The sequence below is a fragment of the Zea mays genome, chromosome 4, assembly GCF_902167145.1.
Source record: "Zea mays cultivar B73 chromosome 4, Zm-B73-REFERENCE-NAM-5.0, whole genome shotgun sequence".
NCBI classification, from domain to species: Eukaryota; Viridiplantae; Streptophyta; class Magnoliopsida; order Poales; family Poaceae; genus Zea; species Zea mays.
In genome coordinates, this window is record NC_050099.1 from 171,907,166 (window position 1) to 171,968,113 (window position 60,948).

General features: G+C 52.4%; 4 protein-coding genes across 6 annotated transcripts; 3 read left to right on the forward strand and 1 right to left on the reverse strand.

Annotated features, from left to right (window-relative positions):
- The first annotated feature begins 10,339 nt into the window (after positions 1-10,339).
- On the forward strand, positions 10,340-12,204 carry LOC100191738 (3-ketoacyl-CoA synthase). The gene has a single exon (NM_001137166.2). The coding sequence runs from the start codon at positions 10,456-10,458 to the stop codon at positions 11,911-11,913; it is 1,458 nt and encodes a 485-aa protein (NP_001130638.1). The 5' UTR covers positions 10,340-10,455; the 3' UTR covers positions 11,914-12,204.
- A 31,164-nt stretch (positions 12,205-43,368) lies between these two features.
- On the forward strand, positions 43,369-49,053 carry LOC100193248 (uncharacterized). Its single transcript, NM_001138397.2, has 4 exons — positions 43,369-44,082; positions 46,952-47,068; positions 47,149-47,604; positions 47,696-49,053. Exons 1-4 carry the CDS (start codon positions 43,798-43,800, stop codon positions 48,752-48,754), a joined length of 1,917 nt encoding a protein of 638 aa, NP_001131869.2. The 5' UTR covers positions 43,369-43,797; the 3' UTR covers positions 48,755-49,053.
- Positions 49,054-51,313: 2,260 nt separating this feature from the next.
- Positions 51,314-54,019, forward strand: LOC100501255 (uncharacterized). Of its 2 annotated transcripts, XR_002265960.3 has the most exons (3): positions 51,314-52,328; positions 53,219-53,525; positions 53,611-54,019. XR_002265960.3 is itself a non-coding variant. In NM_001196024.1 (2 exons), the coding sequence occupies exons 1-2, from the start codon at positions 51,615-51,617 to the stop codon at positions 53,261-53,263; spliced, it is 759 nt and encodes a 252-aa protein (NP_001182953.1). In that variant the 5' UTR covers positions 51,427-51,614; the 3' UTR covers positions 53,264-53,474. The 2 variants fall into 2 exon arrangements, 1 of the variants encoding a protein (NP_001182953.1); NM_001196024.1 differs by lacking the exon at positions 53,611-54,019 and having other exon boundaries at positions 51,427-52,328; positions 53,219-53,474.
- Positions 54,020-56,212: 2,193 nt separating this feature from the next.
- On the reverse strand, positions 56,213-58,793 carry LOC100217261 (uncharacterized). 2 transcript variants are annotated; one of them, XM_035966728.1, is made up of 6 exons: positions 58,385-58,653; positions 57,751-57,832; positions 57,633-57,665; positions 57,424-57,545; positions 56,657-56,818; positions 56,213-56,564 (listed from the first exon to the last, which is right to left on the reverse strand). In XM_035966728.1, the coding sequence occupies exons 2-6, from the start codon at positions 57,811-57,813 to the stop codon at positions 56,447-56,449; spliced, it is 498 nt and encodes a 165-aa protein (XP_035822621.1). In that variant the 5' UTR covers positions 57,814-57,832; positions 58,385-58,653; the 3' UTR covers positions 56,213-56,446. The 2 variants fall into 2 exon arrangements, with proteins under 2 accessions (XP_035822621.1, NP_001352324.1); NM_001365395.1 differs by lacking the exon at positions 58,385-58,653 and adding an exon at positions 58,676-58,793 and having other exon boundaries at positions 56,225-56,564.
- Between the last annotated feature and the right edge of the window lie 2,155 nt (positions 58,794-60,948).

The window sequence follows — 60,948 nt, forward strand, 5'->3', positions numbered from 1 at the left end:
TCTCGCTGGCGAAACAAAGCAGGAGGCGAGTGGCGGAGGAGACTCAGATGCGGAAATGCAAGAACTAGGGCACGGAAAGCAAAGGCGGCTAAAAGCGCGACTCTTAAGGGATATTCTTGAGCCAGATACCTTTTCAAAAGTGCCCAGTCATCACCCAGCGGTCATCTCCGAAATCCCGGCATGCCACGTGGATATCTAACAGTTATTTCCAAGAAAGCTGATGTGCCACCTCATCACTCGGCCATTTTCCTCAAAGTAACTTGAGAAGCTGGCTATCACTCGGCGCTGCCTCTAAAACGCCGACCACGTGTTCGATCGCTCGGCATTACTTCTAAAATGCCGACGCCGACCTTCAATCATTCGGCGTTGCCTCTAAAACGCCGACCACGTGTTCGATCGCTCGGCATTACTTCTAAAATGCCGACGCCGACCTTCAATCACTCGGCGTTGCTTCTAAAACGCCGACCACGTGTTCAATAGCTCGGCATCACTTCTAAAATGCCGACGTCGACCTTCAATCACTCGGTGTTGCCTCTAAAACGCCGACCACGTGTCCAAACACTCAGCATTACTTCTAAAATGTTGATGCCGACATTTAATCACTCGGCGTTATTTCTAAAATATCAGCCCCGTATTTTGTCGCTTGGCATTACTTCTAAAATGCCGACGCCGACCTTCTATCATTCGACATTGCCTCTAAAACGCTGGTCTTGTGTTCGATTGCTCAGAATTACTTCTAAAAACGCTGATGTCAATCTTCACATCGCTCGGCGCTGTTTTTTGCTATATCAAAAGAATCGGTTCAACATTCAGCAAAAGCAGTGGCAAGTCATCAAAAAGAGGGGATACGCGACAATCTTCATTAAAAGGAAGTTGACGAGTTACAAACCAACTCTTTACGAGTTGGTACTTCCCTAATTCTACTCTACATTACTACTACTACTAAATTACACTAATTACTACTACATTATTCTAGCTATACTAAACTATACTAATATCTAAGAAGACCAGTGGCGTCTAGCCACTGGCCCTGCCCCTGCCGCCGCCGCCGCCCTTGGTGCTGCCCCTGCTGCTGCCCTTGGTGCTGTCACCGCTGCCGCCGCCGCCGCCCTTGGTGCTGCCCCTGCTGCTGCCCTTGGTGCTGTCCCTGCTGCCGTCGCCGCCGCCCCTGCCACCGCCGTCGCCGTCGTCGTCGTCGTCGTCGTCGTCGTCGTCGTCTTCACCCTCGTCGCCGCCGTCCGAGTCCTCCTCATCCGAGGAGTACTCCGACTCATCCGAGCCTTCGAGCCCGGCGCGCTCGATGGCCCGGATATATGTCCAGACCTCCGCGGCTATCCCCTGGGAGTCGTCCGAGTCATCGGACGACGCCGGGGGAGAGACGGGAGCCGGAGACCCCTCGGGCTCGGAGGAGAACTCCTCCTCCGAGTATTCTGAGTCACCAAACTCCTCCGATGGAGGAGTCGGCTCACGCTTGCGCTTGTTGTCCTTGCCCATGGTTAAAGTTTTGGGAGAGAAGAAAGGGAAGAGGCAGTAAGGAGCAGCGAAGAGATGTGAAGAAACCAGAGAAGCAAAGGGGTTATTTATAGAAGGAAAAGGCAACCGCTCACTTCTAACCGCGGTCACTGAACAGTCGCAAGGCATTCAATAAACACTTCCACCCACCCGAAGACACGTCAGACGGCGGACACCGTTTCATGCAACTCTACACCCATTGGGACTCCAGTCAACAGCGCAAAGGATATGATTACACTAGCCGTCCCATCGCATTACTACTCAGAGGCAACCGGCTAAAACACTCAGCGTACCAAGCCGTCCCTTGCCCACACCCATTGGGGGGGGACGCCCAGGAATTATCAGTATATTTTTCAAACGGTCACATCCGTGCAGAGCATGCAGTGAATACCTCAAGACAAAAATGAGATATCAGTAAGGATCAGAGAAAAGCCAAATATAACCAACAAAGTACAAGATATGGCCGACAGAAGCGACTTGAAGACTAGACAGAGAACGTCCATCAAATGTCCAATCAGTCACAGAGCAAATAAATTACACTACCTAGCGAGATATGGATGGATTGCGAACTCGGCTGCAAAAGACAAAATACATGCTGACCTCTGAAGCATAATATTGATGACATAGCGCGGATGACATCATGCCAATTTTTTACAAGCAGAAAGGATAATTTTCAGCAAAAGGACACAGAAGGAAGACCTTCGAGTGGATTATCCTCAAAAATCCACTTGAAGGTCGGGGGCTACACCCATTGGGTGCACCTTTGGTGCACCCCATGGATTATCATTCTAAATCAATATAGTGCCGACCTCTAAGGCGTGGAACGAGATTGGAAAGATCAACCCTCAACTGAGATGCAGGAGCGCGAATAGAGATAATCTTTGGAGAAGACCTTTGAGTAGATTATCTTCTAAAATCTACTCAAAGGTCGGGGGCTACACCCATTGGGTGCACCTCCGGTGCACCCAATAAAATCCAGGGTCTTACAATCCAAAAATGCCGACCTCTAAGGCACAAGCACAAAACCAAACTTTGGTCGGACGAACGATCAGAGTCAAAGAAAACAGCAGGAAGTCATTTTTTGGACCTTGGATCTTTGGGTCGATTACCTCTAAATCAACCCAAAGATCGGGGGCTTGTGGGGGATAGATATCCCCTGGGTCCACTAAAGAAGTAATGGGCCTCACGAAAGGCCCGAGGGCCCAATAATTCGTAAGGTCATTCTTTCGTGGGCCTAGGGAAAGACCACCAACAAAGAAGAGAAGACGTGAGACCCAGACGGCCCACAACGTCGAACGAATGAATCGCAACAAAGACCCGACTTTCCCGCGCTGAAGCCCCATGCAGCGCAGCCATGCGAGGATGAGTCGGCAAGGGTTACGTAGGGATAAACTCAAAGAGGTTCACTATCTTTTAGCTACTTGTTGTTATCATATCACATGCACTGCTCCACGGTCGAATATATAAGGCCTAGGGGGCACCCCTTCAGCACGATCGACTCTGTTCTACTTAGCCACCCACAAAAACTCTCTGCGCCCTCTACCCAGAGAATCCTCTTGTAACCACACATATACTCACCAGGACGTAGGGTATTACGCACTTCTAAGCGGCCCGAACCTGTAAATCTTGTCCATTGTCCCTCGTGCGATCGGCACGAACCATTTTGCTACAGTCGTCGACACCGTCCTACTCCTAAAAACACCTTGAGGGGCAACCCCGGGTGTGCGGTCGGACCCAAAACACCGACAGGGTTATAAATACCCCCAACCACCCCACATTCAAGTCATCCAAGTTTTCCCACTTCAACTACTTACAAGAGCTCTAGCATTCAATTCTAGACACACCCAAGTGATCAAATCCTCTCCAAATTCCACACAACGCCTTAGTGATTAGTGAGAGAGATTTGCTTGTGTTCTTTCGAGCTCTTGCGCTTGGATTGCTTTCTTCTTTGATTCTTTCTTGCGATCAACTCAATTGTAACCAAGGCAAGAGGCACCAATTGTGTGGTGGCCCTTGCGGGGAAGTTTGTTCCCGTTTGATTGAGAAGAAGAAGCTCACTCGGTCCGAGGGACCGTTTGAGAGAGGGAAGGGGTTGAAAAAGACCCGGCCTTTGTGGCCTCCTCAACGTGGAGTAGGTTTGCGAGAACCGAACCTCGGTAAAACAAATCCGCGTGTCACACTTCTTATTCGCTTGCGATTTGTTTTGCACCCTCTCCCGCGGACTCGATTGTATTTCTAACACTAACCCGGTTTGTAGTTGTGATTAACTTTGTAAATTTCAGTTTCGCCCTATTCACCCCCCTCTAGACGACTTTCAAATGGGACGTGCTTCGGGCCGACCCGTCAGACACGGCCCATTTGGCCATCTATAGTTGAGCACCAAAAGTGTCTGACGGTTGGTGGACGTCTGATCCTGAGGCCGATAGATTTTCGAAAAAGTATACACCTTGTTGGTATGAGTACTCTATTAATTCTATTAAGCCTTAGGCCAGGATATCACACAATCCACTAAAGGCTAGGATATCACAATCCAACCCCTTAGAAGACCGACGACTTCGTCGGTCAACCCCAAGCCAGAAACCTCCCCTCTTGGCCACGTCTATATGTTAGTGTTGTCATATGTCATGCCATGTGACCACTCTGGGCCTACATGCGTCATATACCCAAACCTTAGCCCACACATTAATTCTATTAAGCCTTAGGCTAGGATATCACACAATCCACTAGGGCTAGGATATCACAATCCAACCCCTTAGAAAACCGACGACTTCGTCGGTCAACCCCAAGCAAGAAACCTCCCCTCTTGGCCACATCTGTATGTCTAGTGTTGTCATATGTCATGTCATGTGACCACTCCGGGCCTACATGTGTCATATACCCAAACCCTAGCCCACACACGCCCGTTAAACCGCAAGGGTCGGCTCTGATACCATTTATAACACCCCATCCTCTCTAGGACCGGTGATACTTACTCCTGGTAGCCCTTTAGGGTCATAGACCATCCACACAAATGAACACGAGTCTTTTGTGCACACTTTGTCCTCACTCATGTGCATCCGAGAAGACCTCTCGGCCGGTCACCCATCCAAAGATTACTCTAGGCCAAGCACGCTTAACCCCAAGATTCTTTCGAGATAGGCTTCCGAAAAAGAAGATGCACCTTGTTGGTATGAATACTCTATTAATTCTATTAAGCCTTGAACCAGGATATCACACAATCCACTAGGGCTAGGATATCACAATGGGGTCCCTCCCGTGAGACGAGATCTAGGTCTGCTGCGAAGAAGACGCCATCGTAGACCGTCCGAGCCCTATGCACGGACCGTGCGGACGTATGTAGAGAAGGAGTCGCTCCTGCACTCAGGTCGCGATCGTCTGGCCTAGGGTCGTAACCATCTGCGCATTCGTAGAGAGCACTACCAGGCAGTTCATCTCCCGGTGTTTGGCGCCCAGATCAACGCCAGCACATTTTTAGCGACTCCGCTGGAGATCTAGGTGTTTAGATCTGTTAAAAATAAGATTCTCAAATGGTCGGTTCTAAAGATCACACCGATATCTCCATAGACAATATCATGAAGCTAGTTGTTGAAAGCCTGACGGTCGATGAGTAACAACAATACAAAGACTACATGCGTCAAGAGAAGGAGAAATTCTTGTTACAATACGAAGACTAGTTAAAAGTATTAAATATATTCTAATTACAAAACTAATTAAGTATACAAGGACTAAACAGTAAGACGAGTTTATTAATCTTAATAAGTCTACGATTCGCTCATGTGCTGCCACATTAAACAGTGGAATTGTCACACGGGACAAAAATGATACAAGATATATCCCTAAGATTCGGGGGGGCACACTGATAACCTATATTCTCATTGTGGCGAGTCCAAGCTAGATGGTTCATACACTACTTGCCATCACAAGACAAAACCAATAATAAGGGCAAAATAAAGTCATCTGCAAAAGTCTACTCATAGTTTACCCAAAAACATTGTTTTGCATTGTTCTGCACTGTAGATTACACTGTTCGCAGAGTGTAATTTGAATATGAGTATATGGATGGGTAAGCTGATAGAGATAGTCTAAGAACCACCGTAGAGAGACACTCCAACTAGCTATAATTTTACTATGTTGCTCTTCGTAAATCTCCCGTATGGAATGATCACAAGAGCTCCCCACAATGAGTGATCGGAGCTAACAATAATGATCAAAGTAGTTCAACGATCTTTTGTTGCCTTAAAATCGTCTAGGTAACAGCAACCACCAAGAATAACAAGAATCATGCAGCTCAAGATGATCACTAATGTCAGTAGATGCAATAACTCAATGCAAGAGATCACTTTCACTCTCTCTTTTGATGAATCAACGTTACTAGAGATAAGTGAAATAAGATGTTTTCTAGGACTCGCTAGGATGTTTATCAGGTTGGAAAGCCAAGATATATACCCTAAGGTCAAACAAGCTCTGTTTATAAGGACCTAAGAGGCAAAGAGTCATTGAGGTCTTTATTATAGGAAAGTTGAGTGTCAGACCCGTCGACACCTTCCATCCAACCATACGTCCATACCTTATGGGTTATCGTGGCTTACAACGAAAAATCCACTGTAATTGATTTGGTCCCTATTTATACCCGTAATTGATTTGATTTCTATATATAAAGTAGCCGTATAATAATTTCCTTTCAAATATATAATCACAGACTAGGTCAACCATATGTATAAACATTTTATATTCTAGTAGTCCTATCAGGCTGTGTCTAGCCGGGTTCTCTAAATTTTATCATCTAAAATAATATTCCTTATCCTTTACGACATTTTCTAAAAAATTATATCATCTATATTTTCTATATCTCCAGCAACGTCTCCTTAAATTTGGTTCTTTATATCTACTGTGATTACAGAGTTCATATACTATATTATTTTTTATAATTCATTTAAATACAATTTTAACTTAGGTACGTAATACAAAAATGAAGTGATTTTTTTTGAAATTTGACAATTTTTTAAAATCGCACGTGTACTTGATGCATGAACAATTTTAGATTAAGGAAATTGAAAATAACAAGTACTTGATTCTCCTGTGTGCATACTTGCTCTAGTCATTAGAAGCGAATCAGTTCAGCTGCTCCCGAGACCGACACCAAGCTAGCGCGGGTGGAGAGGCGGAATACGCAGGGCATGAGGATGAGGATAAGCACGGCGGCGATGCTGCACGCGTCGGCGCTGCGCCGTGAGCGGCCTCACGGTGCATAGCCGAATGGGCCCGATGCCATGCGCGCTCTCCCCCACCACCGAACGGGCCCGATACTCACCTACCGCGCTCTCCCCCACCGCCTGTGTTGCTCACGTGCCGGCGCGACGGTGAGCGTGGCCACTGAAGCTGGATGATTGAACAGTGCGAGCGGAAAACTGGAGGCTGCGCTGAAGGTTCCGACTTCCGAGTTGGCGCAGTAACAAATAGTCAATGCCTCGGCGGTTGTGATAGCGGGCGAAAGAACTCCGCCAGGTTTAGCGTCTGCGGCGTTCTCTAAATTATAGCGCATGAATTAAAATGCCTTGTTGGGGCATTGCGGATGTCTCCGTCCGCTACGTTTACGGGACAGAAGGCTTTACCGGACCTTGCTGGACCCTGAGTGCAGTTGGACAAGCAGGTCCATGCAAGTGCCCGTCGCGGCGTGTGGCGCTGGCTGGCAGCGATCAAGCAGGGAGGTCGTTGTACGGTTGCACCAGCCAGCCATTCCACCACGGCGACGTCAAACTGGATGGATGGCGGCCCTGGTCTGCCGCAAGCCCGCAACGTGGGCACCTAGGGAGTATTTCATGTTCATGTCATCCGTCTATTCATTCTGATGGGGACGACGTCATTTGGTCCCTGCCTCTCTCTTTTTTCCAAACAGTTCGATGGAGGCAAATCATTTCTAGAGGGGGAATCCGTCGCGATGCTTATATATTATTCTGAAACAAAACACCACGCAGCAGTAAGTCCTCACCCACCCAGCAAAAGAAAAGACAGAATTGCTCGATTCATTAACGCCAGCAGGTCCTCGGCCAACGTAACAGTTGCTCAATAACTGGGCGCCATTTTCTGAATGCATGTTTTTCGTTCAAACCAGAGAGAGTAGAAGAGGAGGTTGTGACATTCAGGCAACGCATCAGTTGCCTTTGCCTTCATGCCAGTTTCATGTTTGCAATCAGCCGCGGCTGAGCACCCACCAGTCGGCTCCAATCACAGCCTCTACCTGTCTACCAGACTACCAGCAGTTGGGCAGTTACCACCAGATCGTTCACAGCAACATCAAACGAACTCATCTTGATTGTGAGAGAGAGAGAGAGAGAGAGAGAGAGAGAGAGAGAGAGAGAGAGCCAGAATTCCAAGAATTCAGAACAAAACGTGCATGTGAAAATGGCAGATGCATGGCGTGGCGACAATTACGGTCGAACCAGCACGTCTGCAGGTGGCGGACAGCTAGCTCATAAAGCCCCCAAGTAGAAATGAACTCGTGGTCCTTGGCTTCAGACTTCAAGAACGACACCCGGGGATCGTTCCCGAACGCTTTATCAGTCACGTATATCTGCAATTGGTTCATTCTGATCGACGTCCGTGTCAGATTGGTTGGTGCAATCTCTGTCACCTGTGGAGAAAAAAAAAATGCCATATTTGGATGAAGGTTGAAGGGTTGGGACTAGTAGGGAGACCAATTTTGTTTTTTCATGAAAAAAAAAGTCCACAGATTTTCTTCAATGCGCAGGACGCTTGTTTCCTTTTTAGAGTTATACTAAATTTAAATCAAACTATTTTGGATTTAAATCAAATATATAAAAAAAAACCCCAAACATATCGTAGTGAATTAGTATCACGCTAACTATGTCATAAAATATATTTTTATGTTATACATATTAATGTCATATATATCATTATCCTTGCCAATAAAGTTAGTCGTATTTAATAACGTTATAGACTTAGGGTCCATGAGCTAATGTGGTGGATAATTGTGAGCTCAACAGTGTATTACCTGTGTACCTCTATACCGAGAGCACAATCAACGTAACATGATGATTTGCCACGAGAGCCCAAGTGTAACTTATAATAAATGACAATTTGTTCATACCTAAAAGTCCATAAATTCACCGGTTGGAGGTCTGTTTCAGTCTTGTTCATATAGTTTATGAGCTAGTAGTGTGGGCACTTGCCAGCTCAACACGGTGTATTATCCGGGCAGCACTGCACCTCTGCACCAAGAACACCGACTAACAGAGACGGATGCATCTAGCTACAGCTGAGATCTTGCGGAACCCTCCTTCATCTGCAAACGTACGTACTTAGAGATGCCTGAGACAAGTAGAAGCCTGAGCTTTTCGTGTTTTTAAGTTAACTAAGGTCCATGGACTCTTTACAGTTTGGTGGAAAAAATGCACGGTATAAACATAGGCACACAGTTATTTTGAACGGTTGACCTGCTTGTGACGATACATCTCCTCGACTCCTCTTGTCAATCTACGGTGGCGCGGTGCTACCATCAGCCTGATGACACTTCGGCGGACGACAGTTCAGCGATTATATTACATTGATCTCAAATTTGACATAGGAAGATTTTGAATACTAGATCCGTCGCTGCCATCTAAAGACTTGTTTAGAACCAATGATATCGGAGAGGGTTTAAATAGCACGTGGATTTTAGCTTTCCCCCTCCGGTATCTTTGGTTCCAAACAAACCCTAATCTATAATGCTTGGTGAATTGACACCTTTGTTTCATCCTATCTGTTTGTGGATTTTTGCTTTTCGAAAGGGCCCATAAGTTGATTAGTTGGGTGTCTATTTCAGCTTTCTGCTGCAATAGTTTTAATCTGATGTGGATTTTGTTTCTCAAAAGAAAGACGCGGCACTGCAAGATTGAGGTTGAAATACGTGCTTGCTCAAAGGGACAAGGTAGGTAGAGGATCCTTTCACACTCGAGGCTGCAGCCATCCGACGCGCGGCATGCACGCCCGTGTTAACCTTCACTGCAGACGCTCGCTATGTTTTAAACTGTTGATTAGTAGTGCTGCTTGGTACCTTGACAGTTGTTACGTACTCCCTCCCTCCAAAAGAAAAATACAAATATGTTATCTGTATCCGCAAAGATAATTTTAGTTTAACTAGATTTTTAGTAAATACTGCTCCCTCTCCCTCGGTCACAAATTAAATTTTATTTTAGTTTTTTTAATTAATCGATTCATACTATAATTGATGGTATGTGTCAGAATTCATTGTTATCCATTTAAATATAGACATAAAAACTAAGAGCTAGAATTAATATTAATTTGGAACGTAAAGAGTATTTATATTTATTTCACCAAATTATTTTATTATAAAAATGTATATATCTCATAATAAATCTTGATGGTATTTATTTTATATTACAAATGATAGTATGTTTTCTATAGATTTTTTAAAATTTAAAAGTGACTAGTTTCTTAAGGTATGAGCATTACATTTTTTTTATAGACGGAATAAGTAGTTGTTTCCAATTTCAAAAGCCCTTCAGTGCAGTTCGACTACTGCCGCTGCTATCGGCTATCCTTACCAACTACTCGAGACTGACGAGTAAATCATGCATATGACTATATAAAATACTGTTTTATTATATAGATGTAGAGCAGTCTGCGGGCGATAGACAAACAAAAATTAGGATCATGTAAATATTCACCCGTACTTTACCCGACACGTCGCCGTCCCTACCGGCTACCGTGTTCGTCATGGTTGGCTGGTTGCTGTCTGTGGTCTCTGACGAGTGATCACTGCCTCTCCTCGTCTCGCTTTAAATTCTCCCTGCCTCTCCTCCATCTCGCTTCAGTAATCACTCCTCAGTGCTCACTAGCCCAAGTCGCCCTAAACCTAGCCCGGGCACCCGCCAGACCAGCCAGCCCAACAACGCAAAACGCGACGCGGCCACCGCCTTGTCCATGGGCTCCTCGGCGCAGCTCAGGCGGCTGAAGCCTCTGTACCAGCTGGTGGTGAACAACATCCTGACCATCGTGGCCGTGCCGCTCGCCGCCGCGGTCCTGCTCAAGGCGGCGGAGCTGGGGCCCGAGGAGATCCTGGCCCGGGCCCGCGCGCTCCGGCCGGCGCACATGCTCCTGGCGGGGTTCCTGCCGGCCGTGGCGACGGTTCTGTACCTGACGCTCCGGCCGCGCGCGGTGTACCTGGTGGACTACGCGTGCTTCCGCACCAACCCCAACTGCCGCGTCCCGTTCGCGACGTTCCTGGAGCACTCCCGCGTGTGGCCGGGCTTCGACGAGCGCAGCGTCCGGTTCATGACGCGCCTGCTGGAGCGGTCGGGGCTGGGGGAGGAGACGTGCCTGCCGTACGCGCAGCACTACATCCCGCCGTCGCGCGACCTGGAGTCCTCCCGCGCCGAGGCCGAGCTCGTCATCTTCTCGGCCATCGACGACCTGCTCGCCAAGACGGGCGTGTCCCCGCAGGACATCGACATCCTGGTGGTGAACTGCAGCCTGTTCGCGCCGACGCCGTCGTTCGCGGACATGGTCATGCGCCGGTACGGGCTCCGCGGGGACGTGCGCAGCGTGCACCTCGCCGGGATGGGCTGCAGCGCGGGGCTCATCTCCGTGGAGCTGGCCCGGAACCTGCTGCAGGTGGCGCCGCGGGGCGCGCGCGCGCTGGTGGTGTCCACGGAGACCATCACGCCCAACTACTACATGGGCAAGGAGCGCGCGATGCTGCTCCCCAACTGCCTGTTCCGCATGGGCGGCGCCGCGGCGCTGCTGTCCACCGACGGCGCCGGCGCGCGGTTCCGGCTGGCGCGCGTGGTGCGCACGCTGCGCGGCGCCTCGGACGCCGCGTACCGCTGCGTGTACCAGGAGGAGGACGAGCGCGGCAACGTGGGCATCAACCTGTCCAAGGACCTGATGAGCATCGCGGGCGACGCGCTGAAGGCGAACATCACGGCGATGGGGCCCCTGGTGCTGCCGGCGTCGGAGCAGCTGCTGTTCGCGCTGTCCTTCATCGCGCGCAAGGTGCTGAACGACCGGGTGAAGCCCTACATCCCGGACTTCCGCACGGCGTTCGAGCACTTCTGCATCCACGCGGGCGGGCGCGCCGTGATCGACGAGCTCCAGCGAAGCCTGACGCTGTCGGACGAGCAGGTGGAGGCGTCGCGGATGACGCTGCACCGGTTCGGCAACACCTCCAGCAGCTCCCTCTGGTACGAGCTCGCCTACATCGAGGCCAAGGGCCGCATGCGCAGGGGCGACCGCGTCTGGATGATCGGATTCGGCTCCGGCTTCAAGTGCAACAGCGCCGCCTGGGAGTGCATCCGCCCCGCCGCCAACGCCGACGACGGGCCGTGGGCCAACTGCATCCACCGCTACCCCGTCCACATTCCCGACGTGCTCAAGCACTGACCCGACTACAAGCCTGCGTACCGTACCGTACGTACGTCCACATTCCCGACGTGCTCCAGCGGCTCCCGTACATGTGCGCCCGGGGAACGGGTGTGTTGTGGTCCGGAGCGTTGTATACACGTACACTCGTTTCGTCTTGTGTCCAGATTTCTTTATCTATCATGTAATATGTTTTTCCCATTTCTTTAAAATCCATGTACACTTTCTATGTAATACAGCTACAAGTCTCACGTACCGGTTAAAACGGTTTTCAAGTTTTTAATAAATATTATTCATATTTATTGCTTTAAATCAATTGATTTTAAACAAGGCCACGAAGAAAGAACGTGTGCAACACCCACTCCATTCATTCAAAAAGTGCTACCTGCATCTGCATGCATGGCACCGTTGAGTGCAGTGGAGATCCAGATTGGTCACTGTTTTCTCCTGTGGTGTGTGGGCTGTGGCTGATGCTCCCTGTGCCTGCGCTTGCCGTTGCCACTGTGCGGCTGTCGCATGCACGGCCTGCCAAGTGCCAAACAGAGACAGGGGCAATGTCCATGTCATTTCAGTGCTGTCGCTGCCGCGGATTAATTGTCCCAGCTGAGGCTGACACCGGCGCCGCGTGCCGGCCGTCGCCTTTAGCGCATGGTTTTCTTCAAGGCTCCGTCCTCGCGAGTAGCTCATACAGTACAGTACAGTACGTGTTGGCGGTGCGGACGCTTGCCTGCTCAGTGAATGCCCGGCTGCTCACGCTCCTGCACCCAGCACCCGTACATATGCTTCTGCTCTTCTGGACGTCGCCACCGTGGAAATGCGCCGCAGCTTGCTTCGTTTGCCTTGGGAATTGGGATTGGGAAGCTGTATCGTTTTATCGATGCCCCGCCATGGGAGAGACCAGAAGAGAGGATGCGCATGCGCTGCTGAACGTGAAGCGCCCGCGGGCCAGGCGGCCGAGGGCGTCAGGGCGGACGCGCCGTCGCGGTCCCGCGGCTGGCTTTCCTTTTCCGAGCCGGCCGGTGGCCGCTGCCTGTGCGCGTCCGGCCGGTTGCCATTGCCACCACCGAATTGAACCCAGAAGATACAGATCGCCGGGGGTCCATGTCCATCCATGAAATCCGATGGATCCATGCATGGTGATGGCAGATTGGCAGTCACCGAACCGAACGGCTAAAACGGAGACGATTCAATTCGCCAGTCAGATCGCCTGTGAGTCATCACTGCCCTTTTTGCGTTTGCAGATAAAGGCGAGCCCGCCTAGCTCTCCTCTCTCCCAACGCCTGGAAAGTGGAAAGGCAACGACATGATCGCCGGAGAACCGTCTGCGTCATTTTCAGCACCGGAACATTAATTCGGTGACAGAGGCAAGGTGAGGACTAGGGACTAGTGTTTTTTAGCTCCTCCTTGAGAGAGCTAAAGGAGCTAAAGCATTTTAGTCACTTTTAGGGCTTTGTGTTTGAAAGTTTAGCTTTTAAACTGACTAAATTTTAGTCACTTTTGTTTTGGTCATGTGGATCCAATCAAGCCCTAGATCATGAGCCGCATCCATGCAGATGAACATATACTCCCTCCGGTGCAGTAAAAGAAGTCATCCTGCGCGTGCACAAAAAGAAGTCATAGCACGCGTGGGTCTGGGATTTGGACGTTGTTGCCCCTAGTAATTGCACAAAAAAAGATGCATTTAAGAGGAATTGAACTTGAGACCTCCAGTCTTGAATGCCTTGGAGCTGCTGCAACAACCAATCAAGCCTGCTTGTTTTAGTAACGTTAATGCACCCATATCCCTATTTAATAGGGGCAAACAGGGAAAACTCTATGATAATTAATCACTCCTTGGTATGCACAATCATGTCCTAAACGACTACCTTTACTGCACTGAAGGGAGTATGAAATTAATGTGTTGTGCACGTACGACTTTGATGTCCGGTCCCGTCTGCTTCTATGACGATGCGCTCAGCAGGGGCAGATCTAGAACTTTCCTATGAACCTGACCAAACCTACTAAATTTTCTTCCTTTTAGTTTAACTATTTTATACTAGGTTAAGTAGATACTTATAAGAAACAGAGACGTAGACATGGAAAATTAGTAGAGGATAAACTAAACAGTTACAACGATATAATCTCACTAAATCATGTATAATACACATATGAACCATAAAAAATATAATGAAATTATACTATATACATTTTAAATTCTAGCAGAGGCAGGAGCGATTAGGATAGGAAGGCACAAGCCCCACAATCTGCACCGCTAGATCCGTCTCTGACAATAAACTATTGAGATTTGCATTCTAGTGTGTATATCATTCTAACTTCTAAGTAATAGTAGGACCGTTTTAATTGTAAACAGTTATTAAGAAAAAAAAACAGAAGTTACAACTCGATTAAATACACCCTAAAATTAAATAGACCACCCTACAAGTGACGTCTTCACCAGGGAAAGACAATTGCTTTTGAGTCTTTGATGCTAGAATGTTGTAGCAACTTAGGGTAAAAATGTTAGATTAATTAGAGTAGAGACTTTGTCGGGGACCATAATTAGGGGTATCCCCAAGACTCGTAATCTCAGCTGGTAACCCCATCAGCACAAAGTTGTAAAGGCCTGATGGGTGCAATTAAGTCAAGGCTCGGTCCACTCAAGGGGCACGATTTCGCCTCGCCCGAGCCGGGCAAGGGCAGCCGACCCCGGAGGATTCACGTCTCGCCCGAGGGCCCCCTCAAGCAACGGACACACCTTCGGCTCGCCCGGGGCCCAGTCTTCGCCAAGAAGCAACCTTGGCCAGATCGCCACACCGACCGACCGTATCGCAGAAGCATTTAATGCAAGGATGGCCTGACACCTTATCCTTACGCGCGCCCTCCAGTCGACAGAGCCGAAGTGACCGCAGTCACTTCGCCGCTCCACTGACCGGCCTCACAAGAGGACAGCGTCGTCTGCGCTGCTCCGACTGCTGTGCCACTCGACAGAGTGAGGCTGACAGCAGCCAAGTCCGGCTTCGGGCGCCATAGGAAGCTCCGCCTCGCCCGACCCCAGGGCTTGGCCCCCGTCTCGGCCCCGGACGACGAACTCCGCCTCGCCCGACCCCAGGGCTCGGACTCGGCCTCGGCTCCGGAAGACGACGAACTCCGCCTCGCCCGACCCCAGGGCTCGGACTCAGCCTCGGCTCCGGAAGACGACGAACTCTACCTCGCCCGACCCAGGGCTCGGACTCGGCCTCGGTTCCGGAAGACGACAAACTTCGCCCCGCTCGACCCCAGGGCTCGGACTCAGCCTCGGCTCCGGAAGACGACGAACTCCGCCTCACCCGACCCCCGGGGCTCAGACTCAGCCTTGTCTTCAGGCGATGGTCTCCGCCTCGCCCGACCCGGGGCTCGGACTCGACCTCGGAAGACAGACTCGACCTCGACCTCGGAGGAGCCACCGCCTCGCCTGACCCAGGGCTCGGACCGACCACGTCACAGGGGGGCCATCATTACCCTATCCCTAGCTAGCTCAGACTACGGGGAACAAGACCGGCGTCCCATCTGGCTCGCCCCGGTAAACAAATAATGATGGCGCCTCGCGTGCTCCATGACGACGACGGCTCTCAGCCCCTTACGGAAGTAAGGAGACGTCAGCAAGGACTCAACAGCCCCGACAGCTGTCCTTCCGCAAGGCTCCAGCACTCCTCCGACGGCCACGACATCACATGAACAGGGTGCCAAAACCTCTCCGGCTGCCACGAGGGCATGTACTTAGGGCACTAGCTCCTCTCTGCTAGACACGTTAGCACACTGCTACATCTCCTATTGTACACCTGGGTCCTCTCCTTACGCCTATAAAAGGAAGGCCCAGGGCACTCGTACGAGGGGGTTGTGGGGGATAGATATCCCCCGGGTCCACTAAAAGAGTAAAAGACCTCACGAAAGGCCCAAGGGCCCAATAAATCGTAAGGTCATTCTTTCGTGGGCCTGGGGAGAGACAACCAGCAAAGCAGAGCGACATGAGGCCGGATTGGAGCAAACCCGGACGGCCCACAACGTCGAGCGAGTGACCGCAACAGAGATCCGACTTTCCCGCGCTGGAGGCCCCATGCAACGGAGCCGTGCGGGGATAAGTCGGCAGGGTTACGTGGAGATAAACTCAAGCAGTTCACTATCTTTTAGCTACTCGTTGTTATCATATCCACATGTATTGCCCCACGGTCGAGTATATAAGGCCTAGGGGGCACCCCTTCAGATCGATCGACACTATTACTTAGCCACCGACATCAACTCTCTGCACTCTCAATTCAGAGAGCTCTCTTGTAATATTGTCCACCAAGCATACTCACCAGGACGTAGGGTGTTACGCATCTCTAAGCGGCCCGAACCTGTAAATCTTGTCCACTGTCCCTCGTGCAATCGGCACGAACCATTTTGCTACAGTTGTCGACACCGTCCTACTCCTAAAAACACCTTGAGGGGCAACCCCGGGTGTGCGGTCGGACCCAAAACACCGACAGCTGGCGCGCCAGGTAGGGGGTGTGTCGACGATCCAAGCTAGCTCAATGGCCGTCACCTTCTACAGCAAGATCACCCTGCGTCCCGGATCCGTATTCTGCTTCGGAATAATCTCATCCGTAGCGGATGAAGAAGGAACTCTACACCGCATTGCGGATCCGCCGGAAAAGAAGTCTCCTCCAACAAACTCCGAAAATGCCGGAGAAGCGCAACCTCCGGCTTCCCGGAAAAAGATCGTCTCCGGAAAGTCGGGGACCGAGGGCCCGCTGACCCGGAGAACTCCACTGTCTACTTCCCTGACAAAAGAATGGACACAGATCGCGAGGAAGAAGGAGACCAAGGGGAAGCAAGTCGTTCTTTCCGTTCCTCCGCCCTCAAAGGAGAACGGAAAGAAGGTCGCCACAACGACAGTACCATTCTACCCCGACGTCCTCTTCATCGGGAGAGTGGAGTCGCCTACCGTCTCCGACGACGAGCCGACCGCATCCGGAGAAGAACCGCCTCAACGAGAATCCCGCCGACGGAGGAACCGGCGCAGGAACATTCGACGACATCACGCGGCCGGAGAACGGGATCCGGAGCAGCCTGTCTCGCGAGACGAGGTCTCGGAGATAGGAGAGACTTCGGAAGAACGCGTCTTCAGAGAACGAAGGAACTCCCGACGACGTGATCGCCGCCGGGCTCAGGAGCAAGCCGAGCAAGATGCAAGGCAACGCCGGGAGAATCCATTCTTCGGGCGCAACCTGAATCCCGACTTCGCCCGAGCTATGAACACGCCGAGCGAAGTCGGAGGGGTACTAACTCGGATAGCTGATGGACTCCCTCGGACTCCCGACGCTGAGGGCTACCGACGACTGTTCACCCAGGCGGCCAACCATCTTCTACCGCTCGCTCACCCGCCGAACGATCTACGACACGCCATCAACAGTCGCCGAGACGCGCGAAGCTCCATCAATGCTTCGCGCGAACGGCGGCATGAGAACGAGATCCGCCGCCGGGAGGAGTACGACAGGGATCATGGCATCCCAGCTCAAAGCCAGGCCACCAGAACTGAGTCGGCAATGGCCTCAACTGGCGGCACCACCCGGGGGCGGTCGAGGAACCACAACCACTACTCCCCTCCCCGGGATAGACATCATCCCCGACGACAGGAGGACACGTGCGAAGTGTCTGCTCTTACTCCGGGCCTTAGGGCCATCCAATGGCCTCCCAACTTCAAGGTATCCAATGTCGATAAATATGAACCTAAGCAAGATCCAGGGGGTTGACTAGCCGTCTACACCACCGCTGCTCGAGCTGACGGGGCGTCCGAAGACATGATGACCGCGTACTTACCCATTGTCCTTGGGCAAGACGCGCTGCAATGGCTGCGACATCTACCCCGATACTGCATCGACGACTGGGGCGACTTCAGTCGACGCTTCACCGCCAACTTTCAGTCCCTCTCCGACAAGTCGGCGCAACCGTGGGACCTCAAATCCATCAAGCGCCGGGGGGACGAGACTCTCCGGTCGTACCTCAAAAGGTTTCAGACCATGAGAAATCGTATCCCCGAGGTCACGGAGGCGGCCGTGATCGAGGACTTCTACAGAGGATCCAATGACTCGGCTTTCGTCCGAGCCATACTATAGAAGGCGCCGACTACCTCCGAGGAGCTGTTCCGGGAAGCCGACCTCTACATCACCGCCGACGAGCGGGCCCAGGACCTCATCGGAAGAGCAAAGCCCGCACCGGCAGCACCACGACGCGACGCGAACCAGCAACCCGACAAACGATGGGAGAAGAGGCCTCGCGAAGAAGTACACGCCGCCGGACCACCTGCCTCTCGCACCCGAGGAGGACCTCGTGGAGGCGAACGCACGCTGGACGACATCCTCGACGCCCAGTGCATGTACCACAAGGACATGCGCCACACTCTTCGTAACTGCCGGGACTTCAAGCATTCCGTCGGACACGACCGACCCTTCCAACCTCTACCTCCTCCTCCGCCGAGGGGAGGACCAGATGAACCACGACAACCCCATCAGCAGGAGGAGGGAGGAGGAGGAGGAGCTTTCCCACGCGTCGACAGGGAGGTCAACGTCATTTTCGGCGGACATGGGTCGCAGGAGAACAAAAGACAACAAAAGCTCAACGACCGCCAGATACTGGTGGCGACCACCGGTCCTTCCGCCCCATACCGGTGGTCGGAACACCCGATCACTTTCACTCAGGAGGATCAATGGCTCAACTTCGACCACCCAGGCAAATACCCGCTCCTCGTCGATCCGGTGATACGAGAGAGCCGGGTAAAGAAGGTGCTAGTGGACGGGGGGAGCAGCATCAATGTCACCTTCCCCCGGACACTCCAAGGCTTGGGAGTTCACCTCAAAGAGCTCCACGAGTCGGACACCCCTTTCTTCGGCATCGTGCCGATGGAAGGGGAATACCCGTTGGGCCACATCTACATGCCAGTCACCTTCGGAACTCCGGAGAACTACAGAACCGAGTTCCTGAGGTTTGAAGTGGCGAACTTCGACTGCGGGTACAACGCCATCATCGGGAGGCCGGGACTGGCCAAATTCATGGACATCCCTCATTACACGTACATGATACTGAAGATGCCAGGGCCGCAAGGAATCATAACTGTGCGCGCCGACTTCCAAGGCGCCGCAGAGTGTTTCCGAGTGGCCATCCAAGCAACCCTCACCACCAAGCCGTCGGTGGTTTCTTCGACACTGTCGAACTCTAAGCCTGAAGAGGACCTCGCAGTACCGGCGAACGAAGCTCAGGCCGTGACTTCTATGCGGCCGACTGAAGAAACCAAGAGGATCAACCTGGGGTTCGCTGATGAACGCAAGACTGCCATCATCAGCTCCAGCTTTGACGACAAATAGGAAAGCACGCTCGTCCAGTTTCTGCAAGATAACCGAGACGTATTCGCATGGCAACCTGCGGATATGCCGGGAGTCCCAAGAGAACTGGCCGAGCACAAACTGAAGGTCTACCCCCAGGCAAGGCCGATTCGGCAAAAGCTACGTCGTTTCACGCCTGACAAGAGAGAGGCCATTCGCGCCGAGTTAGCTCGCTTGGTCGCGGCCGGATTTATTAGAGAAGTGTTACACCCCGAGTGGTTAGCCAACCCTGTTCTTGTACTCAAAAAGAATAAAGTGGATTGGCGCATGTGCGTCGACTACACCGATCTCAACAAACACTGTCCGAAGGATCCCTTCGGGCTCCCGAGGATAGATCAGGTGGTGGACTCCACCGCTGGGTGTTCTGTGCTGTCTTTCTTGGATTGCTATTCCGGATACCACCAGATTAGTTTGGCGAGGGAAGACGAGGAAAAAACGGCGTTCATCACTCCGTTTGGTGCTTTCTGTTATACCTCCATGCCATTCGGCCTCAAAAACGCTGGAGCGACTTATCAGAGAGTCATCCAAACGTGCTTAGCCGATCACTGGGGCAAGCGTGTGGAGGCATACGTAGATGATGTGGTAATCAAAATGGAGAATTCAGAAAACTTCATTGAAGACTTACAGCTGGTTTTCAACAGTCTGAGACGGTATAGATGGAAGCTTAATCCCGAAAAATGTGTTTTCGGGGTACCAGCAGGAAAGCTACTCGGGTTCATCGTCAGCCACCGAGGAATTGAGGCTAATCCGGATAAGATTGAAGCTATCATGAAGATGGAAGCGCCTCGATCACAAAAGAAAGTTCAGCGACTTACTGGATGCATGGCAGCTCTGAGCAGATTTATATCCAGACTGGGGGAAAAAGGTTTGCCATTTTACAAGCTACTCAAGAAGGTGGATAAGTTTCAGTGGACTTCAGAAGCACAGGAAGCTCTAGATGCGCTGAAGAAATTCTTGACAACGCCACCAGTACTGAAGCCACCCCGACGAGCTACGTCAACTCAACCAGCTGAAGATCTGCTACTGTATATCTCTTGCACGACTCACGTGGTAAGCACCGCGTTGGTAGTCGAGCGAGTAGAAGAAGGACATGCCTACCCAGTGCAACATCATGTTTACTTCATCAGTGAAGTTCTAGGCCCCTCAAAGAAAAAGTATCCTCAAGTTCAGAAGCTATTATATGCAGTACTTCTAACTGCCCGCAAGCTACGTCACTACTTTGATGACCACAAAGTCATAGTAGTCACTGGTTTTCCAATAGGGGATATTCTTCACAACAAGGAGGCCATTGGCCGGATAGCCAAATGGGCTTGTGAATTGGGATCTCATGACATCGAGTTCCGACCTCGCACTGCCATCAAAAGTCAAGCACTGGTTGATTTCGTATCAGAGTGGACTGAACAGCAAGTACCAGATAACCCAGAGACTGCAGAAGTGTGGCGAATGTATTTTGATGGCTCGCTGAGGTTGCAGGGAGCAGGAGCAGGAATTCTCTTCACCGCACCTGGAGGCGAGCACCTCAAATATGCCCTCCAGCTGCTATTTCCGGCCTCCAATAATGCAGCCGAGTATGAAGCTTTGATCCATGGATTGAACATCGCCATATCATTGGGCATCAAGAGATTGATGGTATACAGAGACTCTCTGGTAGTCATTAGCCAGATAAACAAAGAGTGGGATTGTTCAAGCGATTCAATGGGAAAATACTGTACTGTCGTCCGAAAGTTGGAAGACAAATTTGAGGGTCTGGAATTTCATCATGTAGAAAGAGATCGGAACACAGCAGCCGATGTACTATCCAAGTTAGGATCCAGTCGAACTCAGGTCCCACCCGGAGTCTTTGTGCAAGAAATACTACAGCCGAGTATCTCAATGGATCAAACAGAAGAGTGCAACATTATAGATCAACCCGAGTCAGACTCTGATGACTGGAGAAGGTCGATCATTAAGTATATAAAGAATGAGGAAGAACCAGACGACAAGAACTCGGCAGAGCGCATTGCCAGACAGTCGGCTCACTATACACTCATTGGGGAGACCTTGTACAGAAGGGGTGCATCAGGCGTCCTCATGAAGTGCATTCTCCCGTCCACTGGGAAGCAACTTCTGGAGGAGGTCCATGCTGGGCAATGTGGAATACATGCAGCCTCCAGAACACTAGTCGGGAAGGTCTTCAGGTCAGGATTCTATTGGCCAACAGCAAAGAATGATGCAGCCGAGTTAGTTAAGAGGTGCGAAGCTTGCCAATACTTGTCAAAACAACAACATCTGCCAGCACAGCAACTGCAGACCATACCAGTAACTTGGCCTTTCGCATGCTGGGGACTGGATATGATTGGACCTTTCAAGAAAGCTCAAGGGGGATACACTCATGTATTGGTAGCAAACGACAAATTCACTAAATGGATAGAATTCAAGCCCATTGCTTCTTTAACCTCTGCTAAGGCCGTGGAATTCATACAAGACATAATATTCAGATTCGGGATAGCAAACAACATCATAACTGACTTAGGATCCAACTTCACAAGTTCAGAGTTCTTCGACTTCTGCGAGCAAAAGAGCATTCAGATCAAGTATGCGTCTGTAGCACATCCAAGGGCCAACGGGCAGGTTGAGCGAGCCAACGGGATGATACTGGAGGCACTCAGGAAAAAGGTCTTTGACAAGAATGAAAAGTTCGCAGGAAAGTGGATAAGGGAATTGCCCTATGTCGTTTGGAGCCTAAGAACCCAACCCAGCCGAGCTTTGCATGGAAACACTCCTTTCTTCATGGTCTATGGGTCAGAGGCAGTGCTACCCGCCGATCTCAAGTTCGGGGCGCCAAGGTTGATCTTCGAAAACATAGCAGAAGCTGAAGCCACCAGGCTGGAGGACATTGATGTACTTGAAGAAGAACGGCTAAATGCGGTAATCCAATCAGCACGGTATCAGCAGACTCTAAGGCACTATCACGACAAGGCTGTGCGACAACGATCCTTCTCAATAGGAGATCTCGTCCTCCGCCGAATTCTAACGGGGGAGGGACAGCACAAGTTATCGCCCTTATGGGAAGGACCCTTCATGGTAGAAGAAGTCACTCGGCCCGGATCGTATCGTCTCACTCAGATGGATGGCACAGAAGTCGGGAACTCCTGGAACATAGAACACCTCAGAAAGTTTTATCCCTAGCTGTATTTCAAAAACTGCTGGGACGATGATGTACTCTGTAAAGTGGAAATATGTCGTCAATAAAAAAGAGGTTTCAAAGATACTCAGTTCGTTTACGATTGACTTGCATTCTTACTTAACTCGGGGTGACCACTATGCCCTACTAACGGAGCAATCGACTTAAGTCGGCAGCGACTTAAGGCGGTGCAACATGCTCACGCTTACTTAAACTCGGGGTGACCACTATGCCCTACTAACGGAGCAATCGACTTAAGTTGGCAGCAACTTAAGGCGGTGCAACATGCTCACGCTTACTTAACTCGGGGTGACCACTATGCCCTACTAACGGAGCAATCGACTTAAGTCGGCAGCGACTTAAGGCGGTGCAACATGCTCACGCTTACTTAAACTCGGTGTGACCACTATGCCCTACTAACGGAGCAATCGACTTAAGTTGGCAGCGACTTAAGGCGGTGCAACATGCTCACGCTTACTTAAACTCGGGGTGACCACTATGCCCTACTATCGGAGCAATCGACTTAAGTCGGCAACGACTTAAGGCGGTGCAACATGCTCACGCTTACTCAACTCGGGGTGACCACTATGCCCTACTAATGGAGCAATCGGCTAAAGTCAGTGGCGACTTAAGCCGGTGCAACATGCTCATGCCTATGCAATTCAGGGTGACCACTACGCCCTATTAACAAAAATAATCGACTTAAGTCAGCAGCGACTTAAGGCGACCTGACGTAATTATGATTACTCATACAGGGATGACTTCTATATCCCGTAAACAAATTTCATAATCATCGCGCATCATTTCACCACTGCAAATCTACGAACTGATGAATTCTGAGACAATAAGAGAGTAATTATATCATTCGAATGCTGAACTGATGTCCTCTAACAAATACTCAATCATGCTAACCGCGCGCTCAAAGCACGCAAAATGTTTCTCTATTTCGCAATGTCTTTCTCAGGAGCGACCGACGAAGAAGGGCGACTCGAGGAATCAGGGGCAGCATTCACATCAGCCCTTATGTCTTCAGGAACAACCACGCCGGGTCTCCTCATCAAGATTCGTCCCGCCCGAATAGCCTTGTCCATGGCTCTGTCGCGCTGAGCTTTGAGAGTAACAGAAGTTTCTTCGGCAACTTTAGCAGCCAGTCGAGCAGTTTCTAACTCCTGGACAATGGATTTTTTGGAAGCTCGGAGTTCTTTGATGGTAGCATCCTTTGCTGATATCAACTGCTTGAGGCGGGTCACTTCGTCCGCAGATTCCTGCAGCTTACAGCGTTGATTGTCCAATTCCTCTATTGTAAAGCGGTGACTCCTCTCCAAGATGGTCAGCGAGTTGCTAGAATCACGATACAATCTGTCAAGACTGTCACGAGAGGCAGCGAGGATACACTTTTCTTCCTGCGAGCAAAAATCAACTCCTTCAAAAACCAAGCAAGTAATAGGAACACAACAAGGCAAAACACAGTTTTGTAAATTACCTTTTCAGAATCGAGCTGAGCATGAAGAGAAGAACTCAGTGCATTGGCGTCATCCAAAGCAGCAGAGACTTAACCCAGTTCAGTTTGGCTCTGAGAGTACTTCTCCTCGAAGTCAGGACACCGCTGGACCAATTCAGCCTAATCTCGGGAATGTTTTTCCTCAAGAGTTGAAATCCGTCGAGTCATTCCTAGCAAGAGATAATCAAACAAAACGGGGTCAGAAGGTAAAGCAGTCCACAGTGAAGGCAAAGAGAAGCAAAAAGGCACTAACCAGCGTTGGTTGCCTCCAATTCAGAGACGCGATGTTGAAGTGACACTGGATTCCAACATGCAAGAGACGAAGCTACTTCTGGGACGGAAGCACCCTGTAGCCTCAGCTGGCTAGCCATCCCGTCCACCAAAGCCTGATGAGGAAAACAGATGAGTGTAATGACAACAGTTCATACAATGTGAAAATCAAGCTAAAATACATCACAGTACCTGGAGGTTGGAAAAGAACGAAGGGATCCCCAAATCAGGAGAGATCAGTTGATAATCAGGCGTGAGGCCACCACCCGAAGCAGCTTGCAACGAACCAGTAGGAATCAGCTCGGTGCCTTAAACAGAGCCAAACACTCGATCAGCGGGGACGCTGCCCTCTAAAGCGACTCCCTGGTCCACGGTTTGGGCTACCACCATACAGCCAGAGTGTGGAGGAGATCCCGCATGAACATCCATGGAAGTACAGGAAGGAGACCCTGCTCGGGCACCCTCGGGGGCTGGGTCATAGTTTGCACTGCCCACTTGAGCCGGATCATCCTCGGCAGCACCCTCGGGGGCTGGGCAGTGGCTTACACTCTTCACCTGAGCCAAGTCATCCCCGGCGACATCCTCGGGGGCTGGGCATGTGTCAGCACCATTCTTGAGGTCCAAGCTCTCTGCAGTAACCACCTCTAAGGTTGACGGGCCCTCAGTTACTTCCATAGGACCAGGACGATCCAAGTCAGTCTCCCGACCCTCGAGATCGCGCTCTAAGGTCGACGAGGCACGGGATGACCTCAACCCAGCATCAGGCACGTCAGCGCAAGCCTCCATTGCACCATCATCCACTGGCTCCGATAACAAGTCCTCTGGGACCATATCCTCAAGAGTCTGATCAAAGTTGGCCAGTGACAGTTCTTGCAGACCAATGAGGGCAGACAAAGCAGGAGAGGGAACTCCACTACTTTCACCGCTGGCAATGAACTGCCGACTGTTTTTCCGAGTCAAAGGAATCTCATTTTCTTCCTCCTCGTCATCCACATTGGCAACACAAGCAACACCCCCATTGGGGTCAGCAACAGATGGGGCACCCCCATTGGGATCAGCAGCGGATTGGGTACACCCATTGGGGTCAGCATCGGTAAGTCCAGTCGCGGGCACTTCTTCAGTAGCAGGAACCGAGGTACCAGCGTCTTGATCAAAACTGGATACTCGCCGGAGGCGTCTTCTTTTCTTCTTCTGCTCATCAACAGAAGGATCAGGCTGATTGGCTCGGCAAGGGCGCCTCGGGCGAGTACTGACAGGCTTCTGAACATCCAAAGTCGTATCAGCCTCTGGGAGGGGCGCCACTACCAACGCCCCAGCAGGAGCAGCGTCGGATGAATCCTCAGCTAGCAAATCAAGCATAACGCTTATTTCTGCATCACTAGGGTTCAGGGGCACCTCAAAATGGACCTGCCGTTCGTCATCAGGAATCTCCCCAAGCGAGGCAACCAAAGCACTAACTTCTTCAGTAGAGGGTCGCACTCTAAGGCCCAAACTGCCATCAGTAATAGGTGGATTCGACACAAAAAGGGTGAAGGCTTTGGGAGGAGGCAGGTTCCAGGCCGAGTATGCCACTGGAGCACCAACATTTGACACTTTACCCCTAAGGATCATCTCTAGTCGACTCACCAAGTCTGCAGAGGGAATTCTTCTGTTAGTAACCCGAGTTGAGTCGGCTAGCCCTCGATACAGATAAGCTGGGTAGGCCCTGTCTTTCAATGGCTGAATATTCTTGAAAACAAAATCAGTAACCACAGCTTCAGCAGTCAGACCCCTCTCTTTCAGCAGTCCAACTTCAGCTAGCAACACACCTGCCTCAGCTACCTCCTGATCTGTGGGAGACTTGGTCCAGCTTGGGGTGCGAACGTCCGGCTGTCTTCCCGACCGGGAGGGGAGAGAATTCCCATAATTCTCAACTATGAACCACTCCAGGCGCCATCCCTTAATACTGTCCTTGAGAGGGATCTCGAGATATTCAGTTTTCCTCCCGCGGCGCATCTCCAAGCTGGCACCCCCGACCAACTGATGTTGTCCCCCGGCCATCCCAGGGCGACAATGATACAAGTATTTCCACAGACCGAAATGCGGCAGCACGCCAAGAAAGGCCTCGCATAAATGAACGAAAATGGAGATTTGCAGAATTGAATTGGGATTCAAATGGGTCAAGTTAATATGGTAGAAATCAAGGAGGCCGCGGAAAAAGGGAGAGATGGGAAGGCCAAGGCCGCGGAGAAGGAAAGGGGCGTAAACAACGGACTCATGGGTATCCTCTGTCGGAACAGTAAACCCATGGCAAATCCGCCAAGAACAGAGTTCTCGCGGAGGAAGAACCCTGATGGATACGAGGTGGAGAAGTTCAGTTTCAGAAATGACGGACATGTGATTACCTGCGAAAGGCAACTGGCTGTTGGGGTCGATTGGAGGAATCACTGCAGCAGACGAGCTCGAGGTCTTCCTCTTGGGTGCCATCTCGATTCTACCAGCGAGCAGGGTGGGAGGCGAATGGCAGAGAGGATTCGGAAGCGGGAAAGCAAGAACTAGGGCACGGAAAGCAAAGGCGGCTAAAAGCGTAGCACTTATGGGATATTCTCGAGCCAGATACCGTTTCAAAAAGTGCCCAGTCATCACCCGGCGGTTATTTCCAAAACCCCAGCGTGCCACGTGGTCACCCGGCGGTTATTTCCAAAACCCCAGCGTGCCACGTGGTCACCCGGCGATTATCTCCAGAACACCGACGCGCCACCTCATCACTCGGCCATCATCCTCGAAGTGGCTCGCGCGGCCTGCTATCACTCGGCGTTGCCTCCAAAACGCCGATTTCGTGTTCAGTCGCTCGGCATTACCTCTAAAACGCCGACGTCACCCTCCAGTCACTCGGCGTTACCTCTAAAACGCTGCTATCGTATTCAATCACTCGGCGTTGCCTCTAAAAAGCTGATATTGTATTCAGTCGCTCGGCAGTTATCTCTAAAACTCCGATATTGTGTTCGATCACTCAGCAGTTACTCTAAAAAGCGCCGACACCATCTACAAAGTTATTCGGCGGCTATTCCTAAAAGCATCAGTTTGATGCCCGAGTTATTCATTTACTGTCTCAAAGGAATCAGCTTCACAAACGAGCAAGACAAGTCATAAAGGAGAAGCCAACATCATTATTTCATTAGAAGGGAAGATAACGCACTTACAAATCAACTCTTTACGAGTTGATACTTCCCTACTACTACTACATTACATTACTACTACTACTACTACACTACGCTATACTATTCTACATTACTACTACATTATTCTAACTATACTATACTAATATCTAAAAAACCAGTGGCATCTAGCCACTGGCCCTGTTGCTGCCGCCGCCGCTGCCGCCCTGGTGCTGCCCCTGCTGCTGCTGCCCCGGTTGCTGCCTCTGCTGCCGCCGCCGTCACCGTCCTTGCTGCCGCCGCCGCTGCCCCTGCCGCTGCCGTCACCGTCACCGTCGCCATCGTCGTCGTCGTCGCCGTCGTCGTCGTCGTCGTCCTCGTCCTCGCCGCCGCCGTCCGAGTCCTCCTCATCCGAGGAGTACTCCGACTCATCCGAGCCCTCGAGCCCGGAGCGCTCGACGGTCCGGATGTACGTCCAGACCTCCGCCGCGAGCCCCTGGGAGTCATCTGAGTCGTCAGACGACTCACGCAGGGGGACGGGAGTCGGAGACCCCTCAGACTCAGAGGAGAACTCCTCCTCTGAGTACTCCGAGTCACCAAACTCCTCCGATGAAGGAGTTGGCTCACGCTTGCGCTTGTTGTTCTTGCCCATGGTGGAAGCAGAAGGGAGAGAAGAGAGGGAAGCAGCAGAGAACAGCGAAGAGATGTGAAAAAGCCAGAGAGACAACGGCGTTATTTATAGAAGGAGAAGGCAACCGCTCACCTCCAACCACGGTCACTGAACAGTCGCAAAGCATTCAATAAGCACTTCAACCCGTCTGAAGACACGTCAGGCGGCTGACGCCGTTTCACGCAACACAACACCCATTGGGACTCCAGTCAACAGCGCGGAGGATATGATTACACCCGCCGTCACATCACATTACTACTCAGAAGCAGCCGGCTAAAACACTCAGCGTACCAAGCCGTCCCTTGCCCACACCCATTGGGGGGGACGCCCAGGAATTATCAGTATATTTTTCAAAACGGTCACATCTGTGCAGGGCACGCAGTGAATACCTCAAGACAAAAATGAGATATCAGTAAGGATCAGAGGAAAGCCAAATATAGCTAGTGAAGTACAAAATATGGCCGATAGAAGCGATGTGAAGACTAGACAGAGAACGTCCATCAAACGTCTAATCAGTCGCAGAGCAAATAAATTGCACTACCTAGCAAGATATGGATGGATTGCGAACTCGGCTGCTAAAGACAAAATATATGCTGACCTCTGAAGCAAAATATTGATGACATAATGCTGACCTCCAAAGCATAATGCGAATAGCTTCATGCCAATTTCTACAAACAGAAAGGATAATTTTCAGCAAAGAGACACAAAAAGAAGACCTTCGAATGGATTATCCTCAAAAATCCATTTGAAGGTCGGGGGCTACACCCATTGGGTGCACCTCCGGTGCACCCCATGGATTATCATTCCAAGCCAAGATAGTGTCGACTTCTAAGGCGTGGGACAAGATTAAAAGGCCAGCCCTCAACCAAAACACAGGAGCACAAATGGAAATAATTTCTGGGGAAGACCTTCGAGTAGATTATTTTCTAAAATCTACTCGAAGCTCGGGGGCTACACCTCCGGTGCACCCAATGAAGTTTAGAATCCCACGAATTGAAATGCCGACCTCTAAGGCACAAGCACGAAACTAGGCCTTGGTCTACGAGTGATCAAAGCAGGAGAAGACAACAAGAAGTCATTTTCTTCAAATCACCTACAAGCTGGACCTGGGATCTTTGGGCTGATTACCTCTAAATTAACCCAAAGATCGGGGGCTTGTGGGGGATAGATATCCCCCGGGTCCACTAAAAGAGTAAAAGACCTCACGAAAGGCCCAAGGGCCCAATAAATCGTAAGGTCATTCTTTCGTGGGCCTGGGGAGAGACAACCAGCAAAGCAGAGCGACACGAGGCCAGATTGGAGCAAACCCGGACGGCCCACAACGTCGAGCGAGTGACCACAACAGAGATCCGACTTTCCCGCGTTGGAGCCCCCATGCAACGGAGCCGTGCGGGGATAAGTCGGCAGGGTTACGTGGAGATAAACTCAAGCAGTTCACTATCTTTTAGCTACTCGTTGTTATCATATCCACATGTATTGCCCCACGGTCGAGTATATAAGGCCTAGGGGGCACCCCTTCAGATCGATCGACACTATTACTTAGCCACCCACATCAACTCTCTGCACTCTCAATTCAGAGAGCTCTCTTGTAATATTGTCCACCAAGCATACTCACCAGGACGTAGGGTGTTACGCATCTCTAAGCGGCCCGAACCTGTAAATCTTGTCCACTGTCCCTCGTGCAATCGGCATGAACCATTTTGCTACAGTTGTCGACACCGTCCTACTCCTAAAAACACCTTGAGGGGCAACCCCGGATGTGCGGTCGGACCCAAAACACCGACAGGGGTTGGCCGCGCGGAGAGGACGGGACGGCGCGTGCAAGCCTCTCGCTCCCTCCCACGCGGACGCTTGTAACCCCCTACTGCAAGCGCACCCGACCTGGGCGCAGGATAAACACGAAGGCCGCGGGTTTCCCCTTTACGCCTGTCTCCTCGTTTCCCCCCTTCGTGCTCCGTCTCGCGCCGACCCATCTGGGCTGGGACACGCGGCGACAATTTACTCGTCGGTCCAGGGACCCCCCCGGGGTCGAAACGCCGACAGTTGGCGCGCCAGGTAGGGCCCTGCTGCGTGTTGACGAACAGCTTCCCGTCAAGCTCCAGATGGATAGTCTCCAGCGACCTTTCCAGCCCGGGACGGTGCTCCGTTTCGGGAGTCTCAAGTTCATGTCCCTCGACGGCAGCTACGACATGATACTCCTTCCTCCGCCGCACGACAGCGACAATGGCGGCCGACAACCCGCCCGCCGGCGGCGGAATTGACGACGTCTTCCCCACGTGGCGGAAGAACAACATTCGGGTTTATCCCGTCGCCTCCCCCACGGACGGAGGAGGAGGCGGGGCAACCAAGGCCAAGCAGGAGGCGGCACCTCGTCGGCTGTCGAGCGAGTCGACGGCGCCGGCGCCCCAACGAGGGACACGTCGAGCGTCAACCTCGCGTCTGAGACGAAGACGAGCGCTGTTTCCCCGCAACACGCCAACTCCAAGCGGACGGACGACGCCAGCATGCTCGCAAAGGACTTGCTGGGCGTCACCCTCGTACCCGAGACGACGGTGCAGTCTGCCCCTAACGCGACTTCGTCACCGCCCGTCGACCAGGAGGTACCGACTGATTCCCATCTCGTGCCTTTTGGATTCAGCCTCGACCCACCAAGCGACTTCGCTTCGGTGGAAGCCTTCATAGAGGCGTGTCCAAACCCTCCGGGGTACGGTGTACGGTCACCCTGGGACCGGCTGATAGCCGTCTCGACCTACGGGCCCTCGGGTTCCAAGGAAGATGACGAGCCTGACTTTTGTTGGGATTTCTCTGGACTCGGTAACCCCAGTGCCATGCGGGACTTCATGACCGCATGCAACTACTGCCTTTCCGATTGTTCCGACGGTAGCCGTAGCTTCGGCGACGAGGACTGCGACCCAAGTCGTGAATGTTTCCACGTCGATCTAGGGGGTCCCGGCGAAGGCAACCATCTTGGTATACCGGAAAACGGTGATCCCCCTAGGCCTGCGTCTCGCGTTGACATCCTTCGGGAGCTAGCTGTGGTCCCAGTCCCTGCGGGGGGTCAGGACGCACAGCTCGAGCAAATCCGCGAGATGCAGGCCAGGCTCGACGAGGGAGCAGGAACACTTGAGCCTTTCCGCCGGGACATCGGGCAGGAATGAGCAGGCCAACCTCCGGTCGGAGAAGCGTGTCATCTACCCCAGGGCATCCAGCACCGCATCGCCGACGATGTTAGGGCAAGGCCGCCACTGACTTCCAGTGGGGTCGGCCAGAACCTGGCTGCAGCAGCGATACTTCCCCGCGCGATGCCGGAGCCATCAACCACCGAAGGGCGGCGTATCCAGGGAGAGCTCAAGAATCTCCTGAAGGATGCCGCGGTCCGACGGGCCGAAAGCTCTGCCTCCCGAAGGCAGGGATACCCCTCGGAGCATCGCGCCGCGACTTCCCGATTCATGCGGGAAGCCTCGGTCCACACCGGGCGCACGCGCAACACAGCGCCTGCGGCCCCGGGTCGCCTCGGCAACGAGCACCACCACCGCAACCGTCGAACCCACCTCGACGAGAGGGTGCGCCGAGGCTACCACCCCAGGCATGGGGGACGCTACGACAACGGGGAGGATCGGAGTCCCTCGCCCGAACCACCCGGTCTGCAGGCTTTCAGCCGGGCCATACGACGGGCGCCGTTCCCGACCCGGTTCCGAACCCCGACTACTATCACAAAGTACTCGGGGGAGATGAGACCGGAACTATGGCTCGCGGACTACCGGCTGGCCTGCCAACTGGGTGGAACGGACGATGACAACCTCATCATCCGCAACCTCCCCATGTTCCTCTTCGACACCGCTCGAGCCTGGTTGGAGCACCTGCCTCCGGGGCAGATCTCCAACTGGGACGACCTGGTCCAAGCCTTCGCCGGCAACTTCTAGGGCACGTACGTGCGCCCTGGGAACTCCTGGGATCTTCGAAGCTGCCGCCAGCAGCCGGGAGATTCTCTCCGGGACTACATCTGGTGATTCTCAAAGCAGCGCACCGAGCTACCCAATGTCACTGACTCGGATGTCATTGGCGCGTTCCTCGCCGGCACCACCTGCCGTGACCTGGTGAGCAAGCTGGGTCGCAAGACCCCCACCAGGGCGAGCGAGCTGATGGACATCGCCACCAAGTTCGCCTCTGGCCAGGAGGCGGTTGAGGCCATCTTTCGGAAGGACAAGCAGCCCCAGGGCCGCCAGCCGGAAGATGTCCCCGAGGCGTCCACTCAGCGCGGCACCAAGAAGAAAGGCAAGAACAAGTCGCAAGCGAAATGCGACGCCGCCGACGCGGACCTTGTCGCCTCCGCTGAGTACAAGAACCCTCGGAAACCTCCCGGAGGCGCCAATCTCTTCGACAAGATGCTCAAGGAGTCGTGCCCCTATCATCAGGGGCCCGTCAAGCACACCCTTGAGGAGTGCGCCATGCTTCGGTGCCACTTTCACAAGGCCGGGCCACCTGCGAAAGGTGGAAGGGCTCACAACAACGATAAGAAGGAGGATCACAAGGCAGGGGAGTTCCCCGAGGTCCACGACTGCTTCAAGATCTACGGTGGGCAAGTGGCGAACGCCTCGGCTCGGCACCACAAGCAAGAGCGTTGGGAGGTATGCTCGGTAAAGGTGGCGGCGCCAGTCTACCTAGACTGGTCCGACAAGCCCATCACCTTCGACCAGGGCGACCACCCCGACCGCGTGCCGAGCCCGGGGAAATATCCACTCGTTGTCGACCCCGTCATCGGCAACGTCAGGCTCACCAAGGTCCTCATGGACGGAGGCAGCAGCCTCAACATCATCTACGTCGAAACCCTCGGGCTCCTGCGGATCGATCTGTCCTCGGTCCGGGCAGGCGCGACGCCTTTTCACGGGATCATTCCCGGGAAACGCGTCCAGTCCCTTGACGACTCGATCTGCCCGTCTGCTTCGGGACTCCCTCCAACTTCAGAAGGGAAACCCTCACGTTCGAGGTGGTCGGGTTCCGAGGAACCTACCACGCAGTGTTGGGGAGGCCATGCTACGCCAAGTTCATGGTCGTCCCCAACTACACCTACCTCAAGCTCAAGATGCCGGGCCCCAACGGGGTCATCACCGTCGGCCCCACGTACCGACACGCGTACGAATGCGACGTGGAGTGCGTGGAGTACGCCGAGACTCTCGCCGAATCCGAGGCCCTCATCACCGACCTGGAGAGCCTCTCCAAAGAGGCGCCAGACGTGAAGCGCCATGCCGGCAACTTCGAGCCAACAGAGACGGTTAAGTCTGTCCCTCTCGACCCCAGCAACGACGCCTCCAAGCAGATCCGGATCGGCTCCGAGCTCGACCCCAAATAGGAAGCAGTGCTCGTCGACTTTCTCTGCGCAAACGCCGAAGTCTTTGCGTGGAGTCCCTCGGACATGCCTGGCATACCAAGGGAGGTCGTCGAGCACTCGCTGGATATCCGAGCTGGAGCCCGACCCGTGAAGTAGCCTCTGCGCCGATTCGACGAAGAAAAGCACAGAGCCATAGGCGAGGAGATCCACAAGCTGATGGCTGCAGGGTTCATCAAAGAGGTATTCCATCCCGAATGGCTTGCCAACCCTGTGCTTGTGAGAAAGAAAGGAGGGAAATGGCGGATGTGTGTAGACTACACTGGTCTGAACAAAGCATGTCCGAAGGTTCCCTATCCTCTGCCTCGCATCGATCAAATCGTGGATTCCACTGCTGGGTGTGAAACCCTGTCTTTCCTTGATGCCTACTCAGGGTATCGCCAAATTAGGATGAAAGAGTCTGACCAGCTCGTGACTTCTTTCATCACACCTTTCGGCATGTACTGCTACGTTACTATGCCGTTTGGTTTGAGGAATGCGGGTGCGACATACCAAAGGTGCATGAACCACGTGTTGCCAACACATCGGTCGAACGGTTGAGGCTTACGTCGATGGCATCGTAGTCAAGACGAGGAAAGCCTCCGACCTCCTTTCCGACCTTGAATCGACATTCTGGTGTCTCAAGGCGAAAGGCGTAAAACTCAATCCCGAGAAGTGCGTCTTCGGAGTCCCCCGAGGCATGCTCTTGGGGTTCATCGTCTCCGAGCGGGGCATCGAGGCCAACCCGGAGAAAATCGCGGCCATCACCAACATGGGGCCCATCAAGGACTTGAAAGGCGTACAGAGGGTCATGGGATGCCTTGCGGCTCTGAGCCGCTTCATCTCGCGCCTCGGCGAAAGAGGCCTACCCCTGTACCGCCTCTTAAGAAAGGCCGAGTCCTTCACTTGGACCCCTGAGGCCGAGGAAGCCCTCGGGAACCTGAAGGCGCTCCTCACTTACGCGCCCATCTTGGTGCCCCCCGCTGCCGGAGAAGCCCTCTTGATCTACGTCGCCGCTACCACTCAGGTGGTCAGCGCCGCGATCGTGGTTGAGAGACGAGAAGAGGGGCATGCATTGCCCGTCCAGAGGCCGGTCTACTTCATCAGTGAGGTACTGTCCGAGACCAAGATCCGCTACCCACAAATTCAGAAGCTGCTGTACACGGTGATCCTGACACGGCGGAAGTTGCGACACTACTTCGAGTCTCATCCGGTGACTGTGGTGTCATCCTTCCCCCTGGGGGAGATCATCCAGTGTCGTGAGGCCTCGGGTAGAATTGCAAGGTGGGCGGTGGAAATCATGGGCGAGACAATCTCGTTCGCCCCTCGGAAGGCCATCAAGTCCCAAGTCTTGGCGGACTTTGTGGCTGAATGGGTCGACACCCAGCTTCCAGCGGCTCCGATCCAACCGGAACTCTGGACCATGTTTTTCGACGGGTCGCTAATGAAAACAGGAGCGGGCGCGGGCCTGCTCTTCATCTCACCCCTAGGGATACACCTCCGCTACGTGTTGCGCCTCCATTTCCCAGCGTCCAACAACGTGGCCGAGTACGAGGCTCTGGTTAACGGGTTGCGCATCGCCATCGAGCTAGGGGTCCGACGCCTCGACGCTCGCGGTGACTCGCAGCTTGTCATCGACCAAGTCATGAAGAACTCCCACTGTCGCGACCCGAAGATGGAAGCCTACTGCGACGAGGTTCGGCGCATAGAAGACAAGTTCTACGGGCTCAAGCTCAACCACGTCGCCCGACGATACAACGAGACTGCGGACGAGCTGGCTAAGATAGCCTCGGGGCGAACAACGGTTCCCCCGGACGTCTTCTCCCGAGACCTACATCAACCCTCAGTCAAGACCGACGACACGCCCGAGCCCGAGAAGGCCTCGGCCCAGCCCGAGGCACCCTCGGCCCCCGAGGGTGAGGCATTGCGCGTCGAGGAAGAGCGGAGCGGGGTCACGCCTAATCGAAACTGGCAGACCTCGTACCTGCAATATCTCCACCGAGGAGAGCTACCCCTCGACCGAGCCGAAGCTCGGCGATTGGCGCGGCGCGCCAAGTCGTTCGTCTTGCTGGGGGACGGGAAGGAGCTCTACCACCGCAGCCCCTCAGGCATCCTCCAGCGATGCATATCCATCGTCGAAGGCCAGGAGCTCTTACAAGAAATACACTCGGGGGCTTGCGGTCATCACGCAGCGCCTCGAGCCCTTGTTGGAAACGCCTTCCGACAAGGTTTCTACTGGCCAACCGCGGTGGCTGACGCCACTAGAATTGTCCGCACCCGCCAAGGGTGTCAATTCTACGCAAGGCAGACCCACCTGCCCGCTCAGGCTCTGCAAACGATACCCATCACCTGGCCGTTTGCTGTGTGGGGCCTGGACCTCGTTGGTCCCTTGCAGAAGGCACCCGGGGGCTACACGCACTTACTGGTCGCCATCGACAAATTCTCCAAGTGGATCGAGGTTCGGCCCCTAAATAGCATCAGGTCCGAACAGGCAGTGGCATTCTTCACCAACATCATCCATCGCTTCGGGGTCCCGAACTCCATCATCACCGACAACGGCACCCAGTTCACCGGCAGAAAGTTCCTGGACTTCTGCGAGGATCACCACATCCGAGTGGACTGGGCTACCATGGCTTACCCCATGACGAATGGGCAAGTAGAGCGTGCCAACGTCATGATTCTGCAAGGACTCAAACCACGGATCTACAACGACCTCAACAAGTTCGCCAAGCGATGGATGAAGGAGCTCTCCTCGGTGGTCTGGAGTCTGAGGACAACGCCGAGCCAAGCCACGGGCTTCACACCATTCTTTCTAGTCTATGGGGCCGAGGCCATCTTGCCCACAGACTTAGAATACGGTTCCCCGAGGGCGAGGGCCTACGACGACCAAAGCAATCGAGCTAACCGAGAAGACTCACTGGACCAGCTGGAAGAGGCTCGGGACATGGCCTTACTACACTCGGCGTGGTATCAGCAGTCCCTGCAACGCTACCACGCTCGAGGGGTTCGGTCCCGAGACCTCCAGGTGGGCGACTTGGTGCTTCGGCTGCGACAAGACGCCCGAGGGCGGCACAAGCTCACGCCTCCCTGGGAAGGGCCGTTTGTCATCGCCAAGGTTCTGAAGCCCAGGACGTACAAGCTGGCCAACAGTCAAGGCGAAGTCTACAGCAATGCTTGGAACATCCGACAGCTACGTCGCTTCTACCCTTAAGATGCTTTCAAGTCGTTCGTACACCTCGTCCACATACAAAGTCTAACCATCAAGGAAGGGTCAGCCTTGCCTCGGCAAAGCCCGACCCTCCCTCGGGGGATAGAAAGGGGGAACCCCCTCTGCATCAAAATTTTCCTCGGAAAAGATCTTTTCTGCCAGAACGTCTTTCGTGCTTTTCGGCTACTTCGAAAGTGGGATCCTGAAAACGATGGAGTACACGTAAGCAGCCAAGGCTGACCGAGCCGAGGGACTCCTACGCCTCCGGGATACGGATACCTCACTCATCACCTTCTGCGATAAGTAACTCACGCTCGGATAAGCGATTCCGCGGACCGAACAAGTCTTCACGCTCGAAAACTCTTCTGCCGAAACGATTTTTCGTGCCTTCTCGACTATATCGATAGCAGAATCCTACGGACGAGTAAGAGTACACGTAAGCGGCAAGGCCGACCGAGCCGAGGGACTCCAACGCCTCCGGGATACGGATACCTCACTCATCACCTTCCGTGAAAAGTAACTCTCGCTCGGACAAACAATTCTGTTACCGACAAATAAGTCCAGATACTCGAAACAAGAGGAAAAGAAACACGACTTTACTACACGACGACAGTATGTTTGGGCCTCGGCGGCCGCAGAAAACATACGCACACTACAAGATGAACCGATCCTACAGGCTCAGACGTCGACAGAGGGGGAGCAGCAGCACCCTCAGCGTCAACTCCACCTCTGGCGAAGTCCGACCGAGCCTCGGACGGCAACACGGTCGGAGGGTCTCCACTCCGAAGGACGACGTCAGCGCCACGCCCGGGCTATCGCCGCCAGGGTCTCCTTCAGGAATCCGGCCCGAGCAGACGGCTCGGCCAGCCGCCCCGAAGCCTCAGCCAGCTGCCTTCCGAGGACACCAGCCCGGCTCGTGGTTTCGGCAACTCGACTCCGGCGTCGGTCCCGCCAGTGGATGGCCCGGCCAGGCTCCGGCCGACGAAGTCTTCCTTTCGAGCCAACTCTGCCTCTGTCCACGCTGATACCGCTGCCTCCGGCTTCGGCTCATCGAAGAGCGGCCGAGGGTTCCCTTAACTAAGCAAGATAAGCCTCGGACGGCAAGGCCGACCGAGCCGAGGGACTTCTACGCCTCCGGGATATGGATACTTCACTCGTCACCTTCGCACGAGGCAACTCACGCTTGGTTAAGCGGTTCAGTTAGCCGACAGGCGAGTCCTAGTGCTCGAAATGAGGAAAAGACACGGCTCCGTGCCGAAAATACATACATGTTCAGGCCCCGACAGCCACAATGAACAAACACCGGCACTCAAGGTGCCATTACAAACGGAACTCCGGTTCCACCTCCACAAGTACGAACAACCCCCCACGATTGGAGGGCCTGCGGAGCAACAGAAGGCCGACGGATGGCTCACCGCCGCCCGAAGAGCAGCAGCGACAACGACTTCTGCTCCGAGCGGTCGAACAGCAGCATCGATGACCTCAGGGCGGATGCTGCTGCTGCAAGGCCCTCGCCCATGTCCCCACTCGAGGGACGAGGACAAGCAGAAGGCCGTAGAGTTGGAGGTCAGTCCGCGGGCGACACCGACTATCTCGTCGGCGGAGAAACCTCTTCCGGCTGCCTCGGCGGGAGGTGGCACCGGAAGCGGCGCCGAAGCCGCTCGGGCCAGAGAGCCGGACACGCGGCAGCTGCCAGCGCCATGAACGGCGAACGCCCTTCCCCCCGATCACTGAGGGAAGGAGCGGGCCGCTGCCCGCGCAGAGACAGGCCCCAACTCGGCGCACTCCCCTCCCCAGCACTGATGATGAACATCCTTGAAGCTAAGGGAGGGGCGAAGGCCGTAGTCTGACTTGCTTCTCCCCACCCTGGAACTGGTGGTCACCGTCTTGGGTGACCACCGGCGAGGGGATGCAGTCGGGCTGCCTGATGAAAATCCTTGAAGCCGAACGATGGCTGAAAGGTACCAACTTCCGCGAAGTTGCGTTCCCCCAACGACGACGAGGCGGAAGAACTGCGGGCGCCCCCCATCCGGGGGCTCGGAAGGTGGAAAGACGTGATGCATGAGGGGAGCACAAAGACATTGTTGCCTTTCGAGGGGGTCACCCTCCTTTTAAAGGCAACTCTCCCCGCTCGCGTCCTCAGCCGTCGCGGGCTAAGTCTTCTCCAACACGCTCCAAGGTCCTCCCCCTACGACACGGGGGCTGGGTCCCATGCGTCATGCAAGCTGGCCCAGGGCAGAAGAAGCCAAACCGCCGCACGCGGTGTGCACAACTGCCCAGCGGTTACGAGCATTCCTTCACTTTCGCCCAGACCAGCGGGCGAAAGGGCGGACCGCCATGCAGGCGGCATGCAACCGCACCAAGGAGGCGCACCCTTTCGACTTCGACGCGTCCGGCATGGCGACCCAGGCCCACACGTCATGTAACCGGCGCGCCGGTTACTACGTGCAAGAAACTGCACCGCCACTTGCGCCAATACCGCGGCCTCTCGACTGCGGAACCAATACCGCGACTCGAGGCGACCCTGCGTATGACCCGACAGTGCCAACCGAGCACATCGGTCACGGGTCAGTCAGCCGTGGGAGAAGGCGCGACGGTCGATACGGCCAGAAATGGGCCGGTAGTAATGGCGGTGGCAGGCGGGCGGAAGCAGCGGTCAAGTCGTCAACCAAGCTCACGTCCCCTCCTGGGACAGCGAGAGAACCCTCTCCCACGGCGCGAAGACGACGCGCCCGTGTTCCATTCCTCGAATGGCTCACGCACGCGCAACGGCTGCCCCGCGAACCACTCGTCCTGTCGCATTAACTCTGTGGCAGGACAGGCGGCACCTTTGGCAGGCGAAGAAGGCAACGCTTCACTTCCGCCATAATGACCGCGTCAAAAAAGGTGCGTCACATCATTCGATTTCGTATCCTTTCCCTTTTCCTCTTTCTCTCTCTTACAACAGGGACCAGGAAAGGGGATACCCCGAAAGGGATCCTTCTCCGCGAATGAAACGGGCCCCGAGCCCCCCTACCGATCAGAGGTTCGAAGGCTGGCCCCTAGGAAGGGTTCAACAGCCGCCTCAGAGCACTCGGGCTCCGCGCCCACTACTGGTCAGAGGTTCGAAGGCTGGCCCCTCGGAAGGGTTCAACAGCCGCCTCAGGCCACTCGGGCTCCGCGCCCACTACTAATAAGGGGTTCGTAGGATGGCCCCCGAAGGGTTCGACAGCCGCCTCAGACGCAGAGCGAGGGATGACCCTGGGTACGTTCGATACATAACCAAGGCTCGGGCTACGCTCCCGAGGTACCCTAGGACATTTCCGAGACCAACGGGAACGATTTTGTAACGGAATCCCACCAGAGGGAGGCATCGAGCCCTCAGACCCCGTCAAAAGGGGACTGGGTCCGGCAAATCACCCGCAGGTACTGTTGGAGCGCGCCTCCGGGCCACTAGCCGACCCCTAACAAATGGGGCACGAGCGTCCACTCGGATTACCCGTTAGCAACTCACTGGAGACACCATGTTCGGCGCCCTTCGAGGGCAACATGGCGCTTTCCCCCTCCTCCTTGCGGAAAGGCGACGCAGGGGCGTATGTAAAAAAAGTCGAGTCTGTCCTTGACCGTCCTCTCGCTCTGTGCGGAGGCTCGGGGGCTGCTCTCGCAAACCTGGCTCCGGCCAAACCGTTGACAACGTCAACATACCAGCCCGAGAACTTGGGACTCGACTGTGCACCCGGGCTACGGCCAGTTCGCATGAGAGAACAACCAGACCGGCCGAAGCTTCACGAAACGCATTAAGACCTCGAAGGAGTCAAACCACTCCTCCGAGGCCTCGGGGGCTACACCCGGCGAGTGCGCTCGCGCGCACCCACCGGAACAAAATGCAACCGAGAAAGGCCGGTCCCCTTGCAAAAAAGTGCGACAAAAGCCTTCAAGCGAGTATTAACACTCCCTTTGAGGCTCGGGGGCTACTGTCGGGAACCATAATTAGGGGTACCCCCAAGACTCCTAATCTCAGCTGGTAACCCCCATCAGCACAAAGCTGCAAAGGCCTGATGGGTGCAATTAAGTCAAGGCTCGGTCCACTCAAGGGGCACGATCTCGCCTCGCCCGAGCCCAGCCTCGGGCAAGGGCAGCCGACCCCGGAGGATTCACGTCTCGCCCGAGGGCCCCCTCAAGCAACGGACACACCTTCGGCTCGCCCGGGGCCCAGTCTTCGCCAAGAAGCAACCTTGGCCACATCGCCACATCGACCGACCGTATCGCAGAAGCATTTAATGCAAGGATGGCCTAACACCTTATCCTGACGCGCGCCCTCCAGTCGACAGAGCCGAAGTGACCGCAGTCACTTCGCCGCTCCACTGACCGGCCTGACAAGAGGACAACGCCGCCTACGCCGCTCCGACTGCTGTGCCACTCGACAGAGTGAGGCTGACAGCAGCCAAGTCCGGCTTCGGGCACCATAGGAAGCTCCGCCTCGCCCGACCCCAGGGCTCGGCCCCCGTCTCGGCCCCGGACGACGAACTCCGCCTCGCCCGACCCCAGGGCTCGGACTCGGCCTCGGCTCCGGAAGACGACGAACTCCGCCTCGCCCGACCCCAGGGCTCGGACTCAGCCTCGGCTCCGGAAGACGACGAACTCCGCCTCGCCCGACCCAGGGCTCGGACTCGGCCTCGGTTCTGGAAGACGACAAACTCCGCCCCGCTCGACCCCAGGGCTCGGACTCAGCCTCGGCTCCGGAAGACGATGAACTCCGCCTCGCCCGACCCCCGGGGCTCAGACTCAGCCTTGTCCTCAGGCGATGGTCTCCGCCTCGCCCGACCCGGGGCTCGGACTCAACCTCGACCTCGGAAGACAGACTCGACCTCGACCTCGGAGGAGCCACCGCCTCGCCCGACCCAGGGCTCGGACCGACCACGTCACAGGGGGGGCTATCATTACCCTATCCCTAGCTAGCTCAGGCTACGGGGAACAAGACTGGCGTCCCATCTGGCTCGCCCCGGTAAACAAATAATGATGGCGCCCCGCGTGCTCCATGACGACGGCGGCTCTCAGCCCCTTACGGAAGCAAGGAGACGTCAGCAAGGACTCGACAGCCCTGACAGTTGTCCTTCCGCAAGGCTCCAGCGCTCCTCCGACGGCCACGACATCACATGAACAGGGTGCCAAAACCTCTCCGGCTGGCACGACGGCATGTACTTAGGGCACTAGCTCCTCTCTGCTAGACACGTTAGCACACTGCTACATCTCCTATTGTACACCTGGGTCCTCTCCTTACGCTTATAAAAGGAAGGCTCAGGGCACTCATACGAGGGGGTTGGCCGCGCGGAGAGGACGGGACGACGCGTGCAAGCCTCTCGCTCCCTCCCACGCGGACGCTTGTAACCCCCTACTGCAAGCGCACCCGACCTGGGCGCAGGACAAACACGAAGGCCGCGGGTTTCTCCTTTACGCATGCCTCCTCGTTTCCCCCTTCGTGCTCCGTCTCGCGCCGACCCATCTGGGCTGGGACACGCGGCGACAATTTACTCGTCGGTCCAGGGACCCCCGGGGTCGAAACGCCGACAAGACTTGAGTCTTGTTTCTTCACCAGGGTATGGTCTAACTACTACTCCCTCAGTTCGTTAATATATGTCATCCGTTAGCACAAATTTGAACTACTCGGTGACAGATAAAAAAACGGAGGTGGCACTATAAATCTGCACTGAACAGATGTACCCATTCAATTGTGAACGTTAGAGGCCCGAATGTTACATTCAGTTATTGAAAAAGTGGCCAGAAACTCAAATCAAAAGGGACTTGAAGTATTGTAATATTTATGACTTTATCTCTAGAGTTAACACACAATAACTTCGTTATATCCAAATATTAGGAACCTATATATATATATATATATATATATATATATATATATATATATATATATATATATATATATATATATATATATATATTGTCTCGAGCATGTGAAAACAGCCTTCAAAGACGAGTAGACAGCCGAACACGCGAGCAGGAAACAGACACTGCTCGTGTGCTCCACGTTGCAGAAGGACTGATGATTGCTTCCCTCCCGTCCCGTGCTCTGGGCCGGATCGACCTCGGCCAGCACACAGCAGGAAGATTCGACGGAAACGAAGATGGCGAGCACGCGCTATACCCAATGGAGCGCCGGTCGGCCCCTACCTGTCGGGACTCGGGCTCGTTCCAAACGACCCATGCCGCACCTGACCGTATCGTGCGCTGCCGTTCCGTTGGAACCGGCCGGCCAAAGTTGACGCGTCCCACGACGGCAACTATAACCCGCGCCTGGCACGGCCAGCCAGCCCAGATCGCTATCCTGTTAGCCTGTCGCCACCTAAAACCCGCCCGGCCCACGAGATCTCCAGCGGCGCCATCTCCTGTGCAAGGGGCAGGCATGTGGCCGTCTCTGTATGTAGGTTTATGACTTATGAGCAAGCTAATATACTTGCTACTCACCGTACACTGCAGGCGGTTGGACGTGGGAGTGAGCAACTGTGTTACCATGTGGTTTTGTGGGTCCTTGCTCGTAATGATGTGTCTAATCATGTCCCAAATATTAGTACTTACTGTTGATGTTATTATAACAAAAGCACTGCCGTCCCGAGTTAGCTCAGCAGAACGTACAAAACCAAAACCCATTTCACGGCGGCACAGTGCCACACGGGATCCGGATCGCCGGTTCACTTCAGCCTGGTGGGGCCTCCCTCCAGGCACAGCCAGGTGGACACCAGTCTCGCTGCTATTTTTCTAGTCCCCACCACCCGGGTCCGCTCCGCTGTGCCGCGCCCGGGAATCACTCCGCACGCGAACCGCAGTCGCGGACACCCCACGCCCAGCTCAGCTCGGCACGACCACCACCACCACCACCACCAGTCCTCCCTCGCCCTCCCTCCGTTGTCCGTTCCATCCCCGCGCCGCGCCGCGCCGCGCCGGATGCCTGGAGAGCTGGAGTCCATCGAGCAGCGGCCGGCACGGCACTCGGCCTTTCTTTAATCCGGGACCCGCCCTGAGCTCCCCCGCACTACACTGCATCGCGCTCGCGGCTCGCGCGACGTTGACATTGGGCATGGCCCCTTCCCCACCACCGCCACCATCACCACCACCTCGTCGTCCACTCCCTCCCCTCCCCCTCCACGCGGAGCGGTGAGCTGTCTCCCCCCCCCCCCCCCCTCTGGGAGAGCACAGGCGGCAACAACGGGGAGTCTCGTCGAAATGGCGGCGGCGGCGGCGGCGGAGATCGTGCGGGAGATCGCAGCGGTGGGCGCCGCCGACCTGGCCGCCGCCGCCGATCCGCTGCGCGCGGACTGCCTCCGCCTCGCGCGGAAGGTGTCCCTGCTCTCGCACCTCGTGGCCGAGGTCGCCGACGCCGGGGCCGGGGCCGGGGCGGGCGATGCGGCGGCGGAGGCGTGGCTGCGCGACCTCGTCAGGGCGCTCGAGGCTGCCCGGAGGTTTGTCGCGCTCGGACGGACGCCGGCCGCTGCGGGGGCGTCAGATCAGGTGAGGAGGTGCTGGGATGGACTCGTATGGTTACATGGACCCGTCCGTTCAACCTGCATTGCGTTCTTCACTGGCTGGTGCGTCTCCCTTCGGGGGATTTTGTCGAACGCCTCGTGCGCCGTTCGAAACTATGCTGTTCGGCTTCTTGGTACTCCCTCCGGTTTGGTTTCTGCTATGGACTACCCGCAACTAGCCTACCTGACCGTTGTTCTGCACCCGATGCGGCACTGTTCGTAAGATTCCGTCAAGCTCGTCGTGTTCGCGTCTAATTTCTCTCTTGCCCTTCAATAGAGTCCAACTTTAAGCCCCCACCCCCACCCCAAAAATGAGTTTGTTCGTAAGAATTGCGTATACTATAAATCGGTGTCTGTAGGCGATATCTAAAGGAGCAAAAACTGGACCTTAACCTGGTTTCATCTTACCTGGCCTATTATTAGCTCATCTACAAGGACTAATTGACGTGTTTTATTTTCGCTGATTATTGAAATCATGTTCCTTCCACAAGACGAGCACATCCTAGACTTCACATTCTATATCAGTTAACAGTAATGTATCTTCCCAAGCTTGCTCAAATCATGACCCTAAATCGGATAGGAACTCCAATGTTACACAAATAGGTGGTTCTATGTCAACTACTATGTTAGCTCCAATGTTAACTACAAAAATCGTAGATTCTATACAACAGAATCATAGAATCAACCTAATAAACTAAGATTGTAAAATCGCACCATGGAATCACAATTTTAACAACTATGACCCCTTCTAGGTATTCATCTTCTTAGCTATGATGTCTTCTTCATCCATTAATGTAATCTTACTCAAATGTATTAATGGTTACCTACAAGGGACACATCAATTATGCAGCATAACTAGAATACTAGGGCCTGTTTCGATCCACATGACTAAAGCAAAATGACTAAAGTTTAGTCAGTTTAGGAGCTAATCTTCCAAACACAAATGACTAAAAGTGACTAAAACCTTTAGCTCCCAAGGAGGAGCTAAAACTAACTAAAACCCATACTTTAATGCTGGTCTCCCACACCTGGCACTTGCTAGTGGCTGCTTTAGCCATAAATGTGAACACTTTTCAAAGACCCGACGCTTGCTAGTGGCTGGTTTAGTCATTAATGACTCTTTTAGTCACTTGTTCCAAATAGGTGGTGACTAAATTTTAGTCACTTTAGTTTAGCCTCATGGATCCAAACAGGCCCTAGATGATATTACAATTCGTCACTTGTCAAGTTGCCTAGTTTTGTTCTTTCAAAGTAAAGTTTTGCTTCTTGAATTTACATTGAGGTAGTTGTATTTGTAGTAGGTGAGGTCATAGGTCCTCGATAGCACCTCACTGAATTAAATTGTTTTCTATAGTTAGGCCTCGTTTCAATCTCTCGGGATAAACTTTAGCTTCCTGCTAAACTTTAGCCATATGAATTGAAGTGCTTAAGTTTAGCTCATTGGGGCGTTTGAACTACTCTAATAAAGTTTAGCATATTAGAATAAAAAGACACTCATGCCCCTAATGCGGAGAGAGAGAGAATGTTGTTAGAGGGTATGGGTGGAAAATGGGGTTCCCTGGCCCACGTTTAGCTCCTTTTAGCACTCCTTGAACAGCTTATGAGATAATAGGTGCTAAATTTTATCACATCACCATTAGCTCTCCTGTTTAGATCACCAAATGGCTAAAAGCAGCTAAAAATAAGCTGCTAAAGTTTATCTCTTGATATTGAAACAGGGCCTTACTACAATTTGGATGAGATTTGCTATGATTGTAAGTTGTTTTTTAGTTTTAAAGTTTTTGGAAGGATCATTTTCAGGCTCAATCGCCTTGCTTTTCACTTATGGGATTGCAAATAAACTCCTCTAGCATGTTTTTCATCAGTCTTCTACTTACTCTGGGTTTGTACACAGTCCTGTCCAATTGTCTATTAAGCATTCTACTGAGTTCTTTCCTAAAATGCTTAGAGCTGGTAAATGTTTGGCATCTTTTTGCGTGTGTTGCCTCTAGAATCGCCCACTTCACTTTAGTAACACAATTTCATTTCTGTCATGGGGCATGTCCGCATGTGGATCTAATCAACATCTTATATAAAAGGGACCTGAGGTCCTTTCTGTCTTACTTCCTTTTTTTGAACTAAAATCTTACTCCTAAAAATGGAAGTGGATGTACTACCTCCGTTCTCGAATATTTGTCGCAGGCTAGTTCATTTTTGAACTAAACCGCGACAAATAAAAAAGAACGGAGGGAGTACATAAAATCATGTACTAGATATATAATGTAAAACATGATGTATATATAGGAGTTTTGGACAAGAAAGGGAATCTTAAAAATTTTAATGCCGAATTTTCACCCAGCATGTGGATACGAGATTTGCAGCTGGCATTTGGAAATCTGTCTGGTTCCTATTGCTTCTTCATCTTTCATTGAAGAGAAAGAAATTAGAGACTTAGAGCTCAGGAGAGAAAACATAGTGGCCAACATACCTTCTGGATTGATTTCTAGAGTTTATATTGCATGTACAACAGTGCAGCATTTAGCTAACAGATTACTAGTCAACCGGATCTAACTAGAGAATTGGACCAAGTCTAATTGAAGAACGTGTACGCTAGTTGGGCTAGATGTTTGGTATGACTTCATGGTATTGGCAACTTTGATGTCATAGTACTTATCTTTTTGTTTCCACAACTGTATGCCACTTCATAAATTTGTGTTTTGCCTAAGCATTTATGGTTGTGTCCCACAGTAATTGCAGCCCTCAAATTTAGTTGCATTAATGTTTTGGTAAGCCTGTCCCATGTTCTGACTTTTGCCTCTCTTAGTAATGTTAGTACCATTTGTTCTGATATCCCTTTTCTCTCTCTCTTGGTTAAGGATGCCATCTGCAAGAATACTGGTCTTCAGTTCAAGTATGTGACCTGGCAGTTGCAAGCTGCTCTGGCAAACCTGCCACATAGCTGTTTTGAGATATCAGACGAAGTTCAAGAAGAGGTATAGTTAAGTTGGTTCATTGTGGAGATAAATCCTTACTTTTCAATTATACCTGTTTGAACTTTTTTTTATACTTATAGGTTGACTTAGTGCGAGCTCAGCTTAGAAGAGAAATGGAAAAGAATGGAGGTCTTGATGTAACCGTATTTATGAAAGTTCATGATATCTTAGCTCAAATTGACAATGCTGCACCACAATCTCAACAGCCGCATCAACAACCAGAGCAGCCACAGATGGAGAAATTCAGTAATGATGACCTGGAGTTGCGAAATGTCGTATTGCTAGTTTCTGAAATAAGCGGGTTATCCAAACCTGACATGTCAAAAATAGTATCAGATCTAATTCAAGGACTTGAAAATGTTGAAACTCCTGAGTCTCCGAAACCAGACAACGTTGATCGCCAACCACCAAGTGATGAAACAAAAGGCTCATCTGAGGAAGTTAAGAAGTCGGACTCTGTAGCTATTCCTGAAGATTTCCGTTGCCCAATATCTCTCGAGCTGATGAGAGATCCAGTAATTGTTTCAACGGGACAGGTGAGGCTTCACACTATCACCCTTTCATTGGTCCTTTAAACTGTCATGTATAATTTGCCGGCTGCTGACGAGCTGCTCACGAATTCTGTAGACCTATGAGCGCGCTTTCATTCAGAGGTGGATTGACTGTGGAAACCGAACCTGCCCAAAAACTCAGCAGAAGCTCCAGAACCTTTCGTTGACCCCAAACTACGTGCTTAGAAGCTTAATACTGCAGTGGTGCGAGGAAAAGGGGATGGAACCACCTAGCAGGTCTAAAAGCGACGGTTCTCCTCTTGAGGTTGCTGGCAACAGATTAGCAATTGAAGCGTTAGTCCGCAACCTCTCGAGCAGTTCATTAGATGATCGGAAATCTGCTGCGGCTGAAATAAGATCCTTGGCCAAGAAAAGCACAGACAACCGTATACTTCTAGCGGAATCTAGCGCTATACCGGCTCTGGTGAAACTCCTGTCGTCCAAGGACCCGAAAACCCAAGAGCACGCAGTGACAGCTCTCCTGAACCTCTCCATATACGATCAGAACAAGGAGCTGGTAGTGGTTGCCGGTGCCATCGTCCCAATCACACAGGTGCTGAGGACGGGTAGCATGGAAGCAAGAGAGAACGCAGCCGCGGCTATCTTCAGCCTGTCACTGATGGACGACAACAAGATCATGATAGGGAGCACCCCAGGGGCAATCGAGGCGCTGGTGGAGCTGCTGCAGAGCGGTAGCTCGAGGGGCAAGAAGGACGCGGCGACAGCGCTGTTCAACCTGTGCATATACCAGGCGAACAAGGTGAGGGCCGTCCGAGCGGGGATTCTGGTGCCGCTGATCCGGATGCTGCAGGACTCGTCCAGGAGCGGAGCCGTCGACGAGGCGCTGACGATCCTGTCGGTCCTCGCGAGCCACCACGAGTGCAAGACCGCCATATCCAAGGCCCACGCCATACCTTTCCTGATCGACTTGCTGCGGTCAGGCCAGGCCCGCAACAGGGAGAACGCTGCCGCCATCATACTCGCGCTGTGCAAGAGAGACGCCGAGAACCTCGCCTGCGTAGGGAGGCTGGGCGCCCAGATCCCGCTCGCCGAGCTGGCGAAGACCGGCACGGACCGAGCCAAGCGCAAGGCAACCTCGCTCCTGGAGCACCTCAGCAAGCTGCAGGTGCTCTAGTAGTCCCACCCACCACTGTCCATCCACAGCCACACCACTCTGTGCGCGCGCGTGCGTTTTCGACTTTTCCACGCCACGGTGTATGCGTACAAATGCGAGTAGTGTAGCATCATCATCATCATCTGTCGTCGAGTGTGATTTCGGTGGGGTTGGTGATAAGTTCGTTTCAGTCAGAGGAGCAAGACCAAACGCTTGTTCGTTCTGTCAGCTCATGTCTGCGTGTAGTTTGATTCGAGCTTTTTCAAAAGCTCGCGGTGTGGGAATTACCTCGGTCGCCATCGAAATTTTCTACTTATATTATTATTATGACTCCTTTGTCTTCAAGACATCAACCTGACATCAACCTGGTACCATCAGCACTTAATTCCTGGGGCTACCTTCAGCATTAACTTGTTGGTGCCAAAATGCTCTCCCCTGGACTGGACATGATTAGCAAGGCGACCTGGTAAGAAAAGCAGCGCGGTAATGATGATTCTATGCTCCATTACTCCTACCTGCGTTTAGTTTAGTATCCGATATCTTGGCAAAAGCTCAGACTGGTTCACAGAGAAGGATGCCGATGAATTGGATCCGTGGCAACTAAACCGATTGCCATGGTACTACCTGCGCTAAGAGCATCTTGCTTGCATCACTCGTGGACCATATCACGGGAGTCAAATGGTCCAGCACTCTGATGCAAAGGTGATAGGTACGTTCTGTACTGCTGGTGTGAGTTAGCGACTCGCTTTCATGCGACGATGTCTTCAGTCCTCAGACTCGAGGAGAAGAGACCAAAAACACGTGTGCGCACCACTCGTGAAACTTCGTCTCATCAGTTGTCGCTACGCTCCAGATGCTCTTCTTTAGTCTTGTACTCTTGTGGTGTATGTATGTCCATGGAAAAGATTAGGAGCTGGAAGAGTGTATTATAGTTTCGTACCGTAGCGCTGTACCAAACAATGAGCAGGAGAAAAGGACGATCACACCTGATTATCTGGGCATTATCAACATAATCCTCGCAATAATTTAGAGTCACACGAAAAAATAAGAAAATAAAAAAGGGGCCCTTTCACACACGCAGGCCAAGGCCATCATGGTGCCGAGCAAACTGGATAGGCACACGAATGAGTAGGGTAGGGGTTCCGAGCAAACGGACAAAAAGAGCGAACCGTTTGATACGATACCCGGAGTTGTCAAGATCGTGCGCTAGCTTTAGGCCGCCACGCTTACCCTTTCGTGAGCAGCACCAGCACAGGAGATGGATGCGGTCTGCTTTCCCATGCAAAGCAAAGGGAAGCGAAGCCCCATCCGTTTACTACCTACCAGGAACCATTGACCTGAGGTACGTCTTGTCACGCGTGCCGAGAGGACTAGGAGATCTATGGAATTTGACCGTGTTTACACCACACCCGTTCCGGTCTAGTATTGAGTGTAGCTTAAACTAATTTATATCTCAATCTATTTCAATATATGTGGATTATGATCGATATTAAAGTACACAAACAGTGCATACAAAACATGAACGGCGTGTGTAAACGGCGTCCAGCGACCCAATACATAGATAACTGAATGTTCACACCAACGCACATCTTGTCTAGTGGTCCATGTTAGGCTGTCTCCCGTCTTTCATTCCATTTTTCCATTTTACACTTTACTCTATAAACAATAATTTCCATTTTAAACTTCAATCTATAAACAATAATTACCATTTTAAACTTCACTCTCTCAATAAGCAATAATGTCTACTGTACAAAAACAGTGCTTTCTATGGCTATATACATAATCCATCTGCTGACTGCTGGATACAACTTTTTGTGTGGCCGTGGATGAAACTATCAGTTTGTTGGCACCTTGCGGTACAAGGATGGATCAGCTTATTTTTTACAGAAAAAACGTAGAAAATAACGCAACAAAAAAAAAGGTTTCTACGTTTTGAAGGGGAATGGTGACCCTCTCTCTGTTTAGGCTCGAAATTCAAAGAGAGGATGATTCGATTCCACTCCAGATAAAAAAAAGACAGGAAGGAACAAAATGCATGCGAAATAAAATAAAATGATGGTTGGATTTTAGTTTATTTAAGAGTAAAGGCTATTAACGCCTCCAGATTTTGGCCATATATAAATCTATAGCCTATCTATCACCTCATTGTGATCTACTTATTTTGCTGGTTCCTGCGCAGTCACCGTTTTCAGATGCATGTATTCAGTTATAAAACAACATAGTTCCGACCGCTTTATTACACAACATAGTTCCGAAGTATAGTCCATGGACAAAAAAGGATTAAAACTTGTTAAAACTCTCTGTGCCATTATTATAAAAAAACATGATATATTAGATGTTTGGACGAAAAAATTACAGAATCATAATATAGTTACTGGAATCGTAAAATAAATCTGGTCAATCGGATCTTAAAGCGGTAAGATCGTACTAGAGGATAAGTGAGACCGTGACCAACTTTGGCTGCGCCACCCCGTCGGTGTTACGAGACAAAGAAAGCAAGCCCCATAGGTCCAACCGGTGGGGCATGTCCTGCTAATCGGCGACACTCAGATACCTGTTCACTTGTATGGGGAGCTTTACCACCCTCAAATCACGCACCCTTAACAACGTCTGTCTCGACGACAAGGGGAAAAAAAAAAGAAGAAAGGTGAAAAACACACACAAAGAAAGAGGAACACCCACTACCTTGGGCACTTTCACCTCCTCGAGCCTCCCTCTCCTCTCCTCTCCTCTGACTCCGCCCCCTTTTAAAATTGGGACCCTCGCCGCCGCGCCCCGCAGACCCGCACACACACAGACCACACCTTCTCGCCCCCTCGCAAGTCGCAGCAGGGACAGCGGCAGCGACGCCACCGCACCACCACCTCGTCCGCCACCCGCAATGGGGAACAGCATCGGGGGCAAGCGCAAGAGCGCCAAGGTGATGCAGCTGGACGGCACCTCCTTCCGCGTGAAGCCCCCGGCGGCGGCGGCGGCCGACGTGCTGCGGGACCACCCGGGCTTCCAGCTGCTCGAGTCGGAGGAGGTCAAGCTCCTGGGCGCCCGCGCGCGCCCGCTGGCCCCCGACGCGCCGCTCCGCCGCGGCCGGCTCTACTTCCTCGTCGCGCTCCCGCGCCGCGCGCCCGCGGGGGGGCCCATGCGCCGCGCCTGGTCGGGCAACCTCAACGTCGGCGCCCGCGAGCGGCTCGAGTCGCTCAAGCTCGCGCGCCGCTCCACCTCCGACCTCTCCTCGCTCCCCGCCCCCGCCCACGCCTCCGCGTCGGCCCCCGCCTCCCCGCTCCCCGGCGGCGGCGGCGCCACGCCCGTGCGCCTCAAGATGCGCCTCCCCCGGGCGCAGGTGGAGAAGCTCATGGGCGAGAGCAAGGACCCCGCCGAGGCCGCCGCCAAGATCATGGAGCTCTGCGGCGCGGCCGTGGCGGGCGACGCGCACGCCAGCGCCCGGGCCACCCCGGACCGCCCGCGGCCCGGGATCCTGCGCAGCCCTAGGTTCGCCAAGACACCGGAGTGGGGCGCCCGGTTCATGCTGCCGTCGCCGGCGCCGGCGCCGGCCAAGACGCCGCCGCAGCGGTGGCCCACGCTGCCACGCACCAACGAGGTAATTTCGTCCGTATCTACATTTAACCCCCCATCCCCCCACGTGCATTGCATTATTGTTTGTTCCCATTCCCACACCAATGAACACCGTAAGATCTGCACGCTGCGGCAGAGAAACGTGGGTTGGGATCCGTTCGACCTCTCCACCCCTTGTGAAAACTGAAACTGTAGAACGCCCATTTGTTTCTAGATCGCCTTGCTTCTCATGATCACTCGTTTTGTTAGATCATCGGCCGCGCCCGGCACCGGTTCTTCCGATCCAGCTAGTGCGAATGCATGCTCGCGCTAGGCACGAGCGAGGGTTAACATGGCAGCATTGCATTTCAGATGCAGTTTCATTGTAGTTGCAGAGAACACGTAGCCTGTCTCACAGTGGGGGCACTAAAGGCAGCTAGCTTGTGTAAAAAGAAAGAAAGAAAGAAAGAAAGAAAAAAATAAGTGGACGCGAAACTGCTGCTCTCCGCTGATTGCGGGGAACAACGAACACGAGTGCGCTGGGTGCAGGAACGCGATAGCATTCTCCAGTGGCAGCTGGAGAAGTTTTGACAAAAGTAGGACACAATCAGTGCTATTCTATTCTATCTAAACGTTAAACGGCCACTTAAACAGGCGAAACGGCTGTTTAAAGTTCAAACAAGCTAAATAAACGGCCGTTTCAAACAGTGAGGTACAATTGCACAACGAAAACGAAGCTGCTTTGTCATGTTCGCGCTACTACAATAGTTGGATATCTTGCGGTTGAAAAAGAGCTGATGGTGGTTGGTTACGCCTGCCTGCAAATGATTGTGCGGCTATGCCCCTGTGCATAGCTGACTATTTCTCCCCCCCCCCCCCCCCCCCCCCCCCGCCCCACCCCTCGTTGCTAATTGAGGCTTCGTTTCCGTGTTTCAGAAAAAGGCGCGGTTCGTAGAGTTGCCGGACGAGCTGATAGCGTGACCTGGGCTTCGCCGAAGCGAGTTAACACTCCCTTTTTTTTCCTTCTTCTTCAATGTACTGTCGCAAAGCATGTTTGGTGATCGTGAGGCCAGGAGACGAGGAATTGTAAACTTATCTCCAGGCGGGCGCGCTGTACTCCTTCAGCCGCTCATATCCGAGCGAAACACAAAGTATGGTTTGAAGATGAGAAGCCGCCCGATGGCTTCCGATTCACCTTGCTCCAGTGATCTGACTGACTGACACCGTGTTACTTATACCGTCAGTATGTTTTCCTTCCGCCTTCTTCTCGAACCTCTCTCTCTCTCTCTCTCTCTCTGATTGTGTGTTCCTTCCTGTTGTCTCACCAGTCACCACTACGGTGCGTTATGTGCTACATTGCCAAGGCCAATTATTCCAGTCAGCTCTGGTTGCCATTGGGGGCAGCTTCGTCGTAGGAAGAGGCGCGTGTGCATATGCATCTCTGCATGATTTTGAAAACGAAAAAAAAAGGATATGTATAACAGCCGCTCTACGCTGAATGGTTCCTTGAGAGTTAGTAAGCTGGTGGACCGTCTGTTGGAGAATCATTGGGAGGCGTTGCTCAACTGAATTCCTCTTGCACATGCAAGCAGCAAGAGCAAGAGCATCGTCTGCACAAGTCGTGCGGTCTCTTCTCGCCACACCGACCATGCGGTGCGGGCTTGGATAAAAGATATATTGCCGCCAGTCACCTGTAAACCTTCACATGACAAGCAGTATGATCTGACCTTAGACCTACAACCCGTAGGAGCGTGTACAGTGTACTATATATACAATGCGCCCCCAAGTCAAGAGTAACATGCGTGCCGCGCTTCTTCAAACAAACAAGGCCATCCCAGACATCTTCTGGACTCCCTGCGATCGCTTCGGTCCTCAGGCTCAGGGATGTTCTCACTTCTCAGAACCTCACCTGCCGCCCTCGCAATGCATAGTTCGTTGCGTTAGATATGAATTTCGGACTCGGTCAACGGACGGAGTCTGGAATGAACTCGCGCCCTGATCGAAAGCCGTCAACTTTCGCTAGTTATAGCTTCGGTCAACAGACGCTATATTAACCTAGACACAAGTTGTCCTGAAAGTGAAAGCCAATGCTTTCACCTTCGAAGTAAACCCAGCGCCGCCGTATACTAGAAAACATCTAGCGTCCCGATGACGAGAAATCGCCCAATCTCTCGTTGGCGTCGGTAGACCCTAAGGCTGTCTCCAGCAACGTCCCCTAAATTCTATCCCCTAAAGGAATATTCTCTGTCCTTTACAGAACCCTCTAAAAAATTTTGTTCTCTATATCTTCGCCAACTCCAGCAACGTCCTCTAAATTCGGTACTCTATATCTAACAGAATTCATATACTCATTTTTAATACTCATTTGTTTGATATTAATACAATTTGAACTTATGTGCGTAATGAAAAAATGAAGTTATTTATTTCTAGAAATTTTATAAAAATGAATTAGGAACTAATTATAATAATTACATTTTGCAACCGACATTACTAATCGTTTTTTTCATAACGCCGTCTACGTACATATCTATATATGTATTGGACATAAACTGATAATACTAATCTAATAATCCCAATTAGCAAAAGTGTTGCTACTATTAGATTTACACGCAAAAAAAGAATAGAATTAATGAGCCAGCGGAGGTAGCAGAGGTAGCTGCAGACGGATGACCACATTGAAGAGCGGGCCCAGGGCGGAGCAGACGGATAGCGCGCGTAAGGACTTCTCTACGTTTAGCGTTCGCCGTACGTCCTCTATATTTTAGAGTTCCATTTAGAATTCCTTGTTGGACGGCGTAGAGAACGTTTCGTACTCTAAATTTAGAGTACAGAACCATTTACCGTGTATTGCTGGAGGCAGTCTAATGGTTCTACGGCATGGGCAACCGATGCTCCACCCTAAGATCCAAATGCTCAAGGAGGAGAGGAGTCAAGGTGGAGGTTGTCGTGGTTTCCGGAACCCGGGCACAATAAGGTTTCTGTTCGTATGGGTTCTAGCGCGGACTCACTCCAAATGGTGAGCTACGAAGGTCTTGAATAGTGCTGGAAATGAGTCAGACTGGGCTAGCCCAGTTCAAGCCCACCGTGTTTCGTGCCAAACGAGTTTGTGCCAGGAAAGCCCCAAAAATTTTTGGGCTGCGCCGTGTCAGCCAAAGTGTAAAAACAGTTGCCCAGTCCGACCCAAAACCATGTCGTGCATTCGTTGGGCCATGCCGGCCCAAGCCCGGCCCGTATATTTGACCACATAAAAATCAAAATATTATAACTATAGAAAGTTCATAACTTATTAAATTAAAGATATTAAACAATTCTAGCATCATTTGACCACATAAACTCTAAATATAACAACAATATAAAGTTGGTATCTTACTAAATTAAAGAAATTAATAGATTGGGCTTAATTGGGCCGTACCGACCCAAGATCGACCTATTTATGTGGGCCGTGCCAGAGGCCCGGCTCAGGCCTGCTTTCGGGCCATGCTAGTCTGTCCCATATTATTTCGTGTTTTGGGCTCTTATTTTCGGGTTGTGCTCGTGCTGGCCCGAAAAGCCCGAACCATATTCCCAGCACTAGGCTCGAAGGTAGGAGTCTGAGATGAGAGATTATACTGGTTCGAGCTAGAGCCCTAGTCCAGTATAGTACTGGCATTGGTATTGTTGGCTCGTGTTATAGTTGGTAAAGCTTAAGGATATCTTGGATAGGGGTTGTCTTACGCTTTTATAGCTCAAGGATAGACGTTAGATAAAATGCGTATAGTTGTAGAGATAAAGTTAGACCAGAACCGTAAAAAATATAATAAAGCAGTCTCAAACACCCACACTTTTTGATCGAAGTACTACCAATATAAACACTTGACCAAATTCGGACTTCTCTCTTTTTTCTCTGTGAAGAAATTTTAGCATGAGCATAGGTCTGGTTTGTTATGTGCAGAATAAAAACACTGGACGGCATTCACAGTAAGAATAATCAAAGGTTCAAAGGATTTACAAAGGGAATACATGTTTCTAGTCTAGATACCATGCAGTTCGTCTGTGACACCAAAGAAACCATAAATTACAAGGTGGCCGCTTTTAACATGGGGACCAAGGAACCAGGCTTCTGGGAAGCGCAGATTCACAAAAGATAAAACACCGTGCATCAAGCGATACAAACACACAGAAAGCCTACTTCGCTGTTCTAGAGTGCTTGATAAGCCAGTCGATGACGACGTCTATGTTCACAGAATCCTTACACGAGATCATGTAGCAACAAACCTCCCGGTCCTTTATCAATTCCAGTCCACTGAAAACAAAAAGGGAAGAGAGCAGAGAGCTTGAGCTGAGATATCATGCAGAAAGTATAATTATGAGTAAGCAAATGAAGGTTGAGCTTACAGTTGATCAACCAAGGCCTGCTTCGAAAGCGCTTCTGACTTGTCAATTTTGTTGCCAAGGACAAGCAAGGGAATCCCAGCCAAAGACTGTTTCGTCAGCAGATCATGCAACTCACTTTTCGCGATTGGGACACTATCTCGGTCAGCAGCGTCCACAACATACCTGCAATTAATCACAAAATTAACAAACCATGATCCATCAAGGATAGCCAGTAAGGCTGGATAACTGAAAAATATCTCGGTAACAACGGTCATACAAACACAAGATAACATGATAAACACAGGAACAAACATAGGGTTTATGTTTTTATGATTCAAGAGAATAAAGAAAAGGGATATATGCATTATATGATATTCTCTGTAAATGTAATTGAGTTCCTTTATTGTTATATGTTTGATAATAAAGCCTCGCACAACAGTGGCGCCATCCTGCTCTCTCTCTGCATGTGTTAGTTTCCAACTTACAATTATATGATCCTTCTAGATCTGCATATAGGAATAAACAGAATGCAGAATAAATATATCTACATTGCTCGTAAGGGAAGAAAATATGCTTAATCAGGGTATGAAAATGAATATAATGTTAGGCAGGTATCTAGACTTTAATATCTCCTTGCTACATGGAATGCTGGTTTGATCTCCAAGGATTTGATTATCTTTAAGAAATGAATACCAACCATAAATTGCTCCAATTTGGAGGTTATGAGTTGTATGTTACAATGAATATGAAATCTACAGTATTTAATATCTTAGAAGAGCAGGAATTACAGAATAGCAGAAACTCCACGGCAATAGCGCTCCCACATAGTGCGGAATCTCCGCTGCCCACCAAGATCCCAAAGCTTAATCGTGACATTTCCCTTGGTGACTTTCCGCATATTGAAGCCTACCTGTTTCGCAGATGGGCATTTCAGATCACTTAGATAACAAAGATTTTTGTTAAGGACACCATAAAGAAAGTGTATGTATGTACATACCGTTGGAATCATGTCCTCACTGTAGCCACCTGTCTGCGAAGCACAGCAGCCATGGATTAGAATCAAAACACCAATCAAGCATGGTAATGCATCTTAAGTTGAGTGAGTTGATGCATACAGCAACGGCATTGACCAGCGACGTCTTCCCAGCATTCTGCAACCCAACGAGGGAGAGCTCCATTTCTTGCTTGAAAAACAAGCTGGAAAAAAAACAAATATTACTGCCATGAGTACAGCTGCGACAGATCAATATGCAATGCTTAAAAGCCAACATACTGTACACGCTGGTACACCTACTAATTTCCCAATAGCAGTGAAAGGATCCCATTTATCACAAGCAGAACTAAGGGCGAACAGAGAGAAAGAAAATGATCTGCCACAGATGCGTGTCTGAAAACTGAAATTCACCAAACATGAGTAGGAGCGACCGATCATTCATACACCATCAAGCACTTCCTAAAGGGCAGGGCAGATCCTAACAATGGTAGTCTCCATTCACACTGCAGATTGTAGGCAACTCCTTTTGAAAACCGAATTTAAACTTGTTCCGGGCATCCCCTTTACGCTTCTGAAGCTTGATCGCGTATATATTCATCCTCGCTCAACAATCGCGAGTATGCAGAAGTGAACACGATAACTTTGAACTCGTGCTCGAATCAACTATCTATACCCTTGTAATAGCCATCCTGAGTCCTGACAGCATGAAGATCTATGATCTATCTACCGAGGCTAGTACGCAGAAGCAAACTTACGATTGCGTGCGGGCGGTAACTGTTACTAGCGTGGATCTAACTGCGCGGAGCACGCGGCCCACTTGACTCCGCAATCAAGCAGCGTAACCTCGCCGCAAAGGAATCGCAGTCTAGCCCAATACCGAGAGAACTCACGGTCCTGCTCCGACCGAGACACCGCGAAGCTGTTGAGCGAAACAAAGGAAAGGGGCGGGGCCAAATGAATGGATTGGAGCGGAAGGGGCGTCGGCAGAGGATATGAGAGGGAGGGAGGGAGGGAGGGAGGAACAAAGTTAGCCCGGCAGCACGAACCTCCGGAGCCAGTTGAGGAGCGAGTCCCAGAGCCCCATGCCGCTCTCTCCGGCGACCGCGCCAAGGGCCGGATCTCTCGAGGGGAATCCGCTGCTGCTGGGGGCGCGGGGAAGGGGACGAACTACGAAGCGACACGGGACCGGGCCTAGGGAGACAATTGCCATTATGAAAGAAGAGAGAAAGGGATTCGACGAAATGGAGGCGTTGGCGTTGGCTTCTCTGTTTTGGAGACGCAGACGACAGATAAACTCTAAAATAGATACGAGATACTCACTTAGGGTGTATCAGTGTCCTTTCACCGTTTACCGTCGCCGTGCTCAGACACCGTCTGGCGTCGTGTTCTTCTCTCCGTCTGGCGTCGTCTTCTTCAGCTGCTTGCCGCCGCAGGCGACGCGGCGCCCCGTTATCTCCTTCACGCCGCCGTCCCCGATGCCCGTGTCGCAGAGGTAGGTCCCCGTTATCTCCTTCACGCCGCCGTCCCCGATGCCCATGCCACGCCGGAGCCCGCGATCTCCAAGGACTTCATTGACTTCGAGTTCAGCCTCGGCAGCTCCGCCACCATGCTCCCCGCCGACGAGCTATTCGCCGACGGCAAGCTGCTACCGCTGAGAAAGGCGGCAACTTTGCCGGATCCGGAGGCCGCCGCGCCACCCCGGCGCAGCCAGAGGAGGCAATGCCGGCGACCAGCACGGAGCCGATCAAGCCTCTCCGCGCCGCGGCGGCTGACGGCACAGACCCTTACGCGTTCTCGCCCAAGGCACCCAGCTGGTCCAGCCGCTGGCGCGAGCTGCTCGGGCTCAGGAGAGCGTCAGCCGCGCAGAGCCCGAGCACCAAGGCCTCGGCGTCGGCGTCGCCCGCGGCGGCCAAGACCCCGGCATCAGCGGTGAGGGCGACGAACTCCGCGGCGGCAAGGTCGCTCAAGCTCTTACTCCAGCTCACCCTGCAGCTTCCACGCGGCGTCCAAGTCGCGGTCCCGGACAAAATTACTTTTGGGGGAGAGCTTGTACATTCCAGTTTCCAGCAGAACAAGACTACATATAACCTGACTAGTGTAGTGCTGACCGGTAACACAACTAACAGATCTGGCCAATGCTCATACAAATTCATGTCACAGAACCAGCACGAGAAGATGTGAGCTCGACATTGGTCTAAGCTTCATTGCCTTGCTTGAAGTGTTCGTTCAGGATGTGATGTTAATTCTTAGTCAAGATAGCAGCATAGAAGCCAAGATGTCAGGATGTGATTAGCTCAATTCTGTGCGATCCGGCTGGGAAGCTCGGGGAGCATCGTCTGGATCCTCGCGAGCTCGGCCACCACCTCCCGGGCGTCGGGCCGATCGTCCTTGTCTGGCGCCACGCACCGGAACGCCAGCTCCGCCACTGCCTCGACGCTGGCCATCACGGCGGGGCCCTCGCCCAGCACCGGCGCGTCGACGTCCCGTCGCTCCCTGCCCACGTCCACGGGCCTCAGCCCCGTGACAAGCGCCAGCACCACGACGCCGACGGCGGCTAGGTTTCTGGATTGGGGATGCAGGCCGCTTGAACAAGAAACGGCGGCGCCAGGCTTTTGACGGCGTGAGCACAGAGTGAATTTAATGTTGACACCAGAGCTAAATCTCTATCTGTTGTCCATATCAGGAAGAGTCTGTCGGCTGCGTCTCCAAAACAGAGAAGCCAACGCCAACGCCTCCATTTCGTCGAAACCGCTTCTCTCTTCTTCCATAATGACAATTATCTCGGGCCTAGGTCGATGCTGTTGCCGTGCGGGTGCGGCGCAGGGGTCCGGCACAACAGGACTAGGGAGACGAGAGGTGTCGTGGGCGGCTGCGCGGCTGGCTTTAGACTGGCCTCGGGGCGGCTGGCGGGACCGTGGCGTGGCGAAACCAGAGGCGATGCGATCCGTCGCGTGGAGGCAACATGGACACAAAATCAGTCGTTTGTGACGTTATCTGGATTGGATGGATTCTTGCGGTGGTTTTTTTTTTTTCTTTTGGACTCGGCTGTATCGATCCAGCAGCGGTGGGAACGTAGCTCGGTGGACGTCTTCTCTCCCCTTTTGTTTTCTCGTGTGCCAGGCTGGCAGGCTATACGTATACATGGTGTGAGGAGCCGAGTTTTTTTTTAAAAAAACTTGATGAGGCGAGGTTTAACCTGAACTCGAACTCCCAAGTCTCCGAGTCCAATTTGGACCACCGATGTACACGAAGGGGTTGGGCTCAAGGCACCGTTGCCATTTTCTTCAAGGTGCGTACCCCCGTAGCTGACGCTAGGCAC

Coding starts and splice junctions, on each gene's coding strand:
- LOC100191738 (NM_001137166.2), top strand. CDS start 10,456: ATGGGCTCCTCGGCGCAGCTCAGGCGGCTGAAGCCTCTGTACCAGCTG.
- LOC100193248 (NM_001138397.2), top strand. CDS start 43,798: ATGGCGGCGGCGGCGGCGGCGGAGATCGTGCGGGAGATCGCAGCGGTG. Junction 44,083..46,951: donor CTGCGGGGGCGTCAGATCAG/GTGAGGAGGTGC, acceptor CTCTTGGTTAAG/GATGCCATCTGCAAGAATAC. Junction 47,069..47,148: donor CAGACGAAGTTCAAGAAGAG/GTATAGTTAAGT, acceptor TTATACTTATAG/GTTGACTTAGTGCGAGCTCA.
- LOC100501255 (NM_001196024.1), top strand. CDS start 51,615: ATGGGGAACAGCATCGGGGGCAAGCGCAAGAGCGCCAAGGTGATGCAG. Junction 52,329..53,218: donor CGCTGCCACGCACCAACGAG/GTAATTTCGTCC, acceptor TCCGTGTTTCAG/AAAAAGGCGCGGTTCGTAGA.
- LOC100217261 (NM_001365395.1), bottom strand. CDS start 58,713: ATGGGGCTCTGGGACTCGCTCCTCAACTGGCTCCGGAG. Junction 57,546..57,632: donor GTGAGGACATGATTCCAACG/GTATGTACATAC, acceptor TCTGCGAAACAG/GTAGGCTTCAATATGCGGAA. Junction 56,565..56,656: donor CAGGCCTTGGTTGATCAACT/GTAAGCTCAACC, acceptor TTTTGTTTTCAG/TGGACTGGAATTGATAAAGG.